Consider the following 72,089-nt stretch of genomic DNA (forward strand, 5'->3'; position numbering starts at 1 on the left):
TTTTTGGTAAAAAAAATCGCAATAAGCGTTTATCGATTGGTTTGCGCAAAATTTATAGCGTTTACAAAATAGGGGATAGTTTTATTGCATTTTTAGAATTTTTTTTTTTTTTTACTACTATTGGCGGCGATCCGCAATTTTTTTTGTGACTGCGACATTATGGCGGACACTTCGGACAATTTTGACACATTTTTGGGACCATTGTCATTTTCACAGCAAAAAATGCATTTAAATTGTGAAAATGACAGTTGCAGTTTGGGAGTTAACCACAGGGGGCGCTGTAGGGGTTAGTGTTCACTTAGTGTGTGTTTACAACTGTAGGGGGGTGTGGCTGTAGGACTGATGTCATCGATCGAGTCTCCCTTATAAAAGGGATCACTCGATCGATACGCCGCCACAGTGAAGCACGGGGAAGCCGTGTTTACATACGGCTCTCCCCGTACTTCAGCCTCGGGGAGCGATCGCGACGGAGCGGCTATAAACCAATGGCCGCGCCGTCGTCCAGGATCGCTCCCGGAGGGAACCCGCCCGCCGCACGCAGCGGGGGGAGGTCCCGATCGGACCCCCCACCCGCTAGAAGGCAAGGACGCATATATACGTCCTTCTGCCTGTCCGTGCCATTCTGCGGACGTAAATAGTCGTGCGGCGGGCGTTAAGGGGTTAATGAACATAGCAGAATTTAGTGCAAGAAATACCCAGGAGAAAATGCATGTTGACAAGGGGAGTATAGAGGTGGGCGGGGAGTCTACTGACATCACGACTCCACCCACAGAGCTCCAGACAACAGACCGACCCACATAATCTGCAGTTGTTCAGTTCTTATACCAGACAGAGGGGAAACATTTGACAGGTATGGATATATTCAGGAGGCATGTATATCCTTATAGATCAGCACTATGGCAGTAGTTTAAAAAGGATGGGAGTGGGTTTACATCCACTTTAAAGTAAACCTGCACCTATACAATGTACATAATCTGAAAAAGTAGTAAACATTTAAAAACAAGCCCTTGTTTACCTCTGTAGCTATAGATTGCTTTCTGGTGATTTCTGAACTCATCAATAAGACCCCTTTCTACACCGAGGCAGTTTTCAGGCATTTTAGCGCTAAAAACTGCACCTGTAAAGCCCCTGAAAAATGCCTCTCAAGCCATCCCAGTGTAAGAGCCGAGTGCTTTTACACTGGGGCGGTGCACTTGCAGGACAAGAAAAAAAGTCCTTCAAGCAGCATCTTTTGGTTGCACCTGCCCATTGGAATGAATGGGCACAACTTCCACAGAGGATGAAAAGCACTTTGAAAGTGCTGCATCACGGGCATTTTAACCCCTTTATAACCCTTCTTGGGGGTTAAAAGGGCCCCACTACCACCTGAAAAGCAGCGCCAAAGTGGCACAGCAAAAATGACCAACGCTTTACTGCTAATGCCGCCAATGCCTCAGTGTGAAAGCAGCCTAAAGGGGAACTTTAGTCAGAAAATTAAGTTCTGATAGATAACTTACAGCTAACCACTTTTGCAGGTATAACTTTGTAAAACATTAAAAATAAGTGCCTATAGTGTTTAAAATCCAGTAATACACCATCTTACCACATTTTGCATATCCTCAGTTGTTCTCCATTTTTAGCCATTGTGACAAATTTGTAGAGACCGATTTGCCAAGAGCCGAAAAAATGTAAGCCTAGTACACACTGCTAGTTTTTTTTTCAACCCAGAGGGCTGAACGAAAAAAAAAACTGACAGCTCAGGTCAGAGCTGCTGTACTAACAATCTGATGTTAGTACTGCTATATCCCCTGCTTTTCTATTGTGGTCTGACTGCCAAAATACTCCAGTCAGCACTTTCAGCTATTGGCTAAGCTGGAGCCAGTTATCAGACCTTTTTTGGTCATGCCCCTTTAAAAGAAGCCGGCCTAATGGCTGGCTTCTGTTGGACCAGCTTGCAACATGACTTTAGATCTACCAACCACCATGTACTAAAATTTAGCTAATTACATCGAACTAGTAAAAAAGTTATGGCAGATCTGAAGGAGACCATATAGAGAATGCACAATCAGACTGTAATGTGTTTGGCCAGTATTAGGCCTCGTACAGACGAATTTTGATCTGATGGCTTGTACACACCATCAGATCAAAATCCGCGCGGAAAACATCCGCGGTCACGTGTCGCGACGTGTCCGCGCCGTCGACGCGGCGACGTGCGCGACGCTGGAAGGTAAATTCTTCCACGCATTCGTCGAATTATTCCGACACATGCGAGGGATGGGGATCGGACGGACTTATCCGGTGAGTCTGTACAGACGACCGGATAAGTCCGAGGGACAGGATTCCAGCGGATAGATTTCTTAGCATGCTAAGAAATTTTTATCCGCTGGGAATCCGTCGGCTGGACAAATGTCCGCCGAAAATTGTCCGCTCGGGCCTACACACGACCGCATCTATCCGCTGGAACTGATCTGTGGATAAATCCCAGCGGATAGATCAGGTCGTGTGTACGGGGCCTTTGTCCTACAGTATTGGAGATTCAAATATTTTAATTTTAGGACAGGTATGTATGCTAGCCGCAAATGAAAAATAAATTTTACGATTTTCCAATGAAAGGATAATTAGATTTAGTAGCCTTTTTTTACATCTAAAATGTGGACAAAAAATGCTGGTTTCTTTGTTTCTGAAGAGTCAAGATGTACTTGTATCTACTGGTAATGAAGTTATTTTCTTGTTTGTTTTTTTGTTTTTACGCTTTACATCCCTGGTTCTAAAAAATTATATATTGTTTAATTTGCTACCATTAAGGTGTGACTTTAATGGATATATGTTGCGATCAAGTTTTATTTATACATAATTAACATGTTCTGTTATTTACATCATAAAATGTTCCACAATAACTCACAGAAGCATCCTAAATTAAAATATAAAGCCATGAATATTATTACAGGGCGTTATTCATCAACCAACTACAAAATTATTCTAGAACTAAAATCTACATTAAAATCTGATCATATATGTAACTAAAAAAGTATAGATCATGCACAATTTTCTCCCCTCATTGTCAAATTAATGTTACCTCACTACAGTAGTTACTGCCTGCATGCTGGAAATGTATAATGTTGGTATAACACCAAAGCCAACGTTCACTGCTTTGTTAATTGTCTTCTTTGCCCAGTATTGGACACCTGAAATGTCTATTGTGCCAAAGGGATTTGTCTGTTTTGCTTTAGAACATATAGAAATGTTTCCACAAAAAGCTGCTTGGGGTTCTTAAGAAATAAAAATTTCCATCTCTCAATAACTCTCTATGGTTTTTAATCTATGGGAAGAGGAAAGGTGGAATGTCTTCCAGTCAGTCAACAATGATGTAAAGAGTCCTTCTCCCACTGACCACGAATTAAAGGGTACCATCAATGTAAGTGTTCTGTTTCAAATGCTGATTATATGAGCCATAATGTGAGGACAGTATGGTTACATGTTGACTTTGCAGAATGCACAACTCGTTATTAAAGCGGGGGTTCACCCAAAAAACAAATCTTTAACATTAGATTGAGGCTAATTGTGGGAAGCACAATCGGGTGTTTTTTTTTTAAATCAATGCAGTACATACCGTTTTAGAGATAGATGTTCTCCCGCCGCTTCCAGGTATGGTCTGTGGGACTGGGCGTTCCTATTTGATTGACAGCCTTCCGACCATCGCATACAGCGCGTCACGAGTTGCCGAAAGTAGCCGAACGTTTGTGCGCAGGCGCAGTATAGAGCCGCACCGACGTTCGGCTTCTTTCGGCAACTCGTGACGCGCTGTATGCGACTTGACCCGATTGTGCTTCCCACAATTAGCCTCAATCTAATGTTAATTTTTTTTTTTTGGGTGAACCCCCGCTTTAAGGCACAGATGGTGATTTCAATGCATTATACTTAATGCAGGACAGAGGTTGTTCTTCCAGTCTTTTGAAGTTTAGGAAGATATGGACTTTGCTGTCTTTGTAATGTATCAGAGAGAGGCAGGAAGTGTAAGAGAACACTGCAATAAAAATCAACAACATAAAGCCGCCTCCCTCCTGATTGGTTGAGACACAGCAGCGGCACCATTGGCTCCCGCTGCTGTCAATCAAACTCAGTTAGCCAATCAAGAGAGAGAGGGGGCAGGGCCAGAACCACAGCTTTGTATCTAAATGGATAGATGGAGCTGCAGCTTGGCTCGGGTGCCCCCATAACAAGCTGCTTGCTGTGGGGGCACTCAACAAAAGGGAGGGACCAGACACTCCAGCCAAGAACTCGAAAAGAGGAGTAGCTGGGCTGCTCTGTGAAAAACCATTTCACAAAGCAGGTGTTTATAACATATTTGTTATTTTAATAGAAAAAAAACCTTTACAATCACTTTAAAATAAAAGTTCAGTTTGACTTTAACAAAGGTGATGTCACAGGTCTCTACATTAGGTAAGGTCATTACACACACAGTATAATCACAACACTTTACAGTTATGGTTCTTGCTGAGTAGCCTGTGAAAACATATATGATTCTGCTCCTGAATTCTACAACAGTCGTAGTATTTGTGACCAAATGCTGATAGCTGCCATGAAAACCAATGATGGAAGATGAGAGAAGGGGTTGAATAATAAAACCATATCCTTTTTGCCATGCCTAACAATTGATGAGACTTCAAGGTACACTTTGTGGGGGCAGTTTCTTTAGCTCAATAAAATCTGTCCTAATATGAAGGGCAACTTGGCTGCAGAGGCGGCACTAGGCTTTGTGAGACCTTAGGCAAAACTTGACATGGGGCCCCACTCACACCCATGTTGGGAAAATAATTCAAGGACAAGGACGGTGGCCCTCAGATCCTGCTCTTTAATAACCAAGGGGCGGGGGCCACTTAGTGATGTCGACTGGTGAACCCACCCCCTTGTGACGTCATTGACTGAGGGCATGCTGGGTCATTGACGTCACAAGGGGTGGTGTCACCGATGTTTACTGGTTGTTAGGGACCCTGGTGGCCCCCCTCCTGAGTCAGGGCTCTTAACGCTGCCTGAGCACATCAGCGTTAAGGTCCCCTGTTCCTCAAAACAGGGGTAATGCATTGGTAAAGTTAGACGGCCACAAGGCCCCTGTGAGTGTGAGGCCTTAGGCGAAAGCCTAATTTGCCTAATTAAAGAGCCGCCTCTGCTTGGCTGCTTACTAAGAGGTACTTGCAGTAAGCACAGCTTCAATGGTTGGCAAAAATGTTCTAGCACTGCTAGCCTTGAACAAAGTTTTGATGGCATGTAAATGGCAACATCCAGTTAAACAGTTTTCATTTTAAAAATGTTATTTAAAAATGCATTTCGTGATCAGTTACTAGCTTAAACTTGTGCGCGCATTTGAAACTAAAAAATGTGTGTCTCTGTAAAAAATGTGCAGACGTACATTAAGTACATCATAGAGCTAAAACAGTTAATAGAAAATCTGCTGTGCTAAGCTCAAGTCCTGGAAAGCAATTGGAATGGTCTGTGATTGTGCGAGTAGATAAAAAAAACTGTATGAGAAATTAGTCACACGGGCTTCACTTTGATTTAGTGTCCTCTGCAGGCTCTGAAGAGTTCAAAATAAAATAGCCACTGTTTCTAGATCTAGTCAACAGGAAATTACTTTTCAAAGGCAATAATTCCCCTGCCCTGGGTGATTTTGTGAAATGGGATATTATTTTGTATAATGAATACAGCAATTGTTATTGTGTCTCTCATTTATTGTTCTCTCTTGGGAGTTAGTTTTAGTCTAATCACTCTACTGTTTGCAAACAGTGTTTATTTTTCTATATAAGTTAAAGTGATTCTGTACTAATAAGAATTCTTTATCAACTAACTCAATCACTCAATGTTTCCCTAAGTGCAGTTTGTTTGTCAATGGTGGGACACATCCATAAGCTATGAGGACAGTGTGAGCATAATCTGACATTTGATGTAATGCTAAACCAGACACTGAAGACAATGGCCTCTTGAAGGATTGGGTGCTACAGGAACTTCTATGGGTCACAAACCAGTGGATAAATGATAAAGGCAACTAGCTGAACAATTCTGGGTCAAAATAGATTTACTGATTCAATTTGGACCAGTGGTGAATCTTCACCTGTAGAAGGTCGAACCAACATGGGCACAGTGTGACCTCCCTGGGCACCACAGTCCATATTCCCAGTGCACGCATTCTTGGAATGAGCTCTAAAAGTACTGGGTGCTGTAGCGACTGCCAGCTGGATACTGGAACGTGCATGATAATGTAGATATTCACAAGCACACCAAGGATGTTCAATTTCATCCAAATGTTTTTTACTGTATTTACCGGTGTATAACACGGACAGGCGTATAACACGCACCCTAACTTTTAGAGGGAAGTTTCAGGAAAAAAACTTTCCACAGCCCCCTGCGTCTAACACGCAGGCACAGATTACCCTCTATTTTCAGGGTAAAAAAGTGAGTGTTATACGCCAATAAATACAGTGAATAAAGAAAGATCACATCACAAAACAGTGTGGTGCAAGGTTTCAGAGTCATGCAGGACCCCTTTGTGAGGCATATGATGGGCAACACAGACCTGGCAAGTTCATTGTCCCCTTGTGTGTGTGAATCCTACCTCCCATTGGAAGTATATTTACTTCCAGTTCATGCATCACATAATTAGCTTGCACACTGTCTTAGAAAAAGAAAATGCCAGTCCATGATTTTCCTAAAAATGTACTTGAATAAACTTTATTGAAGTATACAGAGAACACATTTCAGAGGCACTACTTCACTCCACTGGTGGTTTAGCAGTTTCCCTCCTGTGGAGGCTACATGGCGAATAGGTAGGCCCTGACCAGTCCCATGGGTCAATGAACACAGCCAGAAGCTGCTACTTCTCCACCCCTGTGCCAACTTTCACTGACTCTTAGGCTAGGTTCACATATGAGCACATAGCGTCTCACAGCAGAAGTCAGGTTGGGTGTTCTCGTTCATGCTTCAGGTCCGATTTCAGCTCAAATTTTTGGCTGAATTTGGTCCTGAAATGGGCCAAATGATGCACAGGGCTCCTGTTCAAATTGCCCCAGAGCTGCTGTAGAGATATGTGAACCGGCCCCATAGAGAGCCGATCACAATCTCCTGCTGTGCGAATTGGATGTGGAGAAACCGTCATCCAATTCGCATTAGTGGGAACCCAGCCTTAAACTTCTACAGGGAAGCCACCTAGTGACCAAATAAAAAAAAGCTCTACCACCCTCTGTCAGGAAGGTCTTGCCAGAAACAGAAGTTCTGTGCATGCTGGTGTGCGATTTTGGATGCCTATGCACATTCGTGAGCGCGCACGTGTGCATTTGCCTTATCCTCTGGTTCCTCCGTTGCCAGCCTGTTACCGACAGTGACTTCGCTCCTGCCTCTGCATCTGTTCCAGTAGTACCTGTCTGTGTATGACCCTCCTTACCTGACCCTCCTGTGTTCTAGTCCCTTGGAACCTTCTCTCTGCCTGCCTCCTCATCCCAGTGTGTGGCACCCTGACACGAGCCTGCTCCAGTCTCAAGCCAAGTCTGCTGTTTCCAGCCTGCTGATTCTCTTCCACAGTGCCATTCAGACCTCCGGATCTACTTCCCAGCTGTTGATCCTGCCAGGCACTCGTGCTACTCTGCACTCCTGTGCCTCCTGTCTGCTCTATTAGGGGCCTTGAGTCAGAGGCTTAAGAGAGGCCTTCCTCTGTATATTGGGCTAATCTACTAGGTATGTGACACCCTCCTTCATGTATAGTATGTGCCCGTTTAGAAATTTTTATTGAGAAAGGCTTTTATTTAATGCTGTATTTAAAAAAAAAAAAATTCAGGAGACAAACAAGATTCGAACAGACATTGTTTGTATCCAGGGCTGATCATCTGCAGGTTATTGTTGCATGTTCAATTACATGCGGGTGTAGTCAGCCTCTCATTGCTTTCATAGGGCTTCCAGCCCACAGATAATTGCATACCCCTCACCATTCTCCTCAGGAATTCATTGTCTGCTCCTGTATGAGGCCGAGAGTTGGCAGAATTACTATTAGTGAGTATTGGTTATACTTTCACCTACCAGGCCACTTTTTGCGATTCGGCACTGACAATATTTAACTGACAATTGCGTGGCCGTGCGACGTGGCTCCCAAACAAATTTGAGGTCCTTTTTTTTCCCCACAAATAGAGCTTTCTTTTGGTGGTATTTGATCACCTCTGCTATTTTTATTTTTTTGCATTATAAACAAGAAAAAGCGAAAATATTGAAAAAAAAAACAATATTTGTTTAATTTTTGCTATAATAAATATCCCCAAAAAATATATAAAAAAACATTTTTATTAATAATTTTTGTTTATTAGTTATGGCGGCAATCAGCAATTTTTATCGGGACTGCGACATTATGGCGGACACATCGGACACTTTTGACACCATTTTGGGACCATTGTAATTTTTACAGCGATCAGTGCTATAAAAATGCACTGATTACTGTAAAAATTACACTGGCAGTGAAGGAGTTACCCACTAGTTGGCGCTGCAGGGGTTAAGTGTTCCCTAGGAAGTGATTCTTACTGTTAGGGGGCTTGGTCACACGTGACATGTCACTGATGATCGTTCCCGATCACAGGGAACGTGTCACTAGGCAGAATAGGGGAATGCCTTGTTTACAAAGGCATCCCCTTGTTCTGCTCTTGCCGACCACAATGGCGGGACTCCCGGGAACCAGGCCCGGATTTCCCACAAGGCCACTGAGGCCAAGCCTTGGGGCGGCAGGGCGCCAAGGGGCGGCAGTGGCATGGAGTCCCCCGACGCCAAGTTAAGGGCGGTAAGTTATGGGGGAATCCGCTCGCTCGTTAACAAGTGATTGCGGCGATGTCGCCAAAATCACTTGTAAAATGTGTGCTCCCATCCGTCCTCCCCTCTACCCCACCCCACATACCTCTCTTTGCTGGCTCTGTCTTCGGGACTCCGTCCTCCCCCCGGCCACCGAGTCTGTCTCCTGTCCCTGCTGCCGATGTACACAGTGAGAGGGGAGAGCTGTGCTCTTCCCATCTCAGCTGTGACAGGAGTTCTAGCACAGTGCTAGGACTCCTGTTTTTGAGGTGACAGGGTCAATAAAGAGAACATGTCACCTCCAATTGCCATCACACAGGGAATTGTTTTCTCCTGTGTGATAGCAAAAAAGTTAAGTGAAAAAAATTGATAAAAAATAAATAAATAAATAATAAGAAATACTAATTAAATTGATAAAATTGTAAAGAATAAGAAAAATAATAAGGAAATAATAAAAAAATTATACAGAAATTTAAAAAAAGTAAGCGACAAGCTACAAAAAAAAGTGATAAAAAAGTAAAACAAAAATTAAAAAAAATGAACTAACCGTGCTGCCTATTCTCCGTTGATTTGGGGGGGGGGGCGTTCGGTTGGCGGGGAGGGGGTGCATTGCGCAACCTGGCCTTGGAGCGGCAGGGAGAGCAACATTGAGTTCCTGGGACTCGCTGCTGCACTCGCGAGGCATACGGCGGGCGCGCGCTCGCTGGGCGGCAGATTCAAAGGGACATACCTGTACGCCAATCTGCCTGCCTGTGCTGTTCTGTCAACGTAAATAGTCGTGCGGCGGTCGGCAAGCGGTTAACATGGCCCCCAGATGAGGGTGCATACAGGGGGGCATTCTTTGAAAAAAAAAGAAAAGTGAGGTCACCCACTGGTCTATGGAATAAAGCAGGTCATGCAAACATCTCAGAGCTGGCTTCCATTGCTGATTTCCTACTAAAAATGTTAGTTACCTACAATATTTGTCATGGTCTTTCCCTCACGTCACTGACAAAAAATATATATATAAATGAAGACAATAGATTATAAATCTTCATCTGCATACTACTGTGGCTCAGTGACATTTAAAACCAATAAATCGGCATGACATCCAGTCAACAATCCTTTTCAAAAGGAGAGATCAGAAACAGCAGCTATATCGCTTAACTCAGCACAGGTTTCCTTTAAGAAGAGAATACTATTCTTCTATTATCTACAGTACATCCCTTTTTTTTCTTGCTAGAAGTTCTGGACCTGATCTTAATGTGTGTATGTAAATATCATCTTTTCCGAATGTTGTTTGCCAAAGCCGCCACGATCATTAAAATCACAGTTCTCTCTGCTACCAGGCTTAATTTATTCAATTTTTTTTGACTAATACATTGCACTTCAATGTGAAAACTGATTTGAACCCTCCTGTAATTCTCCTGGGGTGCACCAAGCCACACTTCTGATTACATTTATAAATGCAGCACAGATGAAAATTTTGAATGTGAGAAATAGACTATTGTATATTCGGTAACCTGATAAACAGCCTAATATTCAGCTCTGTTCAAACCTAGATGGAGTCCTTCAAGACCACTCATTCGAAACACCCATGATGTGAATCCACTGATCCTATTACATGCTGGCAGCATTTTAACAACAGAATCTGTATTGATTCCTTTCATGAAAGTTGTAGCACTGTACAGAGTCTGAAAGTAATTAGAAAATAATCAGCAAAGACAGAGGAAAGTGGGACACTTCAGCCCAGAATGCAATTGATTTTCAAACCAAATTTCTGAACTAGTGGAAGGTAATACAGACTGATGGATCTGATTACCACAAAAGCGCCATTTAGATAAGTGGATTGGCTTAGTTAACATACAGCATTACTGCTGAGATATTGAAGATCAAAATAATAACAGGGTAGAAGATGGTAAAAGCAATCAAATGTAGACCTAAAACATTACAACTCTGCTGTGCAACAATGCATTTATTTTCTACAGAAATGTGAATGAACTTTGTTTCTGCAAGTAACACCGTCTATGTATAAAGGAGCATACTGAAAGCACATGAACATATTTTCATGGGGAATACAAGGAAACATGATTATTAAATCATTATACCCCATAATTTGGGATATCATATTGGTTCCTTGACTTTGACCTGTTCTTTCACCAAGCAGGAAAAAACAGATTCAATAAAAGCATATCTCTGGAAGAATTGGGTTGCTGCAGGAAATTACTCACATTATAATAATAACTAAATAATAATAATCTACCCACTCTACTACACTACTACATCACTACACTGCGCATGCTCGGAAGCAGTGAACTTCATGTTTCTCGGCTTGTCGTAGTGTTTTACGTCACCGTGTTTTGGACGGTCTGAATTTATTTAAGACAGCTTGAACGGAATTCCGATTAAAAAAATTTGTCGGATTTTTGACCATCGGATACTCTGATCGCGTGTACGCGGCATTAAAGTGTTAACATAAGACTAAACAATATCCTTATTCCCCCAAAATAAGCCATGCACATCCACTACTTAATGGCCGTGTAATCTTTTTTCCATAATCGTGTGAGCTTCTAAACATCTCCTATACTTGCACAATACAATTCCATTAGTCCATAGTCCATCTTTTGGAGAACAACAATGGGTAACTACGGGCCAGATTCACCAAAGAGATACGACGGCGTTTCTCCTGATACGCCGTCGTATCTCTGTTTCTATCTATGCGACTGATTCATAGAATCAGTTACGCATAGATATCCCTAAGATCCGACAGGTGTAATTGTTTTACACAGTCGGATCTTAGGATGCAGTACCGCGGCCGCCGCTGGGGGGAGTTTGCGTCGTAAACCAGCGTCGGGTATGCAAATTAGGAGTTACAGCGATCCACGAAGATTTTTCCCGTCGTTACGGCGTCGCAAGTGTTAGATTTCCGTCGCAAAGATAGTGCACCTTTAACATGGTGTAAAAGTACTCCACCATGTTAAAGTATGCCTGTCTTTCCCGCGTCGCTTTTGAATTTTTTTTAAATCTTTTATTTTTCCCGGCGTAAATCTTTTTTCACGTTGCGATTCACAAAACGTTGGCGCGTCGTAATTTCACGCAAAGTACGTCGGGAAATTTGCGACGGGAGCATGCGCAGTACGTCCGACGCGGGAGCGCGCCTAATTTAAATGGTACCCGCCCCATTTGAATTGGACCGCCTTGCACCGGACCTGTTTACTATACACCGCTGCAAATTTCCAGGTAAGTGCTTTGTGGATCGGGCACTAAATCGGAAAAATTGCGGCGGTGTAACGTAAACCGGTTACGTTCCGCTGCGCCCGCTGTACGTGAATCTGGCCCTACATTCCTATATATAGGGTGAGCATGGAGAACGGACGTAGCCATCCTGGATGAGCCTGAGAGCAATGGAAGGTACTTTTTTGAGTTAAAGCGGGGGTTCACCCTATCGACAGGAAAAAAAAAAAAATTTTTTCTTTTACCTTTAAATCAGGCACTGTAGCGCGAGCTACAGTATGCCTGTCCCGAATTTTTTTCCCCCATACTCACCTTGTAGTCGTCCATCGAAGATACAGGGGAATGGGCGTGCCTCTGGAGACGGAGGATGATTGACGGCCGGCTCTGGCGCGTCACGCTTCTCCGGAAATAGCCGAAATAGGCTTGGTCTTCACGACGCGTGCGCATAGCCTGTGCGCACGCGCCGTGAAGAGCCGAGACCTACTCCGGCTGTCTTCGGGGAGAGTGACGTGCCAGGGCCGGCCGTCAATCATCCTCCCTCTCCATAGGCACGCCCATTCCCCGCGGGAGCCGAAATCTACGATGGACGACTACGAGGTGAGTACGGGGTTAAAAAAATCGGGACAGGCATACTGTAGCTCGCGCTACAATGCCTGTCTCGATGGTAACATCATGTGGGTCAGGGTGAACTACCGCTTTAAGAATACATACTAGAATATATGCTTCTTTTAAAACAAAAGTTTAGTGTTACTTTATGGTGTGTTTTATAATTAGAATAGTTTAGGACAGAAACACTAATGTAAAAGTTAATTTCACTTTGTTTTTAGTGCTGAAAGCCCAGCGTTAAGAACTACTGGCAGGAAAAGGTAAGGTACCAATATAATTATATCACAGACTAATGGGAACAACTTTATGTGTACTGTTTTGCCATACATCACATGTGCAGCAAGAACCAGCCATCCATTTCTGAAGGCATAAACTGATTTATAGCCAGGTACCTCTCTGCTGTTTTATATCTACTTTATATCCCCTAATAAACAAAGTGGCTGTTTTCTCACTATGTTCCATTTGTTTTGCACACTTGCTTTCACTCAGGATCAGACAATGCAGCTCTTCTGGGAAATAAATCCCTGAATATGACCAATAAATCACAGATGCACTGCAAACCCGCCAATAAAGTTCAGTGATTGAAAAAGATTGCACACCTCTTTCCAGAATGCAACACTTTTTAGCCAATAAAGCCAGGTTAGAGGAAGATGTTCTTTTGGCTTGCATGATTAGTTCTAATTAGGGATGAAGAGACATCAGGGGGTGTTTTGTGGTGTAACACTTCACAGGCTTTGCAGAGACATAAGGTTGAAGACAGAATGCCCTTAACTACCAAAGAGGTGTTTTAATGACCTAATAAAAATATGCCCTGGTGTGTCATGATGAAGGTTAAAGTAATTAGAGAATTAAGTGACTGTATCCTTACCGTATGTTCAGGTTATAACACAGAGTGGATCTTGAAAAATCAACTTTATTGCTCAAAAGATATTGTTTTAGGTGGGGAATGTTTATATAGGATTTAAATAATTTACTTAATTTCAATAAAAACATTTGCTGCACATTGTATAGAATTGTACAAATTATTTCTCAGGATTTACATACATGAGAAAATAAAGGTGTCCCACGGAGGGGCGACAATATTTAATAAATACAATGTAAAGGGTGTACAATTTGAGATAGCTATGCCATTTAATTATTGTGCAACTCCTAGTTATATTAATTGCAACTGAAATCAATACTGCTGGGCAAAGTCTTATGCTGGCCATACATACTGAACGAAAAATCGTCCGAACGAACTTTCGAAAAACGATAGTTCGGTCGTGAGCGCAAACGATAGTGCCATCATGTAATGACCGATAAATCATTCAGTGAACATAAATAAAAAAAAAATTGGTTCTTTTTTTTTAATATACCTAGTGCAGAAAGTTCGGACGGGAAACACATTAACCTTCCGATTTATCGTTCGTTCGGCAGAAAATTTTCAAACTTGTCCTTCGTTTTTTCGGCTCAAAAACGTCCCAACGATTTTCGATTTTGTGCCCATTAAAAACTAAAGATCTTTCTGAACGACTGAATTTTGGCCAAATGTTCGTATAGTGTATGGCCAGCATTAGTTAAACTTTTAGTCTTCTACATCTTATGAAGTTTTAAAAAATGATTTACCTTTAGCCCTAAAGAACTTAAAGTGGAGGTTCACCCAAAAAATAAATTTTTAACATGACATTCAGCCGAGTTGTCCTAATGACAATCGGCTGTTTTTTTTTTTTTTTTCGTACATACCGTATTTCACCGCCGCTTCCGGGTATGTCTTCTGCGGGACTGGGCGTTCCTATCTGATTGACAGGCTTCCGACCGTCGCATACTACGCGTCACGAGTTGTCGAAAGAAGCCGAACGTCGGGTATTGTAACGCCACTGGCGTTATTCCATGCACAGCAAGCGCGGAGTCACTCACCCATCACAGCCGCACTCCCCTCGTTGTGCCGTACGCGTCACTTCCGCTGCGCCGCTGTTTGCGTTCCATGCTGGAACGCGGAAGCGCTTCCTCGCGGCCGCCACCATCTCCCGCGCTTCCCCCTATTTAAACTCCCAGGGATGACGGTACGACGTTCTGCTATTTCTGTTGAACGCCTGCCGTCACCTCGGGACCCCGCTCCAGGTACCCCAGATACCGCCAGCTGAGACCCCTACTCTGACCTCATAACAAACAGCTGTGATAGCTACTCTTGGACCCAGCCACATGCTACAGGGACTTCACCACCTACTCCTGACAAGGCACCTTCCCTGCTTAAAGCCTCCGCAGCTGAGATCCAACTGTAATAATTGATTCATAGCAGGCAGGGTCTTAACATAATAGCAGAACCCTTCTCAGGTGATAGAAAACTTTTCCGTCAATTTATCAGTTCCTGCCGTCTTATGTTTGAATTACTTCCCCGTACTTACTACTCCGATAGGGTCAGAATTCTCACGCTGATTTCTTATCTCAAGGGAGAACCCCGAGTATGGGCCGATGCCTACGTAGAGGAACATGGTGATCTCTTAGGCGCATTTAATACCTTCCTCGACGAAATGTCTCTCCTTTATGAGGATCCCAACAAACAACTTACGGCAGAGAACACCATTAGAAACCTCAAGCAAGGGAATAGACCTGTAGAGGACTATATCTCTGAATTTAAGTGTTGGAGCAGAGAGACCTTATGGACTGATATTGCTCTCCGCAATCAATTTCGCCTAGGGTTTTCAGATTCTATGAAGGATGAAATAGCTTGTGTTGAACTTCCTGCTACACTAGAGGATCTGATGCACCTCTCCCTCTCCATTGACCGACGTCTTAGAGAGAGGAAGGCTGAACGTGTCAACTCTTACCAGCCTATACCCTTCAGGAGATCCAGATCACCCCCAAAGGAGCTTCCCATGGAACTTGGAGCAATCAAAGGGCCTTTATCCCCAGCTGAGAAACAGAGACGCAGAGCCCAAAACCTCTGTCTTTACTGTTCCGCCCCAGACCACATTGTCTCCACTTGTCCACTACTCAAGAGGAACTCTGAAGGTAATATTTCTAATATTTGTAAGATCAATTCACCTGGATCTACCACTAATCCCTATGTTTTTCTCACCCTTACCTTACAGTGGGACCAAATCAGGACCACCATTGATGCAATGGTAGACACCGGTGTCTGTGGCAACTTTATAGATTTAAGATTAATTAAGTCTAATAAAATCCCATCTGTGGTCAAGCAAACCCCTATGTCTGTCACTTTTATTGATGGTTCTAGTTCCTCTTTTGGCCCAATCACCTCCCAAACCTCTCCTTTGTTGGTCACTTGTGGCAACGGTCATACTGAGACACTTGTCTTTGATATCATTTAGTCACCCCTATTTCCAATTGTACTAGGTTTACCTTGGTCACTTCTTCATCAACCAACTTTCCAATGGTCCAACAATTCACTTAACTTAGATTCCTCATATTGCAAGGAGACCTGCTATCCGATATACACCATTCTCTTAACAAGTGACTGCCATGAATGTCTCCCAACTTATCTACATGACTTCTCTGATGTCTTCAGTAAAACCAATGCAGAAATGCTCCCTCCGCACCGTATCTATGATTGTCCGATTGACCGCATACCAGGAAATCCCATTCCTACTGCGCGGATTTATCCATTATCACAACCCGAGCTCATCCATCTCAAGGAATACCTTGATGAAAACTTGAGAAAAGGATTCATTAGGCCATCCACCTCCCCAGCAAGTGCTGCCATGTTTTTTGTAAAAAATAAGGACGGTTCACTGCGGCCAATAATTGACTACAGATCCCTTAACAACATCACAGTGAAAAACCACTATCCTCTACCTCTCATTCCAGAACTTATTGAACGACTCCAGACCTCTAAGATCTTTACTAAACTAGACCTCAGGGGTGCCTACAATTTAATAAGGATCCGTCCAGGAGACGAATGGAAGACTGCTTTCAAGACTCGATATGGCTTATTCGAATATACAGTAATGCCATTTGGATTATGTAACGCACCTGCCACGTTCCAGTGGTTTATCAACGACATCTTCCGTGACTTGCTTGACATTTGTGTTGTAATTTACTTGGATGACATTTTAATTTTTTCTGACACCCTTGAGGAACACACCAAACATGTACACTGGGTTCTGGCCAGACTCAGAACACATTCCTTATACGCTAAGCTTGAGAAGTGTGTTTTCAGTCAGTCAAGTATATCCTTCTTAGGATACCAAATTACCCCTGAGGGTATTCAGATGGATCGCTCCAAGGTGGAATGTATTCTTTCCTGGCCAATCCCACATTCAAGAAAGGCTTTGCAGCGCTTCCTTGGATTTTCAAACTATTATCGCAAGTTCATCAAGAACTTCTCGGCAATAGTGAAACCACTGACTACTTTAACTAGTAAGAAGACACCCTTCTCCTGGTCAAATGAAGCACAGAAGTCTTTTGATTCACTCAAAATCTCTTACACCTCTGCTCCTATTCTCCAACTTCCTAATCCGCTATTTCATTTTACCCTGGAAGTTGATGCTTTTCGCCTTGGGAGCCATACTCTCCCAACGTGCAACTTTATCTGAGCCTTTGCACCCAGTTGCCTTCTACTCCAGGACTCTAACATCTGCTGAAAAGAACTACCCCATTGGGGAGAAGGAACTCCTTGCAATAAAGGACGCTCTAGCGAACTGGAGACATTTATTGGAGGGTAGCACACACCCTATAACCATACTTACAGACCACCATAATCTACAACATTTGAAGGCCTGTAAAACACTGTCCGCCCGCCAGGTGAGGTGGAGTTTATTTTTTGACTGATTTGATTTCTACATCTCATACAGGCCAGGTACTCAAAACGTACCTTCCCAGGTCAAATGGTGCAAACACAATCATGGTCACAGTAGATCTATTAACAAAGATGGCGCACTTCACTCCTTTAAAAGATCTGCCATCCTCTTCTGAAACAGCAAAAGCTTTCATTAACAACATTCTCAGACTCCATGGATTACCCTCTCAAATTATTTCGGACCGTGGATCCCAATTCATTTCTAAGTTCTGGAAAGCTTTATGTGTTGCCTTACAGATTGATCACCGCATGTCCACTGCCTACCACCCTCAGACAAATGGACAAACAGAACGTGTCAACCAGACTCTAGAACAATACTTACGCTGTTATTGTACCCATCTCCAGGATGACTGGTTTCATTTGCTTCCTCACGCTGAATTTGCGTATAACAATGCCACCAGTTCTTCATCCCGATTTTCACCATTCTACGCGAATTATGGTTTCCACCCTAATAGTTTACCATCTCACTTCCATTCAAATAATGTTCCCGCAGTAGAACACTATCTTTCTGATTTAAAAAAGACGCTGGGCATACTTCGTTCCAACCTCGAAGCTGCCCAGTTACGACAAAAACGTTATTATGACGCTCACAGAACAGCACCTCCTGCCTACAAAGTGGCCGACTTAGTGTGGCTTTCCACCCGAAACTTACGCCTTAAAATACCCTCGAAGAAACTTGGGCGTCAATTCACTGGCCCTTTCCCGATTTCACATGTCATCAATCCTAACGCTGTTAAACTACAATTACCTCCTGATTGGAAAATACATCCCTCCTTCCATGTTTCACTCATCAAACCATTCATACCCAACCCATTTCCTAACAGAATTCCACGTCCCCCTCCACCGGTGGACATCTTGGGTGAGACTGAATATGAGATTGAGAAGATTCTGGACTCCAGAAAGAGGGGCTCAACCTTGCAGTATTTGATACAATGGAAAGGATACAGTCAACTTGATGATTCATGGGAAAACTCTTCACATCTTCATGCTCCCCGCCTGATTAGACAATTTCACCGTAGGTATCCTAATCGCCCGACTCCTATGGGGAACACTGTTGGTGCCCCCTTGAGGAGGGGAGTATGTAACGCCACTGGCGTTATTCCGTGCACAGCAAGCACGGAAACACTCACCCATCACAGCCGCACTCCCCTCGTTGTGCCGTACGCATCACTTCCGCTGCGCCGCTGTTTGCGTTCCATGCTGGAACGCGGAAGCGCGTCCTCGCGGCCGCCACCATCTCCCGCGCTTCCCCCTATTTAAACTCCCAGGGATGACGGTATGGCGTTCTGCTATTTCTGTTGAACGCCTGCCGTCACCTCGGGACCCCGCTCCAGGTACCCCAGATACCGCCAGCTGAGACCCCTACTCTGACCTCATAACAAACAGCTGTGATAGCTACTCTTGGACCCAGCCACACGCTACAGGGACTTCACTACCTACTCCTGACAAGGCACCTTCCCTGCTTAAAGCCTCCGCAGCTGAGATCCAACTGTAATAATTGATTCATAGCAGGCAGGGTCTTAACAGGTATGTCTTCTGCGGGACTGGGCGTTCCTATCTGATTGACAGGCTTCCGACCGTCGCATACTACGCGTCACAAGTTGCCGAAAGAAGCCGAACGTCGGTGCGCAGGCGCCGTATAGAGCCGCACCGACGTTCGGCTTCTTTCGGCAACTCGTGATGCGCAGGATCCATTTTTTATTTTTGCAAGCACTTTAAATACTGTCTAGCATAGAGGTTGGGTCTGGCTGCATCTGCTTTGCCTCAGCCTACCACTGCACTGAATCCCAACTCCTAGCTACTATATTAAAATGTCCTGCATTTCAGAGATAACCAAGGTTATTGATGTGATAAAGCCCAAAATATGATAACCGTGTCTAGTTTAAAAAAATGCTTTGGAGAATAAATAACAATAATATGCTTTACTCAGAAGATTTTGCTATATTCAATATCTTATTGTATAGAAAAATCTTCAACCAGGAACCAGGGGCGGACTGACAACTCATGGGGCCCCCGGGCAATAGGAGATCCTGGGGCCCCCTGTCCCCGCCCATGTGTTCCCACCCGTACTCAAGCCACACCCACACAAATCATATTGTACTGCCCACACTACATGCGTTCGTCACAGAATTTCTCTACATTATGTTCAAAATAAAATGGTAATTATAGAATATAAAGAAAAATAAACTTATATTAAAGAAAGTGCAACAACGATACATTTCCAAAATGAAAGTGATTGTAAAGGCTCTCTTCTTTTTTTTTTTTTTAAATAACAAACATGTCATACTTACCTCCACTGTGCAGTTCGTTTTGCACAGAGTGGCCCCGATCCATGTCTTCTGGAGTCCCCGCGTGGTTCTCGCGGCTCCTCCCCGCATCAGATAACCCCCTAGGAGAAGCGCTCTCCCGGGGGTTACCTTGAGGGACATTCTTCCCACTGACCCCCAATGCAAGGAACATTCTTTTGGTGACCACCAATGCAAGGAACATTCTTCTGGTGACCCCCAATGTAAGGAACATTCTTCTGGTGACCCCCAATGTAAGGAACATTCTTCTGGTGACCCCCAATGTAAGGAACATTCTTCTGGTGACCCCCAATGCAAGGAACATTCTTCTGGTGACCCCCAATGTAAGGAACATTCTTCTGGTGACCCCCAATGCAAGGAACATTCTTCTGGTGACCCCCAATGCAAGGAACATTCTTCTGGTGACCCCCAATGTAAGGAACATTCTTTCTGGTGACCCCCAATGTAAGGAACATTCTTCTGGTGACCACCAATGCAAGGAACATTCTTTTGGTGACCACCAATGCAAAGAACATTCTTCTGGTGACCCCCAATGTAAGGAACATTCTTCTGGTGACCCCCAATGCAAGGAACATTCTTCTGGTGACCCCCAATGCAAGGAACATTCTTCTGGTGACCCCCAATGCAAGGAACATTCTTTCTGGTGACCACCAATGCAAGGAACATTATTCGCACAGACCACCAATGTAAGGAGCATTCTTTCTGCTGACCACCTATGTAAGGAACATTATTCGCACAGATCACCAATGCAAGGAACAATTCTTTCTGCTGACTACCAATGTAAGGAACATTATTCGCACAGACCACCAATGCAAGGAACATTCTTTCTGCTGACTACCAATGCAAGGAACATTCTTTCTGCTGACTACCAATGCAAGGAACATTCTTTCTGCTGACCACTAATGTAAGGGACATTCTTCTCACTGATGGTTCTTTTTGTCCAAGTGTACAGATATATCAGTGTTGTATACAGGGAATAGCTCTCAATATACAGATATCAGTGTCAGGGAAAACTCAGTGTATAGATGTCAGTTATACATAGGGAATAGCACTTAGTGCTATTCCTTATGTGTTACACTGACATCCAGGGATGGACTGGCCATTGGGACTACAGGGAGTTTCCCGGTGGGCCGATGGCTCAGTGGGCCGGCTTCAGTGACAGCGGACCGTCGCTTCCCTTCGCTCCTCTGTCTCTCCCTTCCCGCAGCGCTCACCTCTCCCTCCCCGCAGCGCTCACCTGGGGGGGACAGAGAAGCAGGGGAGGACCAGAGGAGCAGGGGGGACGACAGAGGAGCATGGGGGAGGGGACAGACAGCTGACTCAACAGCTATGGCCTGGGAGTTTCTCACTTCTGCCTAATCTTGTCCCATAAGGGGGGGGGGGGGGCACTGAACTGATTCTTTGCCCCGGGTGAAATAATGTTTAGCTTCCCCACTGGTACTGCCTATAAGAGTACCAGTACCAGCCATTCTACTCTAATAAAGTAGAACGGCTTGTGGCTAGTGAAGGGGGAGAGGGGGCTTGGGTGGCCGGGGGTGTGTGGGAGTTGTCCGGCCGCCATGGGAGAGACCTGTCAAAGTGGGCCAGTCTGGATGAAGTCCAGGGCCAAATTTTTGTCCCAGTCCAGCCCTGCTGACATCTATACACTGAGTGTTTTCCCTGACACTGATATCTGTATATTGAGAGCTATTCCCTGTATACAACACTGATATATCTGTACACTTGGACACTCAGTGTACAGATATCCGTGTGTCAGGGAATAGCTCCTGGTAGATGGGCACTGGGGAAGAAGGAACACTTAGCCTGGCTGATGATCACAGACATGCTGTGCTTACACACTGACCTGCTGCCGCACACAAGGCAGGTCAGGTGACTGTCTCTGACATGATGACTCCACTGTGTCTTCCCTCTCCAGCCTCCAGCTCTCTCACTGGCTTTCCCCCGCGGCATGGATGTATACTGTGGCCCCGCCCCTCTGCTGAATTCCCTAGGAGGATAGGTGGCCAGAGCGCCTGTCATTGCAATAATCCTCATGGCTCCATGATCGCTCAGTAATCCTGGCCAGCACCTAGTCCTCTCATACAGCCTCATCATCTGCAGGCAGGGTTGACATCACTCACTACCTCTGCGGTGCACAAACTTTCCTAATCTTGCAAAATAAACTGTGGGCACATCCAGGGGCAGACTGAGCAGCTCATGGGGTCCCCCTGACTCTGGGGCCCTCGGTTTCTGCCCGACTAGTCCGCCCCTGGATAGCATACAGAGGAGTATATAGAGTCCTGTATACAGAGGTGAGATGTGTGTGGTGCGGTGGGTAGCAGTGCGCATGCTCAGTGTTGGTACCTCAGAGGGGGGTGACGAAGTATTTCCGGAGGTTATCAGTGAGTCTCTTGTAGTCCACACGTTCCCAGGAGGTGAAGGGGGTGGAGATGGGCGGGAACTGTACAGCACAGGGCAAGAAGGTAAAGAAACATCAGCATGGCTCTTTTAACATTACCCAAGATTAGACTGTCACAGTAACTGCAGCCACAATGATTTTATCATTTATGACACTGTCTGACTCTGACTGACCTGCTTCTTCACACAAGGCAGGAGGTCAGTGTAGATGCCGTTCATTCCGAATTTTGTGTCTGACTGTGCTGCAATTATGTCTGCTCTGCCTGCCTCCGAGTCCAGCAACTCCTTCAGACAGCCCTCAGGCTCCGCGGCAGTGACTTATGGCCCCGCCCCCTCATCTATTCTATTCCACAGAGGGAGAGGTGGCCGGAGCGCCTGTCATAATCACTGCAGTGACTGCACTGTACATCCCCGCACGGCTCTAAGCCATCCACCATCCGGGCCAGCTCATAACGGCTCCCGAGCGAGCCTCTTAGTCAATAGCCACATCAACCAGCTACAGAGTACGGTCGGACTCCGTTTTTTTACTGGCTAGATACTGACGCTGCTGCGGGCACCTCCAGGGGCGGACTGAGCCAGCCCGGGCCCTCCCACCACCGGGGCCCTCGGGCACTGCCCGAATGACCGAATGGTCAGTCCGCCCCTGCCAGGAACACCTCATTGCAAATCTATTTTAGGACCAAATCCAACATGCATAAAATTGGGGCGCTCTTTCTGTTTAATAATGCCCTCCGATATCACTTCCACTCCTTGTTACAGCCTGTGACATCTAGACAAGAAATGAGGCGATCAGTTGTCGCTGCAGCAGAGAGACACAGACAGTAATAATAACCTGATATAGATTTTAACCCTTTCCTATTCTACTGAAAAGAAAATGCTTTGTTGCAATCAGTGGCCACAATGGAGATATTTTCTATCACATCCTATTCAGGAATTGAAGGATTTCTCAACAATGGGGTAAAAGAATGCAAACAAATTATAAAGGTTCCATCCCTTCTCCAATCTGTCCAAAACAATAAAAAGCAGTTTGGGCTGACATTGAGCATTAAAAAGAAGAGGGACTGTATTGTCTAGATCATCTATTCTCAACCAGAGGTTTTTGGAACCCTAGGGTTCCTCAAGGAGTATCTGGGGGTTCCTTGTGCTTTAACTAACTGACATCCCATCTGATGGTGCCTGCATACCAGGGACATGTAGTCAGGGGAGGCAAGTGAGGCAGAACATAAAAATAAATAAAAATCAAGCTTCGAGGGTCAAAATGAGGTCACAGAAACCCCAAATTTGGGGGGTAGATAGCCTAGGTCCTACCCCACCACTGGGGCTCCTATGACCTATGGTTCCCGAGATATGGGGCTCCTTGCACAGCCTGTAAACATGCAAAGCGGCCAGTTTAAATACAAGCTGGCACACTCCTTTTGCAGCAGACTGAGAGATTGAGCTCACAGTGCCCTCACTTCTTGTCAGAAGCACTGAGCTGAATGGACAGTTGGAGTCTTGGACCAATGGTAACGTACCATTAGCCCCAGCTGTTCAATAAAAATGCTGCAGTGGAGGCACGCCTCTCACTGCAGTGTCATAGAAGGGGCATATATATATATATATATATATATATATATATATATATACACACACACATGTGCTCTAGATGTTATAACATAATAATGTATTATTTATCTATTTACTGTGAAATTAATGGTTTGAGTTATAACTTTAAACTTCAGTAATTTCTACGTTAAGCCACCTGCTTGAGTTTTTGAAAATAAAGTAAATTACCTTAAAAACAATATATAATAAATATTTGTATATTACTCATGGTAATTAACCCCTTGCCACCCAGGCCAATTCTGACACTTCTCTCCTACATGTAATAATCATAATTTTTTTGCTAGAAAATTACTCAGAACCCTCAAACATTGTATATTTTGTTTTAGCAGACACCCTAGGGAACAAAAAAAATGGTGGTCGTTGGAACTTTTTATGTTGCACGGTATTTGTGCAGCAATTTTTCAAACGCGTTAAAAAAAAAAATGTCATGAATATAAAAAAAAAAACACTAAAGATAACCCGATTTTTTTGTAAAATGTGAAAGATGATGTTACGCCATGTAAATAGATACCTAACATGTCACACATTAAAATTGCGCACACTTGTGGAATGGCGCCAAACTTCACTACTTAAAAATCTCCATAGGCGACCCTTTAAAAGTTTTATTTACAGATTACGGCCCAGATTCTCGTAGAATGGAGTAAACTTGGGCAGGCGTAATGTATCTCATTTACGTTACGCCGCTGCAAGTTTTTCATGCAAGTGCTTTATTCACAAAGCACTTGTGTGTAAAGTTGCGGCAGCGTAGCGTAAATCACCCGGCGTAAGCCCGCCTAATTCAAATTAGGTGGGTAGGGGGCGTGTTTCATTTAAATGAAGCGCGTCCCCGCGCCGAACGAACTGCACATGCGCCGTCCCTAAAATATCCCGGCGTGCATTGCTCTAAATGACGTCGCAAGGACGTCATTGGTTTCGACGTGAACGTAAATGGCGTCCAGCCCCAATTACGGACGACTTATGCAAACAACGTAAATTTATAAATTTCGAGGCGGGAACGACGGCCATACTTAACATTGGTTGCGCCTCATAGACCCAGGGGCAACTTTACACCGGGAAAAGCCTAACGTAAACGTCGTAACTTTACTGCGTCGGCCGCGTGTACGTTCGGGAATTTGCGTATCTAGCTAATTTGCATACTCGACGGGGAAAACGACGGATGCGCCATCTAGCGGGCAAAAAAAAAATTGCAGTTAAGATCCGACGGCGTAAGAGCCTTACGCCTGTCGGATCTAATGGATATCTATGCGTAACTGATTCTAAGACTCAGTCGCATTGATACGACGGCCCAGATTAGGACTTACGACGGCGTACATGGCGCTGCGCCGTCGTAAGCCCTTTGAGAATCTGGGCTTACATGTTTACATTTACAGAAGAGAATTGCTAGAATTATTGCTCTCTCTCTAATGATTGCGGCATATGTAACCTGTGTGTAACCTATGTGTATCTGGCTCTGATACTAGCCAGTGCCTCACCAGCCACTGACCTATTTGCTTGTCCCTGCTGCATACATAGCTCCAGGTCCAATGCCACTTGACAGAGCCAGAAGCATGCCCGCAAGGGTGGCATTCTAGCCACACTTGTAGGGTGTATACTCTTCCCACTTACAACTATGCTTTCCCAATGATCAACCTTATCAGGGGTTCCCTAAAACCTGAAAATTTTTTAAGAGTTCCTCAGGGGTCAAAGGTTGAGAAAATCGAATCTAGATACCTTTGACACAAACCCAATGCAACCAATCAAACATCCAATCTTCTGATTTGCTACACTTTGTTGATCATCATTGTGCTTTACAGTACACGTCCATAGCAAGGCATGAATATGTCTTATGCAGAGCTTTTTTTCTCAGAAAATAGGTGCAGGAACTCAACCATGACCCCGTTCAGATTTCACAAACAGTAGAAGGGTCTTAAAGGGACATTAAATACCAGGATTTCAATACATACAGAGTACAGAGTTCAGGGGGGTTACACACAGAGTGCAGAGATGTCACTTGTAAACACAGAAACCAGACTTCTGTGTTTACAATTGATTGTGGTGAGAGGGAACCAAAGGATCTGAGCCAGAGGTGGTGGAACTGAGTTCCCCCAAGTTCCCCCTGAAAAAAAAGCCCTGGTCTTATGTATACTTTGTACACACTCTTAAAATAGGTGTTTCTTTGTAGTGCTTAAAGGGGTTGTAAAGGTAAATGTTTTTTCACTTTAATGCATCCTATGCATTAAGGTAAAAAAACATCCGATGGTACCGCCCCCCCCCCCGAGCCCCCGTTTTACTTACCTGACCGTTCGAAATTCCCGGGCGCGTCCATGTGATGTTCTCGGGTTCCCAGCCTGGCCGTTGATTGGCTAGGCTGGGCGGATTGATAGCAGCGCAGCCATCGGCTGGCGCTGCTGTCAATCACAGCGGATGACGCGGCACGCTGGGGGGCGGGGCCGAGTGATACAGTTGGCGGCTATGGCCGCTGCTGTATCACTGGAACGCGCACGCAAAAGCTTTCCACCATGCGAGCTCGCTCGCATGAAGGTAGAAAGCTTTTGCGAGGAGGAGCCGAGACAGCCGCCGAGGGACCCCAGAAGACAGGGTTAGGGGACACTCTGTGCAAAATGAGCTGCACAGTGGAGGTAAGTATAACATGTTTATTTTAAAAACTAAAAATTTTGACTTTAGTGTTCCTTTAAAGTGTCTTTTAACCAGAAAAGAAGAAACGTGGATATTGTCTCTGGATAAGACTGGAGCAGTAGATTACAAAAAAGACCAGTTTTTAATATAGAACAATCATTTTTATAAAGTAATACAGTTAGCCTTATTACCAAACTCAGAAAGCTGCAGAACATGTTCTATGATGACTGTTAAACTTAACCAAGCTTAAAGTACCCATAAAAATATTATTCCAGTATAAAAAAAATGTGTAGCACTTTCCTTTCCATCGTATTCCACTTGAGTAATACCAGCATACAAAAAGAGCAAACATAAGCTTGTAATAATTTCATACAAACTTATAAAAAGCATATCAACAAAAATGTTTTTTTTTTTTTATCACAAGGCTTAACATTTTAGTTTTGCTGTTTATTTGGGTTCTTTTGAACACAATGATAGCAGTGGGAATAGCGGGCAGATATATATTATACCCACTAAACAGATCGATCAGCTCACAGTATGAATCATACAGAGATATTGCCTTTGAAAAGTGCCTTGTAGATCGTTTGAGAGTATTGATTCAAATGTCTACATTGAGAACTATTAATTATATCCACTAACGGTCTCCTAAAATGATTTCTAAATGTGAACACTTACTGGATAGAAGCAATTTTTTTGGTAAGTCCATTAGAAAAACATAATTCTGAAAGCAGACTGATGTTAGTGGTCCTGTAGGTTGCCATGCTTTGTCAAATATATTAAAATTGGGACATTAATATATTTTTCTCCTTTCAGGCAATTCGAAATATGATTTTCACTTTAGATGCACAAGGGTACTTTGGTAATGGACTAAATTAAGGTGATGTTTTTAAAATTGGAAAGGTTTTTTTTTTAATACTTTGTACTCTAAAAACTTACCATGTGTTTTAAATAAACCCAAAAAAATGTAAATAAATTTCTATACAAGGGGGCAGATTCACAGAGCAAGTACGCCGGCGTATCTACTGATACGCCGGCGTACTTTCAAATTTTTCCGCGTCGTATCTTTAGTTTGAATCCTCAAACCAAGATACGACGGCATCTGGGTAAGATCCGACAGGCCTACGGCCTCGTACGCCTTCGGATCTTAGATGCAATACTTCGGCGTCCGCTGGGTGGAGTTTGCGTCGTTTTCCGCGTCGGGTATGCAAATGAGTTTTTTTCGACGATCCACGAACGTACGAGCAGTCGTCGCATTCTCTTACATCATCTGTAGTCGGCTTTCTCCGGCGTATAGTTAAAGCTACTATTTTGTGGCGTATAGATAGACTTGCCATGTTAAAGTATGGCCGTCGTTCCCGCGTCGAAATTTGATTTTTTTTTTTTTTGCGTAAGTCGTCCGTGAATAGGGATGGACGTAAGTCACGTCTAAGTCGTTGTTGCGACGTCATTTAGCGCAATTCACGGCGGGAAATTTAGGAACGGCGCATGCGCATTTCATTCGGCGCGGGGACGCGCTTCATTTAAATGAAACCCGCCCCCAACCCGCCCAATTTCAAATACGCCGCCAGAAATACACTACGCCGCCGTAACTTACGGCTCGAATTCTTCCTGGATTCAAATTTAAGCCAGGTAAGATACGGCGGCGTAGCGTATCTCTGATACGCTGCGCCTGTCCAATTGTATGTGAATCTGCCCCAAGGTATTGTACAGTATATTCAGGTGTAGAATAGCCAGGGCTCCTTTAAAGTGGAGTTTCCATCCCAAAATTTTTTTTTTCATTATTGTGCTCATTAGACCTACAAAAGTAAGAATTTTTTTTTTTTATTCATCTGGAAATGCCTGTTGCTATGCGGTCCCACGAAATCTGCCTTTAAATTCACCTAGGATTCTGACATCATCTCCCTCTAATGCTCCTGGGAAATGTGTGTCATCATTTCCCAGGATGCAGTGAGCTGTCCAATTATCACTCCCCATCCAAGACCTCCAGGAAGTAAGTGCTTGTAGGCTTCACAATGCCCACAAGAAAAATGACAACGGTGTAGACATAGTTTTATAAACTATCTTTTTTGAATATCTATGCGGATCGGCGCAGATTGTAAAATAGTACGTGACCGGATATATATTATAAAAACGCGGGATGAAAGGACATACATTTAAAAAATGCTAATTGTGGTTGGAACTCCGCTTTAAAGCTGTTAAGGGGAAAGTGATACTGACCTCCAATGTTAGGCAAAAGCACAATTTTTACTGTCTCTGCTTCTTTTCTCTTATTATTATTCATTTATTTTCAAGATTATTGCTTCGAAAGTTGGAGCTCAAGTGACACCCTTGATTAGCATAATAAAATGTTAAAGATGCAAACTTTTGGGATACCTTAGATCCTTTATTTCAGGTTCATACAATTCGATTAAGATTATTACTTAAAATAATATTGTTGTATAAAGCAGGGGGTGTAAATAACTGTTTTTGCCTGGGTGTCAAATACTTTCCTTGGGTGTCTATTCGTTATTTAAAGCAAAACTCCAGCCCAAATTTTTTTTTGCTGTTTTTTGCTTTTAAATCTAGAGCTGTCCCCTAGAGTGTTTCTCATCTTCATGTCCCTAGTTTCTGCTTTTGAAAGACTGCCAGCATCATTCCACCCAACTCCTCTAAGCTGAGCCAGTCATAGGCTCACCCTCAGCCCGTGACTGGACAATAAAGTAGAAGCAGCACATTGAGGAGCTGCAGACATGGTGGGACTGTATTTTTACACAGTCCTACTCATACCTTCAATTTTGTAAATGTTTCTGTAGCTCTCCCTGACCTTACCATCTCAGCCACATCTAATCCTATCGATATACAAAACACTCCTTGAGGATGCTTCTTTAACCACTAGCCGACCAGCCGCCGCAGTTATACGGCGGCAGGTCGGCTCGGCTGCACGAAATCACGTAGCTATACGTAATTTCGCATTCCAGCCATTAGGGGCGCGCGCGCCCCCTGCTCACCCCTGGTGCCGACGCGCGTGCCCGGCGGGCGCGATTACCGCCGGGCACCCGCGAAACACCCAACCCCCGGTCCTGTCAGGGGGAAAAACTACTGTTTGTCTGTTCATACAATGTATGAACAGCGATCTGTCATTTCTCCTAGTCAGTCCCACCCCCCCTCAGTTATAACACACCTAGGGAACATAATTAACCCCTTCCTCGCCCCCTAGTGTTAACCCCTTCCCTGCCAGTGGCATTTTTACAGTAATCAATGAATTTTTATAGCACCGATCGCTATAAAAATGCCAATGGTCCCAAAAATTTGTCAAAAGTCACCGAAGTGTCCGCCATAAGGTCGCAGTAAAAATCGATGATCGCCAACATTACTAGTAAAAAAAAAATAATATTAATAAAAATGCCATAAAACTATCCCCTATTTTGTAGACGCTATAATTTTTGCACAAACCAATCAATAAACGCTTTTTGCGATTTTTTTTATGAAAAATATGTAGAAAGAATACGTATCAGCCTAAACTGAGGAAAAAAAAATGTTTTTTTATATATTTTTGGGGGATATTTATTACATCAAAAAGTTAAAAATATTCAAGTTTTTGTTTATAGCACAAAAAAAAAAAACGCAGAGGTGATCAAATACCACCAAAAGAAAGCTCTATTTGTGGGAAAAAAAGGACGCCAATTTTGTTTGGGAGCCACGTCGCACGACCGCGCAATTGTCAGTTAAAGCAACGCAGTGCCGAATCGCAAAAGGTGGCCTGGTCGTTGACCAGCAAAATGGTCCGGGGCTGAAGTGGTTAACAAGTTCATGCATGAAAAAATAGGAACTTGTTATTTGATAGATATATGGCCTTATCCTTGATTTTTCAATAGATGGGCCCTTTGTTGCCACCTCATTCCCCTTTTGGTCCTATGTTCCTTTGGGGTATTTCTTGGGTCGTCTCAACCTCCCCCTGATCTCAAAAATGTACGCAATACTCTTCTCTATCAGCCTACGACTAGAAACGCATGTCAAAAATGGGAATTTGACATAGCTGAGGAAGAAAGGGAGCGCATTTTTACATACTTTCACAGGGGCAAAGCAAAATGCTGTCGATGTCATGATGAAACGGGTACCCTTTTACACATATGGTGGTCATGCCCGGTAATCAGAACCTTTTGGTCTGAAGTCCATCATCTTATCACCTTTATCAAGCATGAGAGTAACCTTCAAAATATATGACCCCTTGGGCCTGCTGGGACAGATTTGTGGGGTCTTCAGAATACACCCATCTTGATCGTGCAGCCCGAAGAAGGTGGAGGAATGGTTTTCATTCCTGTCATTCCTGTCTTTCTCTCACCCCCTACCCCTCTCCCTCCTTTCACCTTACCCCAATATACCCTCTTCTTCTTCTTTACCCCCTTCCCCTTACTCCCTGTATTCTAGCCTCCCTACTATCTTAATTATCTGGCCATATACCCTCCTAGATGAGCCACCTAGGGTCACTCAATAGGTAATAGAGATTAGAAAAATGGAACACATTACAGCAACAGTGAGGCCCCGTACACACGAGAGGATCTATCCGCTGGAATTGATCTGCGGATCAGTTCCAGCGGATAGATCCCCTGGTGTGTATAACCCAGCGGATCTGTTTCCACTGATTTTTATCCCCTGGGATGGATTTCAAGCGGATAAAAATTTGAAGACATGCTTTCAAATCTATCCGCTTGAATCCATCCCAACGGATTGATCCGCTGGTCTGTACAGACTCACCGGATCAATCCGTCCGAATGGATCCCCCGCATGCGTCGTAATGATTCGACGCATGCGTGGAATTCCTTATATGACCACGTCGCGCACGTCGCCGCGTCATCATCGCGGCGACGGCGCGACACGTCATCGCGATGGGATTTCGGCGCGGATTTCAATCCTATGGTGAGTACACTCCACCGGATCCAAATCCGCGGAAATCCTCGAGAGGATTTATCCGTTGGACCGTATCCGCGGATAAATCCTCTCGTGTGTACTAGGCCTGAGAAGTGTTATGGATCAGTATAATTAATAATGGGCTCCCTGGTACTTATCCTCTTTTGGTATGTTACCATCACTCTCTACCTTTATCTGATCTACCCTCATTCTGCATTATTAACACAGGCTGAAGAATAATAGGTTACTATGGTGTTTATTCTTAATACGAATATATCTTCTCTCTTGATTACATTTGTTTTCTCTTTACTTGTTAGGTTACAGCTTTAAATTGTTCATTGTATAAATCTTCACACTTTTCATTAGGTGAATTCACTTGACTATTTGTATACAGTATATGATTCACTGGACTTAATATGACATATGTACTTGTTACTAATTTGTACTGTGTAGTTTGATATAAAACCTTAATAGAAATTGCAATTATAAAAAACAGGTAGAAGCAGCACAATGATAAGCTAACCACTTTGTCACTCTGCTTCCTCCTCCAGACAATATATTTCTTGTCAGCTTCTCCATCTCCCACTAAATCACATTCAGGTACTTACACTGATTGCATTTAAAAACACATTTATTTATGTATCAATGAAGGAAGAACTGGGGTAATTGGTGTTTATTATATCTGCATAGAGTTTGTCTCTAAAACTACAAATTGGTCATACTTCCTTGACATTTCCTAATAATTGTTATGTAGCGGCCTGCTACTTTTTATCCGGCGTTGCTTTAAATTTAGAGCATTGGTTCTCAACCTGGGGTCCGGACCCCCTTGGGGGTCAAATGACAGTTTGCCAGGGGTCACCAAATCCTGGGCTGTTCCTGAAGCCTGCAGCACTCTCAGCCTTTTCACAGCCATCCAGCAGGGCTGTCCCTGGAGCCTGTGGCCGCACAGCTGGGCTTAAATTAAAAAAAATATATAGCTGGGTGTCTATAGTATGCCTGTGATAACGTCTTTAAATAGCACAATCACCTGCCTGCCAGTAAATTAGGAAGAACTGATCTAGCTAAACTATGGAGTGTATAAATATATGTACAACACCTGGGATGTATATATATACACTACACACTGTAACATTAACTGACTAGCCTGCCTGCCTGCCTGCTCTATCTACCTGCAAAAAATGTCACTCTCTCTGTCTCTCTCTGTTCTCTGTTAACTGCCGCAACACACTGCACAAGGCCGCCCTGCAGGCGGCCTTTTATAGTGTGGGGCGTGCACTAAACCCCCTGAGCCATAATTGGCCAAAGCCACCCTGGCTTTGGCCAATTATGGCTCTTTTTGCACGCTGTAATTGGCCAAGCATGCGGGTCATAGTGCATGCTTGGCCAATCATCAGCCAGCGATGCCGCAGTGAATTATGGCCTGTGAAACGTAACTCGAATTTGGCGCGAACGACCTGTTTTGTTCGTATTTCAGCGAACGATCGAACATACGATGTTCGAGTCGAACGTGAGTTCGACTCGAATACGAAGCTCATCCCTAGTAATGGGAACAAACAGGATCAATCTTCCAATATATCAGTAATCTTGATGAGGATGTTTCCTTATTTGTAGTATTAAACCATAATCTGTGTCCTCCACCAGTCTCCCAGAACTCTCACCTCACTGACATACAGTATGGTCATAGGCACAACAACTCATCACCAGTCTTCTCTGTTGCCAATATTGAGATTGCTGTGATGTGGTCACTATGGTACTCCTCTATCCCTTATGATGGCACTATAACAGCAAGAGGGGGGGGGGGACTCCAGCCCATGCCCAGGATTTAAGCAAGGAGGAGAGGAGGCTCCAATAGTGTAGTATTTAAAATGAACCTTTTATTGTTATACACATAAAACATTGGACTCTTACAATGTATAAAGAAAGATAAGCTTGTAAGGGTTAAAATGCAGCGGGGTGCGCTGTCTTACGCTTCCCTTCGCTCCTTCCGATCTGCGGTAGCCTCTTGATGGGCACAGTAAGGCTGCAATTGATGTTTTTTTTTCTTTTTTCGTTTGTTTGCGCCCCCCCAAAAGAATTTGAGCACCAGCCGCCACTGTTGAGTTTACATATACTTTAGGCATCAAAAGACTAATGCACAAAGTAGTACAAAGAGCAGTGATGGTGTATAAATTATAGAAAACATGCTAACATAAGCTTAAAGCCTGATTGGTTGCTATGAGTTTCTAAACTTTTTCCATAACCACTGCTTTTTGCACTGCCTTGTTAAATAATTATATCTGAATAATGCAAACTTTGTTACGAACATTGATTAAATGTTGTACTATGAATATTAATTTGTTTTCGTAATCACAGAAGTAAGGAATGGAAAGCAGTATTTGGAAAGAAGCTCTGAAGGTATTTAGCCATTGAAGAGAAGAAGCTACTGCAATCTGATTTTCCATGAGCCACAGATAAAAGACCTCTCTAATTTCCCTTTAAATGAGCAAAGCCTTGGGTATTCTGTTTGCATTAATGGATTTCCATTACTTTAATGTTTGTAAAATATAATTTAAAAATAAATACGTTTAGTTATGCAGCAAGTGAGAAGGTAAGATATGAGATAGACGCTTTTCTTAAATTCATTATTTTATCTTGATTTTAGGGGGAACGAAATGTTTTCCATTCTCTTTGCAATTATTGTCATAAAACAAATAAAGTAATATTTTATTGGCAGCTCAGGAAAACAGGAGATATCTGTTTTTGCAGTTTGTCTTATAAAGCTTCTCTAGGCAGCTTCTCCATATATTTTAGAACATTTTTAATGTTAATGTACAATATCTTTATATAGCTTTCTTTTATGGTCAGGTCTAAAACAACAACTTTTTTATTTTTGTCTCTTTGGTCTATTCAAAATAAATAATATTGCATATGTATATTTCCTGTTTACCACTTAATAGCCAGTACGTGATTCAGTACTGCAACTGCAGCTCTTCACCAAGCTGGTTTTACTGCTATGCTGTGAATGACTTCATGATCTTGTGTCAATTAATTTTCTATTATTCAGATCTATTCATAAGAAACAAACTAACAACTCACAACAAGTAGTCTACCCTTTGCTGGCTCACATGGACCCATATGGATTTACAATTAGACAAAAGACTTCAACAAGTTGGTTGTAAGCCCCGTCTATTATTGTTTTTAAAGCGGGGGTTCGGCGGGACATCGTTTTTTTTTTGTGTAGTAATCCTTAGGGCTTACCTGTACTCCCGCACTACCAGGGTGTCCCACTCCTAGAGCCTGCGTAACTGCTGTAATTCTAAAAAGAAGATTTTATATTCTCAGGCGATGGACGTTTCCATCTTACCTGTGGGCACTTTGAAGCCGACAGGGTCTTCTTCCGGGATACGGTGAATGCTGGCCTCCCAGCATTCACCACTCTATCCCGCACATGTGCAGTGTTGACGGCGAGCGTCGCCGTCAACACTACACTGTTGCCATAACAACGGCCGGCATCACAAGCTCACGCCCTGTTGTCCAGCGCGTCTCCGGAGGAGTGTAAGAAATAGATTGACAGGACGGGGGAGGATGGACTTACACGCCCATTCCCCGCGGGGGATTTTGAGTGACAGGACACAAACAGCTGCTGAAAAGAGGTAAGGAGGACTTAAAAAAAAATGGTGTGGTTACTGTCTATGCCTAGCAATTGCATAGACCTAATGTGTAAAATCAGGGTGAACCACCACTTTAACATCCGCCCATTGAGTTTTTACGGCCACAAGGTGGCTCTAAAATGCCGGGTGGCCTTCAATATACGGTCTCCCGCCGCTGGGGGGTGCACGCGCGCCGCTGCGTCATTAAGGTGCCGATGCGTGTGCCTGGCGGCCGCGATGTCCTCCTCGCACCAGCGATCGGCAGTCACAGAGACAGGGACGTGGCTCTCTGTGTGTAAACACAGAGAGCCACGTCCTGTCAGGGAGAGGAGACCGATGGTGTGTCCCTTGTATATAGGGACAACCATCGGTCACTTCCCCCAGTCAGTCCCCTCCCCCCACAGTAAGAATCACCTAGCAGGGCACACATCAACCCCTTGATGCCCCCAGGTTTTAACCCCTTCCCTGACAGTCACATTTATACGGTTATAAGTGCATATTTAAAGCACTGTTCGCTGTATAAATGTGAATGGTCCCAAAAATGTGTAAAAATTGTCCGATGTGTCCGCCGTAATATCGCAGTACTGACAAAAATCGCAGATCGCCGCCATTACTAGTAAAAAAAAAATAATAAAAAAAATTTCATAATTCAATCCCCTATGTTGTAGGTGCTATAACGTTTGCGCAAACCAATCACTATACGGTTATTTTTTTTTTTACCAAAAATATGTAGAAGAATACGTATCGGCCTAAAAAAAAATGGATATTTATTATAGCAAAAAGTACAAAATAGTGTTTTTTTCAAAATTGACACTCTATTTTTGTTTATAGCACAAAAAATAAAAACCGCAGAGGTGATCAAATACCACCAAAAGAAAGCTCTATTTGTGAGGAAAAAAGGACATCAATTTTGTTTGGGAGCCACGTCGCACGACCGCGCAATGGTCATTCAAAGCTTGACAGTGCTGAAAGCTGAAATTTGGCCTGGGCAGGAAGGGGTATATGTGCCCAGTAAGCAAGTGGTTAAATAAAGATTTTAGATGTGTAATGAACAAATAATTTGCAATTCCATAAATTTTTATATGGGGATCGTTTTTTGATATTATGTATATAACTTTGTGGCTTAGGAAGGGCTAATTCAGGACTGACACACGTACCTAGGACCAGCTATTTGTCATCTGATAATCTTTCATGGATACTGCAAGCTTTGTTTAAAACATTTTTATACAGTCTAAATATCTGTACAAGTGTATGACTATTTTTGATGTGTATTGCTAGAGAGAGTGCATGTGGTCAGCACAGGGCCAATCAGCACTGTCCAGACAGAGGGTCAGGGGTCTTGCCGTCTCATAGGACAGTAGAAAACTCCTCCTACAAGCTTTAACCAGTACTTGGCTGGACACTGATAGAAGTCACAAGACTGCTCTAACTGCTGATGAGAAGAGGTATTTAGAAGTTTATATTTCCTAAAATAATTGCATTTCCATGTTCTGTGTATTGTGGGTGACCAGATATAGTGAATGCAGGGTCCTGGGTTTAGTAACACTTTAAGTGTGATCCATTGCATGACCACATGCTTCAGAACCTTGCAGAGTGGCAGGGGGCAAGCCAACCTCATAGAGATGCTAAACTACTTAACTGCCAAAAGGTAAAATGTTTTACTTTTTTCTTACATATTTAAACAGGCAAACGTTAGATCTTTTTCCATACAGTGCCTACAGATAAGGGGGTGCCATCTTCTCTTGCTGAGGGCCAAGGTCACCCTCCTATCATGTTTGTTTTCACTGCTGCCCAAATGGGAGAGAGCTGGTGTGCACTTTGTGAGGGGGAAAAAAACTGTGATCTTGAGCGGAACTAGGTCCAGACTGGGTTGTATCTTACACCCTCTCATGATCACTGCACACTGTACCCTGAGTTACATAACCCTGATCAACCTGTATGGTGGGATTACATCAGTCACCACACCACACCACACCGGCACACCCTAATCACCCCCATGCAGTGCAGATTCCCCCTGCTGTTCAGCCCCCCCCCCCCGTGTCCTACAGCACTGCTGGCTTCCCTCCTTTCTCCTCCCTCTGGCTCCTTTTGTGGGCACACAGGGGGATGTTTTAGGATGGTGAGTGGGGGTAGGGGTCAGTAAATGTAATTTACTAGCCCCTTCTTTTTCTGAATTAAAACAGTAAGTGATCAGTACCAATCACTTATTGTGTTCATGCCTAACTGGAGCATGGTAAACTGTGTTTACTATGCTTCAGTTTGTGAATGATCAGGGATCCTCTCAGCACTTCTCATTATCTGTCCTCTTTCTCTTTCTCAGAACTGAGACATCAAGAGTGGGTTTAGACCCCAGTTACTGTATTTCACCAATGGCCCCAAATGTTTTTTTTTTTTTTTAAATAGCAATGTAAATAAAAAATAATAAATAAAAAAATATTTAAACAAAAATAACTGACACCACCTTCTGCTTTACTGACACATCCATGTTTCAACATGTTTTATTTGTTTTACTTTTTAAAGCAGCGTCCAGCCTTTTGCTGTTTATTAAAAGTCAGCAGCTACAAAAAGTATAGCTGCTGACTTTTAATAAACAGACACTTACCTCTTCCATGGTTCATCGACGCGCCCGCCCCCACGCTCCGCTCCTCTCCCCCCTCTCCGCTGGAACCTCCATTCATAGTGTGGGCACCCGGCCATGACAGCTTTTGGCTTCACGGCTGGGCACCCACTGTGCATGCGCGAGTCGCGCTGCGCTCTATGAGTGGACAGGTGATTTCCTGGGACCTGTCACGTGTCCCAGGAGATCGCCTAGAGGGAGAGGAGGAGTCACCAAGGCGGTCCCTGGGAGGAAGTAGGAAGTAGGACAGGAAGTCCCACTCCTACCGGAACACCCACATTCCCCCCTAAAAAATGACATGCCAAATGTGGCGTGTAAGGGGGCGAGGAGGGCTTAAAGCAGAAGCTCCACTTTTGGGTGGAACTCCGCTTTAAATGTTAATGCAATAGGCTGCTCACACCTATGGGAACAATATCAGAGTGCAGTGGTCAGCAGTATGCAACATAAAGAGAGCAGGGTTGAGGATTATATAATATATAGCTCACTAATCAGGGAGATCAGAAAAAAAGATCAGCAAATTATTTGAAATCAATAATTACGCTTTAAATAAAATTACCTACTAGTGGCATACATTTCAATTGACAACTAGATTGACCATTACTGGCAAACTCATAAAAATGTTAAAAGCGTAACTAAACTGCATCTGAGCACCAGAAACAAAAACTATTTAACTCATTTTTAATATTCAAAGCAAACGCACCATTCCAAATATTTTCAAATTTATATAAAAAAAAAAAAAAAATCCCATGTACATAAGTATTCACAGCCTTTGCCATGACACACACCATTTTGCTCAGGTGCATCCTGTTTCCACTGATCATCCTTGAGATGTTTCTACAACTTGATTGGAGTCCACCTGTGGTTAATTCAGTTAATTGGACATGATTTGGAAAGGCACATACTTGTCTATATAAGGTCCCACAGTTATCAGTGTGTGTCAGAGCACAAACCAAGCCATGAAGTCCAAGGAATTGACTGTAGACCTCCAACACAGGAATGTGTTGAGGCACAGATCTGGGAAAGGGTACAGAAAAATGTGTGCAGCTTTGAAGGCCCCAATGAACACAGTGGATGGAGGAAGTTTTGAGCAGAAGTTGCCCAAAGGGTGGCGCTAAAGAGCAGAAAAACCACAATGCTTTGTGTATGTTGGCTAAAAAAGTTCTGTATGCAAAACAAGTTCACGGCCAATGCCCTTTGCACAAAATTCCACATATTTGTCCAATGGAAATACGATCGTGTGTACGAGGCTTTAGACTCCATAGAAGTGTCAGAGAAGGAGTTTTTCAAGGCAAAATGTTCCTGCTGGCCTTTTAAAACCCAGTGTTATGGGTGCATTCTGTATTTAGTTGTTTGAAAAATAAATATTTTTTAGTAGAAACATAAAAAAAAAGTTTAAAAATGTAAAAACTTAAAAAATGAAAAGAAAAATTGACCTAAAATCATTAAAGTTTCCCTTTAATGTTTCCCCCAGTCTTGTCTTTTCATCCTTCTTACAGCAATGAAAAATGATTATCCTTTTTATATGAAACAAGAAAAAACTTTCATCTCACACTTAATATTTGAAATTACATTATAATTTTGCCTATTCCTTGATACTTTCTAATTTGAATGATTAACTGAAGAACAGTTACATTTTACTTTTGAACATTACTGTCATAGCGGAATTAATATGTGTGAGGCTCCTAATGACAAGTGCAAAGAACTTGTAAAAGACTGTAAAAAAAAAAAAAAAAAAAAACTCTCTTCAGCCAGATAAGTTAGAAAAGAGCTCCACATAGAAGGTAGACATCTTCATATTGCAATGGCTCAGGCCTCGTACACACGACCAGTTTCCTCGTCAGAATCCATCAAGAAACTTGGTGGTAGATTTTTTATGCCGAGGAAACCGGTCGTGTGTACATTTTTCAGCGAGGAAACTGTCGAGGAGCTCGACGAGCCAAAAATAGAGCATGTTCTCTTTTTCCTCGACGGGAATGGAGAAAATTGGCTTGTCGAGTTCCTCGACAAGCCTAACAAGAACTCGACGAGGAAAACGATGTGTTTTGCCCGCCGAGTTCCTGGGTCGTGTGTACGAGGCCTCAGTGGTTTTCATTTACAATCAGCTGCCATTGCTGTAACATGTGATTATGGTACACATGACATATTAAATTAAATAATTTGTGGCAACAATATACTATCCATGAATGTAATGTGAATGTTCTTTTGTGTTACTAAACTAACAGGGCTAGACATGTGCGTTCCCATTCGTAACGAATAGATTTTCGTACGAATTTGTTAGTATTCGTACATTTGTATCAATTCGAACATCCGAAAAGCTGAAAGAACCAAAATACAAAAATTACGGAATTACGAATAAGCAAAATAACGAACAAGCGTTCTAAGGTATCTTACGCCGGATAAATTATATACATTTTCAGGTTCCGCATTACAACGATGCTGGAGGGGTTGCGGCGAAGTCGGTTCTATGGCTCATGTCTGGTGGACATGTCCTAAAATAAGAAGTTATTGGAGGGAAATCAGACAAAAAATCCAAGAAATTACAAATAACGAACTTCCGGACGACCCTTGGGCATGTGTATTGCACGGATCCCGAATTCCAACAAAACAATATTTGAAGACTTTGGTCCCACAACTTTTGAACGCGGCAAAATATTTGATAGCACGTAACTGGAAGGAAAAAAAGAGCCCCTCATTGAGAGCATGGTGTAATAGAGTAGAGGAAATCTATAACCTAGAACATTTAAGATTTAGAGATGAAGAGAAATGGGAAGAATTTGAAGAGAAGTGGGAGAAATGGATAAGATTCAAATATACAATGGGTTATGCTGATGCTATGGGTATATAAAGTATTGACTGGAGGCCTGGGCTCTCGCTAGATAAGATTGGGATGCTCTCGCATGCGGGACTATCAGCGGGGGAGAGATCGTGCGGGTATAGTTGAGCCCGTGCGGTCCCTCTCATGCAGCCTGGTGAGAGCCAGGGCACAAGGGCACAAGGAGATAGAGATATACTCAGTAGAAGGGAGCTATAATAGATTAATGGCACCGAAACTATGAAAAGGATGCTGGCAGGGGGGGATTGGGGAGGGAGGAAGGGGAGGAGAAGAGAGGGTATTCTTTTTCTACTTAGATTCAGATTACTGTGTTTTTTTTTTTGTAAACTAAAAAGTATGATGAAAAGGACGGAAGGAGAAAGAAAAAAAAAAGTTATTTACATGTATATATGTGTGTATATATATATGTGTGTATATATATATATGTGTGTGTATATATATATATATATATATATATATATATATGTGGGAAAAAAAAAAAAAGGAAAAAGAAATCATACATTTAACTAAAATGAATAGAAACCACTTTTGATGCGATACCATAGAGGAGATGATATCGGCAAGTGAAACGGGGGCCAGGAGGATGGTCCTCTCCTTGTCTAATAGATCCTTTTTATCCATGGTTGAGTCTGAAGTGGAAAAAAATAAATACAAATTACGAACAAGCAAAAATACGAACGTATGATTGGACAATCTTACTAAAATACGAAACACCGAAAAAGCAAAAGAACGAAAATGACATCTATAACGAACGATTTGCATTCCGTATTTTAAATCCTTTGTCTGTTCGTATTTTTATTCGTATGTTCGTATTTTCTTTTGTGTGTTTTGTAAATCCGTTTCTTTGTCTGTTTATAAATTTGTGTACTTGTATCGTTCTTTCGAATGGGCACTGGGCAGTGTAGTTAGTGAGTGATGTATCTTACTTAATATCTTAGCCAATCAGCTTATCTCTTTTGTGCTGAGTCACATTGTACAGTGTAAAGCCTCGTACACACGATCGGACTTCAAACAAACTTTTCCGTGGATTTTTGTCCGAAGGGAGTTGGCCGGACTTTTGAAACCGAAAAAGTTTGTCCGATAGAGCGTACACACGGTCAGATTTTTGGGAAGACGCTCAGTTTGTTCGCAAAAAGTCAGACCGTGTGTACGCGGCTTAAGAGAAAGTATATCTTAAGATGGATTAGCCGCGTGTTGCTATGTATTTACGAAAGTACAAAATTACGAATCCATTAAACGAAAATTATTATCTAACAAAATTACGAATTTCGAATCAACAGAAATAAATTTCAGTATAATCATTCAGTATAAACGAAAATAAAACTGTTACGAAAATACGAACGGGTTCGAATAGGAAAAATTGCATCTTACGAAATACGAACGGGTCCGAATAGGAAAACTTGAGTCTTACGAAATTACGAATCTTTACGAACCTACGGAACGAGACGAAACGGATTCGGGTAATTCTGTCTAATTTATTTCTGTTGATTCGAAATTTGTAATTTTGTTAGATAATAATTTTCGTTTAATTCGTAATTTTGTTAGATAATAATTTTCGACCAATGTGCCTGCCATACCCACTAGGTTCTATTTGACAGGGGAATTTCAATTCCAGGTTTCATCTGGAGCCCCACCTGCTGGCTTAGACTGTTATGACATTTCCTTATCTATAGCAAAGATTTAGAAACTTGTATTAAACAAAACCAGGCTGCTTATGAAATGGGAGAGCCACAAACTTCGGTGAGTGGACACAGGGAGCACAGGCAGCATATGGACATATGCCCAACTGGAGAGCAAGCTTTAACCACTTAACCCCCGGACCATATTGCTGGTCAAAGACCAGAGCACTTTTTGCGATTCGGCACTGCGTCGCTTTAACTGACAATTGCGCAGTCGTGCGATGTGGCTCCCAAACAAAATTAGCGTCCTTTTTTCCCCACAAATAGAGCTTTCTTTTGGTGGTATTTGATCACCTCTGCGGTTTTTAGTTTTTGCGCTAAAAACAAAAGAAAAGAGACAATTTTGAAAAAAATGAATATTTTTTACTTTTTGCTGTAATAAATATCCCCCAAAAATATATAAAAAAAAAACGTTTTTTTTTTCCTCAGTTTAGGCCGTATTCTTCTACCTATTTTTCGTAAAAAATATATCGCAATAAGCGTTTATTGATTGGTTTGCGCAAAAGTTATAGCGTTTACAAAATAGGGGGTATTTTTATGGCATTTTTATTAATATATTTTTTTACTAGTAATGGTGGCGATCATCGATTTTTTTTCGGTACTGCGACATTATGGCGGACACTTCGGACACTTTTGACACACTTTTGGGACCATTGGCATTTTTATAGCGATCGATTGGATTACTATAAAAATGCCACTGGAAGTGAAGGGGTTAATACTAGGGGGCGGGCAAGGGGTTAAGTATGTTCCCTAGGTGTGTTCTAACTGTAGGGGGGTGGCCTCACAAGTGGAAATCACTGATCTTTTGATCATACATTGTATGAACAGAGGATCAGCATTTCCCCCTCTGACAGGACCGGAGCTGTGTGTTTACACACACAGCTCCCGGTCCCCGCTCTGTAACGAGCAATCGCGTGTGCCCGGCGGCGATCCCGCCACCGGGCACGCGCACGGGAGTCAGGGGCGACTGCGAGTGGCCTGCGAGAGAACCGACGTAGAGCAATGGGCTCTCGCGCAAGGGAGCCGACCTGCCGCCGTAAAATGACGGCGGCAGGTCGGCAAGTAGTTAAAGAGTAACTTTTGTTGAGAAAAAAACATTCTCCTCTGGGTGATCAATGTACATTGCATGGATTTTTACAAACTTTGTTGCAGATTCCTACCTTCTGTTATTCTGAAGAAATCCCTGTGTGTTTCCTTGTGCCCTTGTGGGAAAGTGAGTCTAATGGGAGTGGTTTCATAATTATCAATCAGCTGTGCACCTGCAGGGCACTAATGAGGAAAGCTGCTGGGCCTGCATCCCTTCAGACATTTTCCTCTTCGGAGTACATCCCCCAAACTGACATTTTTGTTCCAGGGGATACCTGAAATCTGACTTGTATCTTAGTGTAGACTTCTGGGAAAATCGGTGAGCCAATCACACAAGCAGGAAATTTCATATCTGAAGGAAACCTCCAGGTAGCCATATTGCATTGCATTTTCAGAAACTAGTGGCTGCAGATTGAAAAGGAAAGGTCATTTTTAATAACATTCAATTACAATATGACTTGTGTCGCAATCATATATGCTATATTATTTTTTCTTTATTTGCAATTTTTTCTCCCCCAAAAGTGGAATTACCCTTTAACCACTTAAGGACCGCCTCCTGCACATATACGTCGGCAGAATGGCACGGCTGGGCACAAGCACGTACCTGTACGTCCTCTTTAAGTGCCCAGCCATGGTTCGCAGCTCCGTGACCGCGGCCGCGGCACCCACGGACCCGATCGCCGCCGGAGTCCCGCGATCGGTCCCCGGAGCTGAAGAACGGGGAGAGGAAGAATCGTACAATTTTCGGATTGTGTGTACTCTACTTTCGAGAGCCGATCACGACAGTCCGTCCAATTTTATTCGATCGGACAAGCACGAAAATTTTCCTCGTACGATCTGATATTTTCGTTTAGTCAGTATAGTTGTCATCCGAAAATACAATACAAACACATTACAACACATGACATCACTTCGGATTATTTTTTTCTGTCGTACGATAATTTTCATGACTTTAATAGCCTATTTCATTTTACTTGCGACTATTAAGCGAAAAAAGTCGTACGATATTCGGATCGTGTGTATGGGCCATTAAGCTTTGACAATAAAACCTGGAAGCTGATTGGTTACTACGCACAGCTGCACTGGATTCTGTGTGTACCAGTTTTAGTAAATCTCCCCTATAGTCTTTCAATGGCACTTCAGCTGGAGCCATCTAAAAAATTAAATAAATTAAAAATTCTCCTTGATTTACTAAAGAAGGCTAATAGACTGTGCACTTTTGCAGTGTAGTTACACTCTGCAAATGCAGTTGCTCCAGAGCTTAGTAAATGAGTTAAAGCTTCACATTACAAAAAACACCCAATCAAATGCAGTGGCGGCTGGTGCTCAACATTTTTGGGGGGTCGCAAACAGAAAAAAAAAATGCAGCCTCACTGTGCCCATCAAATGCAGCCACTGTGCCATCAATTGTCACCACTCTGCCATGCCATCAAACGCAGCCACTGTGCCATCAATTGTCACCACTGTTCCATGCCATCAAACGCAGCCACTATGCCATGAATTGTCACCACTGTTCCATGCCATCAAATGCAGTCACTATGCCATGCCATCAAACGCAGCCACTGTGCCATCAATTGTCACCACTGTTCCATGCCATCAAACGCAGCCACTGTGCCATGAATTGTCTCCACTGTTCCATGCCATCAAATGCAGTCACTATGCCATGCCATCAAACGCAGCCACTGTGCCATGAATTGTCACCACTGTTCCATGCCATCAAATGCAGTCACTATGCCATGCCATCAAACGCAGCCACTGTGCCATGAATTGTCACCACTGTTCCATGCCATCAAATTCAGTCACTATGCCATGCCATCAAACGCAGCCACTGTGCCATGAATTGTCACCACTGTTCCATGCCATCAAATGCAGTCACTATGCCATGCCATCAAACGCAGCCACTGTGCCATGAATTGTCACCACTGTTCCATGCCATCAAATGCAGTCACTATGCCATGCCATCAAACGCAGCCACTGTGCCATCAATTGTCACCACTGTGCCATGCCATTAAACACAGCCACTGTGCAATGCCATCAAACACAGCCACTGTGCCATCAATTGTCACCACTGTGCCAATTGTCACCACTGTGCCCTTTAATTGTCGCCACTGTGCCCATTGATGTCACTGTGCCCTTTAATTGTCGCCACTGTGCCCATTCATGCCGCTGTGCCAATTGTCCCCACTCTGCCTATTGTCGTCAGACTCGTCACTGTGCCCTTTAATTAACGCCGCTGTGCCAATTGTCCTCATTGATGTCACTGTGCCCTTCGTCGCCGCTGTGCCCCTTCCCCCCCCCCCCCCCGCCCGGCACTTACCTTTACTGGAGTCAGCCATCCACGTCCTCGACCCTCGCCTCGATGTCTTCTCCCGCCCTCGATGACGCTTCAGCCAATCAGGTTACCGGTAGCCAGAACCGGCCAACCTGATTGGCTAAGACGCCTGTCAGTCTTATCCAAGGAGGGCACATACCGTGCGTTCCGAGGATAAGCTGCTGGCTCTGATAGGCACTTCCGTACAGCCAACCAGCTGTCGTTATTCAGCTGGCTGGCGCTCAACATCCCGCCAGCTGAATAGTGGGCGGCAGCGGGACAATAACATAGATTCGTGCAATGCATGAATCTATTTTATTAGACTCAGTGGCGGTGAGAGCCAGAGGGGGCGGGGCTCCAGCGCCCTCTATGGACGAACCGCCACTGATCAAATGCAAAGAAAATAGAAAACAGCATTTTTTTCTTGCACACGATTGGATGATAGAAGTCAGTAGAACTCTCCCTCATTTACTAAGCTTTGGAGCCACAGTTTGGAGCCAAGTGCACAGTCTATTTGCCCTTAGTTTATCAGCCCCGTTGTCTCTCAGCAACACCTCAAATGAAGCCATCCAATAAATCACTCTTCCCACTTATTTGTGTAAGTCTACGTTTAAGTTACTGATCTCCGTAAACAGTCTTTATATAATACACAGAAAAGGGACAATGCAAAACATGAAAAAACTGTACACACGTAATATTTCATATTTTTCTAATTAAAAGTACATTTATATTACAAAGGAACATTTTATAGAAACATAGAAGAGTGACAGCAGAAAAAAGGTCCAAGTTGTCCATGAAGTTTCTTTTTTTATAGCCTTGACCATAATAAATAAAATATGTAGAAAACCACTCTACTGAATTATCCACTTGCAGGTTTGAGATGTCATTATGTAAAGAAAACAGTACCCAAGGCAACTTCAGTAAAATAAAAGTGTGTGGCTAAAGGTTATTTTTCCTTGAACATCATCAACATCATCATCATTGCTTTTTCATTATCTTTTAAGCTGCAGGCATGGTTTTTGTCAATAAACATTACTGCAGATGCAAAGGTACAAAGACAAGGTAGGAGTCAGTTATACACAATATAATTGAATCGTATATGACTATATGCTGTGAGTTACATGACTGGTAAAGCTTTTCAACATTATTGTACTTTATAATAGTCAATGTTTACCAAGTGCTATTGCTGTGGGTCACTGTGATAGACATGTACGTTAATTGTCGCTAATGCCTAATTATTCATAAAAGCTTTAATTCTAACAACTCCTTATATTTTTAAATAATGGCATGTGCTTATCAACATGTGCACCATGTGCACTGCGTCGCTTTAACGGACAATTGCGCGGTCGTGCAACGTTGCACAAAAAAACAAAATTGACGTAATTTTTTTCCCACAAATAGAGCTGACTTTTGGTGGTATTTGATCACCTCTGTGGTTTTTATTTTTGCGCTATAAACAAAAGAAGCAAACATTTTGAAAAAAATTGCAATGTTTTTTTAACTTTTTGATATAATAAATATCCCCCAAAAATCTATAAAAAAAATATTTTTCCTCAGTTTAGGCTGATATGTATTCTTCTTTATATTTTTGGTAAAAAAAAAAATCGCAATAAGTGTTTATTGATTGGTTTGCGCAAATGTTATAGGCCGGGATTCAGAAAGGACTTCAGACGGCATATCTCCAGATACGCCGTCGTAAGTCCAAATGAGCGCCGTCGTATCTATGCGCTTATTTAGAAAGGCAGTTATGCCTGAATTTGGTCAAGATACGACCGACATAAGTCTCTTACGCCGTCGTATCTTGGGTGCATATTTACGCTGGCCGCTAGGGGCGCTTCCGTAGATTTACGGGTCGAATATGCAAATGACCTAGATACGCCGATTCACTTGCGCCCGTCGGATTTAGCTACGCCGTTTCCGTAAGGCGTATGTCTGGCATAAGTTTACCCCTCATAAAGCAGGGGTAAGTCCTGTTAAGGTATGGACATCGGAAACGTCGGAACAGTGTCGTATTTTAAGTCGTTTGCGTAAGTCGTACGTGAATGGGGCTGGGTGTAGGTTACGTTCACATCGACAAAGCATTTAGCCGACGTATCTTAGGGAGTATTTGCAATGTGATTCTGAGCATGCGCTCGCATGCGCCGTTTGATCGGACATGCATTTACATAGGGTCACGCTTCATTACAATACAACACGCCCACTGCCTTGCTACTTTGAATTACGCTGGCTTACGCCGGCCCATTTACGATACGCCAACGTAACATTGGGAGCAAGTGCTTTCTGAATACAGTACTTGCCTCTCAAAGTTACGTTGGCGTAACGCATAGGAGATGCATTACGCCCGCTCAAAGATACGACAATGTATCTGAATCGCGGCTCCAGTGTCTGCAAAATAGGGGATACATTTATGGCATTTGTTTATAATTTTCTTTTATTAGTAATGGCGGCGATCTGCGCATTTTTATTGTGACTGCGACATTATGGCAGACACATCAGGCACTTTTGATGCTATTTTGGGACCATTGTCATTTATGCAGCGATCAGTGCGATAAAAATGCATCGATTACTGTGTAAATGACACTGGCAGGGAAGGGGTTAAACACTAGGGGGCGATGAAGGAGTTAAGTGTGTCCTAGGGAGTGATTCTTAATGTGTGGGGTGGGCTGGGCTAAAAGTGACATGACAGAGATCACTGCTCCCGATGACAGGGAGCAATAGATCTAGGCAGAAGAGGGAAATGCCTTGTTTACATAGGCATCTCCCGGTTCTGCCGCTCTGTGACACAATCGCAGGCACCCGGCGGACATCGAGTCCACGGGACCCGCGAGCACGCTCACGGAGCACAAGGCGTACATGCCTACTATGCCGCGATTTAAAGGGGACGTACAGGTACGTCTCTTTGCACAGCCATGCCATTCTGCCGTACATAGTCATGCGGCGGTCGGCAAGCAGTTAACAAATTTATTTTAAAAGGAAGATGTCCCACCTGTACCTGCTAGAGAAAGAAGGTGTCACCGCTCCAGGTGGGTATGCTGAACAATCAGTGGCTTCTCAGGAAATCAAGGGTGCCGGCAATGCACAAGGCAAATAATAGAGGCTAAGAAAATGGACAGCCACACTCCAATGGACCTTTCAGTTGTCTTTTATTGTAAAAACAGAACAAAAAATGTACAAAAAATGCACTACAAAATTGCAGCAATGGCCATGACTAAGCACTGATCCAGAGTGTGAAACGCGTTGGCTGCTATCCCCATTTTTTGCTGCAATTTTGTAGTGCATTTTTTGTTCTGTTTTTACAATAAAAGACAACCGAAAGGTCCATTGGAGTGCGGCTGTCCATTTTCTTAGCCTCTATTATTCACCTGTACCTGCTAGCTGGCAACCCTGTGCTTTGCAGCATCACGTTTTTGCTTTACCTTTGTCCAGGTTTGTATGAAATCAGGTACAGAAGAGTCAGGCAGGAGTACACAGTAATAGGAAGTAAGACAGGTCAGAAACAGTGACCATAACAGATAGTAGGTACTATCTGTAAAGGCTATACCACCTATAACAGGTACTTGCTATCAACAGGCTGCTTGATAAACTTCCGTTACCCTAGGTAACCACATGTCTTCACACTACTCCACTCCACCCTGATGTCATCATACCCCAATGTGTATAAGACCCACTCAGTGAACTATGTGTGCGTCGGTTACTTGCATCACACCTTTTTAGTGCCTTCAGACTAAACACGGACGTTTCAATACTTTCAATAGTGCAAAAATGAACATTCCACAGTCCAATGCTAATTTATTTTACATTCCTACTCCTAACTAAAGGCTTGTACACTTCCGTTTTCTGCATGTTAGCATGAAATGCTCTGTTGATTTTATACAAATGTGAGTACCCCTTTGTTTGTCTAATAAAAGCTTATTATTTAAACGATATCACACTATCTGGGACCCTTCTCACCTCCATATGAGATAACTACTGGGAGCACCACCAGGATCACAGCAGGACGCATTATTGCCAGAGTGCAGCACAGTGGCATAAACTGTGAACGCTGTAGACCCCAAGAGGGGGTAGAATATCTGGTGAGTGCAGGCCACATAAGAGCACAGTTTGAGGCGGTCAATGTGTAAAATACAGAAATAGATGTTCACAAGGCACAAAGCACTTTTTGATTTTTGGATTACATTACCCATACACAGCATATGGACGTTAATTATTAACAGTGTGCACCAGGGGCGTTGATAGGTGGCAAAAAGACCAGGGGCTTCAGGGTTGTTTTTGACACATGACCAACATACACCACTGACCTGACCTACATACACTGACATGACCTATCCTACATAGAGTTGAGCGGACACCTGGATGTTCGGGTTCGGACCCGAACCCGAACTTTAAAAAAAAGTTTGGGTTCGGGAACCCGAACTCCGAACCCCATTGAAGTCAATGGGACACGGACTTTTAGTAAAAAAAAAAAAAAAAAATGCGCGGAGGTCCCCCCAAATTCAATAACCAGACCCTTTAGGTCTGGTATGGATATTAAGGGGAACCCTGCCGTCAATTAAAAAAAAAAATGATGTGGGGTTCCCCCTAAATATCCATAACCAGACCCGTTATCCGAGCACGTTGACCTGGCCGGCCGCAGAAAAGAGGGGGGACAGAGTGCGGCCCCCCCTCTCCTGAACCGCACCAGGCCACATGCCCGCAACATTGGGAGGGTGCTTTGGGGTGCCCCCCAAAGCACCTTGTCCCCATGTTGATGGGGACAAGGGTCTCATCCCCACAACCCTTGCCCGGTGGTTGTGGGGGTATGCGGGCAGGGGGCTTATCAGAATCTGGAAGACCCCTTTAACAAAGGGGACCCCCAGATCCGCAGAATCGCCGACCTCCAAACCCGGACCCGAACTTTCAGCAATTATTCAGGTTCGGGTCCGGGTTTGGGAAAAACCCAAAGTCCGTACCGAACCCGAACTTTACAGTTCGGGTTCGCTCAACTCTAGTCCTACATACACTGACATGACCTGACCTACATACACTGACATGACCTGACCTACATACACTGACCTGACTACACTGACCTGACCTGCATACACTGACCTGACATGCATACACTGACCTGACCTACATACACTGACCTGTCCTGTCCTACATACACTGACCTGACCTATATACACTGACCTGACCTACATACACTGACCTGGCCTGCATACACTGACTTGACCTGCATACACTGACCTGACCTGTATACACTGACCTGCCCTACATACACTGACCTGTCCTGTCCTACATACGCGGACCTGACCTATATACACTGACCTGCCCTACATACACTGACCTGGCCTGCATACACTGACCTGACCTGCATACACTGACCTGACCTGTATATACTGACCTGCCCTACATACATTGACCTGCCCTACATACACTGACCTGCCCTACATACACTGACATGTCCTACATACACTGACCTGTCTTATCCTACATACACTGACCTGCCCTACATACACTAACCTGTTCTACATACACTGGCCTGTCCTGCATACACTGACCTGCCCTACATACACTGACCTGACCTGCATACACTGACCTGACCTGCATACACTGACCTGCCCTACATACACTGTCCTACATACACTGACCTGTCCTACATACACTGACCTGACCTGCATACACTGTCCTACATACACTGACCTGACCTGCCCTACATACACTGTCCTACATACACTGACCTGTCCTACATACACTGACCTGACCTGCATACACTGACCTGCCCTACATACACTGACCTGCCCTACATACACTGACCTGTCCTACATACACTGACCTGACCTTCATACACTGACCTGACCTACATACACTGACCTGACCTACATACACTGACCTGACCTGCATACACTGACCTGATCTACATACACTGACCTGCCCTACATACACTGACCTGACCAACATACACTGACCTGACCTGCATACACTGACCTGATCTACATACACTGACCTGCCCTACATACACTGACCTGCCCTACATACACTGACCTGACCTGCATACACTGACCTGACCTGCATACACTGACCTGCCCTACATACACTGACCTGCCCTGTCCTACATAGATACATACACAATCACTGACCTACCTCAGCCGTGGTGTGCGGTGCCGGCACGCCCAATTTGCCCGTCATAGTGATGCAGCCAGGGAGGCTTAGGAGCCAAGGAGGAGAGGAGAGCCACCGAGTAGCGAGCGGGGATGTGGCGTGGCGCGGCGGGCAGCCGTGTAGTGCCTGTCATACATATGCAGCCACTGCAGCCAGTCAGCCAGAGGAGAGGAGGCTCAGGAGCCGTGGAGAGCCGCCGAACCGAGCAGGGATGTCGCATGGCGCGCCGGGCGGCATTGTAATTCCCGCCTTCTAAGTTTGCAGCGCCTATGATGGACGTCACACGTCCCGCGGTCCCGGATTGGACCAGTGGGACGTCCATCATAGGCGCTGCAGGCTCCAGAAGGCGGGACCTGCTGTGTCACTCGGCGGCGCTCGTCAACAAAATGGTCCCTTATCGGCGGCACTCGGGGCTAGTTATTAAATGCTTCATGGCCGAGACTCTGGACTTTTCAGCGACCCATTCAGGGCTCCAGCCTCCCCAGCCCACCCCTAATGATGCCCCTGGTGTGCACCATTGTATATGAAACTCATTATTTATTCTATCATATAATATTGTATTTATTTATTTATTTGTTTTTGCACATATCAAGCACAGGTGCACTTTACACCATTAGGGTAAATACATTTACATTATCCACATTATCAGTTATCAGTAGCACTTTATATTTATATATTAATTAAGGTAGCGCCACCCCTACTTCCATTTCTTATTTAATCTATTATCTCACTTAGGTGAAATAAAATACGTAGAGGCAGCAGCTTTAATTAATTTTAAGGGTGTCAAAACCCTATTTACACCATCACTTACTGGCAATATTTGTTTCCATTGCGCGGATTCACCCACACCATTTCAAAGGCTTGTACTGCCCTAGTATACCTGCAAGAGTGAAGTCCAAGCAATTACAGTCTTTCAGAGGCCCTCTCTTGCAGATGTAAGTCCTTCAGAGGGATGCTTTAGTGTTGGTGTCTTCAGACCGAACCCCAGGTTCCGAGGACTCTACATCTCAATGCTGAAAGATGACCTTCTTCTATTCCTTGTGGGTTTCGTATTCTATGTATAAAGGATTGTGATCCCCGCGCTATAACCTTATTGTGCTTTTCTGTGAGTTGTAGGTGCCTTTAAAGCGGAGGTCCGCCCAATAAAAATAAAATAATGAAAAGTCAGCAGCTACACATACTGGCTTTTAATAATAGGACACTTACCTGTCCTGGAGTCCAGCGATGGCCAGGCAATATTTCCATCAGCTGTCGGCTGCTGCCGCACTCCATTATTGGTAAGGGAAGTGTAGCCTTACGGATTCACACCGGGAACCTTATTGTGCATGCGCGAGGCCCTGCTCCTCTCTCCTACTGGCACGGCAACAGAGGGAGGTGGAGGGAGCCCCACGATGATGTCATGGGCCACGGAGTAGATTCCTGGAAGTGGGAACAGGATACATGTCAAAGACTCCCCCCCAAAAGATGCAATTGTGGCACCAGAGGGAGTGAGGAGACAATTGAGTGGAAGTTCCACTTTTGGGTGGAACTCAGCTCTAAATAAATTTATAACATATGTACCCAGTGCTGTCTTCACATCAACAATATTAAAAAAAAATCATAATACATCATAAATACAAGTGCAAAATAATATTAAGTGCCAAGCCAAGGACTCTACATCTCAATGCTGAAATATGACCTTCTTCTACCCCTTGCGGGTTTCATATTGTGTCTCTCTCCCTTTTGGGCTCTCCGCAGAGAAAACCCCAACCTTCCCAAGTGCTCTCTACTTGTGAACAACCTTGCAGGGTCCCCCTTTACTGGACCACTTTCCCTCTTATATATCGCAGCACCAGTGGTTTGGACCCAGAGTGGAACCTGCCAAAAAAACGGGAAAGGCATTAACTCCTACCCTTCCGGCCAGGACAGCACATACTGGTAACTCCAGTACAAAGTACAAACACGCATGCTCAGAAGCAATGCTCACCATAACACGACATTAGCAGAAGTTGCCCATAGGGTGGCGCTAAAAAGCTGAAAAAACACGTTCGTGTTTGTTGGCCCACAAATCTTTGCTGTTTGTATGCAAGACAAGTTCCTGGCCAACGCCCTTCGGACAAAAATCCTACGCTTTCTCAGCAGAAAATCCAATCGTGTGTATGAGGCTTTAGGGATACAGACACTGCAGCTTTTCCCATTACAATGCTGAGATTGTATACATGTTAGAAATTAAGGCTGACTCTCCTATTCAACAAATAAATAGTGAAAAAAAGCAGCAATTTCTTTGGAAGAGAAGACAATATAAATCTGTGAAAAAAAATTCTAAAATTCTTTCCATGTACAAAGCTTATATCATGTTTTTTTAATTTCTTTTTTAACGTCACTATAGTTATACTTTAACTAACAAAGGTCTTTTACTGTGTCTATTTGTACTTTGCAACATGGGAAAGCAAATGTAATGACATTTTCTTGCGCTTTATGAGAATTGTCGGCAAGAAATGACCTTGTCCGTTGATCCCTTATGACATTTGCTGTTTTGCATATGACTACTATCCTTGCTCTGGAGTAATAAAGTGCCATGTAAGTAAATTATGCTGTGTAAGTAGTGTCTTGTGTGCAACCATTTCCAGAAATAATGAGAACGGATATAAATGGATCTTACCCATAATGTCATTTTCTTTCCTTAATGACACATAGGCAGAATTGATATTCTTGTCATGTATTTTTATAGCACATTAAATATATCTGTCATATGAGAAACTTTGGTACTTTCTTCGTACCAATGGCTTATTTCTAATTATGACTTTTATCTCTTTTCTGTCTGGACAAGAACCGGGATAGTTGTCTAGACAATTAGAATGGTAAAATCAACCTTTAGCTCCACAGTTCGTGTTGAAATAGACATCACACATTGTACAGTTGGTAGATACAGGAAAAAGATAGTCACTGCGATGGTCAAAAAGTATTTAGAGGAGTTGTCACTACTTTGTTCAAAACTTATACCATGGCTGAATAGGAGTTTGATAGAGTACACTACAAGCTCTTCTACATGTATGATCATCTGTGTTGGGGTGTCCCTAGCAGGGCAGCTATCATAAATGTTGGGGCCCCTTACAATGCTTTAGGCCTGGGCCCCCCCGGGGCCGGACCACCAACATTCCTCAGGGCCCGTCCACTGGCTGTCCTACCGAATCTGCCCACTGGCCATCCCACTGAGTCATCATCCGCAACCCTCTCCACAATGTAACTCTCATCCTCATCCCCACACAGAATCATTTGCCTCCCTCTCCAAGAGAGAGATGGGTGATTATGTGTGGGGATGAGGATGATAGAGAGGGATGGATGACCTGGGGTGGGGATGAGGATAATGGAGAGGGATGGATGATCCGAAATGGGGATGAGGATGATGGAGAGGGATGAGGATGATGGAGAGGGATGGATGATCTGCGGTGGTGATGAGGATGATGGAGAGGGATGAATGATCCGGGTGGGGATGAGGATGATGTAGAGGTATGGATGATCCTGGGTGGAGATGAGGATAATTGAGAGGGATGGATGATCCGGGGTGGGGATGAGGATGATGAAGAGGGATGGATGATCCAGGGGGGGTGAGGATGATGGAGAGGGATGGATAATCCGGGGTGGGGATGAGGATTAGGGAGAGGGATGGATGATCCGGGGTGGGGATGAGGATAATAAGGAGGGATGGATGATCCGGGGTGGGGCTGAGGATGATGGAGAGGGATGGATGATCCCAGGTGGGGATGAGGATAATAAGGAGGGATGGATGATCCGGTGTGGGGATGAGGATAATGGAGAGGGATGGATGATCCAGGGTGGGGATGAGGATGATGGGGAGGGATGAGGATGATGGAAAGAGATGGATGATCTGGGGTGGGGGATGAAGATGATGGAGAGGGATGGATGATCCTGGGTGGGGATGAGGGTGATGGAGAGGGATGGATGATCCGGGGTGGGGATGAGGATGATGGAGAGAGATGGATGATCCTGGGTGGAGATGAGGATGATGGAGAGGGATGGATGATCCGTGGTGGGCCTGAGGATGATGTAGAGATATGGATGATCCTGGGTGGGGATGAGGGTGATGGAGAGGGATGGATGATCCTGGGTGGGGATGAGGATGATGGAGAGGGATGGATGATCCGGGGTGGGGATGAGGATGATGGAGAGAGATGGATGATCCGGGGTGGGAATGAGGATGATGGAGAAAGATGGATGATCCGGGGGGATGAGGACGATGGAGAGGAATGGATGATCCTTGGTGGGGATGAGGATGATGGAGAGGGATGGATGATCTGGGGTGGGGATGAGGATGATGGAGAGGAATGGATGATCCGGGGTGGGGATGAGGATGATGGAGAGGGATGGATGATCCGGGGGTGGGGATGAGGATGATGGAGAGGGATGGATGATTCGGGTGGGGATGAGGCTGATGGAGAGGAATGGATGATCCGGGGTGGGGATGAGGATGATAAAGAGGGATGGATGATCTGGGGTGGGGATGAGGATGATAAAGAGGGATGGATGATCCAGGGGGGGGTGAGGATGATGGAGAGGGATGGATAATACGGGGTGGGGATGAGGATGATGGAGAGGGATGGATGATCCGGGGTGGGGATGAGGCAGATGGAGAAGGATGGATGATCCGGGGTGGGGATGAGGATTATGGAGAGGGATGGATGATCCGGGGTGGGGAATGGGGATGAGGCTGATGGAGAAGGATGGATGATCCGGGGTGGGGATGAGGATTATGGAGAGGGATGGATGATCCGGGGTGGGGATGAGGCTGATGGAGAAGGATGGATAATCCGGGGTGGGGATGAGGCTGATGAAGAGGAATGGATGATCCGGGGTGGGGATGAGGATGATGAAGAGGGATGGATGATCCGGGGTGGGGGATGAGGATGATGAAGAGGGATGGATGATCCGGGGTGGGGGATGAGGATTATGGAGAGGGATGGATGATCCGGGGTGGGGATGAGGCTGATGGAGAAGGATGGATGATTCGGGCGGGGCCCCTTGGGTTTCACTGTACCCCCCTGATGGCGGCCCTGGTCCTCCGGTTTGGACTGCTACAGCCAGGGTTTGCATTATAGGTTAAGCTGGACATAAACATTGCAATCTGATTATTTGCTTGATAATTAGAAATAATTGTGCTGTGATTGTTCATAGCTAATTTGGTATAAATAAAATAAATTGATTCAGTTTGTTCTCATATTACATAATTGTTAGTAAATCCAAAACAGATTGTGCCATCAGATTGGAACATATGAGGATATACACACGATCAGAAAATCCAACAAGACACATTTGTTGTCAAAAAATTTTAATAAAAAAATCTGACAACAACTGTCCGATGGGCATACAAACGGTCAGATTTTCCGACAACATCCTGCCATCACACAATTCCCGTCAGAAAATCTGATCGTGTGTACGAGGCTTTAGGCTGGCCATACACTATACAATTTTCTTGTTCAACTTTCCTTTAGATTTACCAAAACCATATAATATGAGTTCAAACCTAAACCCTTTCAATTTGTATGTAATCAGGCAGACCCTTGCACTACATAGTTGAAGGTAAATCTAAAGGAAATTGAAGAGAAAATTGTATAGTGTATAGCCAGCCTAAAGGGGAGCCAAAGCATCTGCATCAAGAAGATACACCGGTAGTGAATGTTTAGTGAATGTTACATTCACTACTTTATACTGTAAGTACACCCTGAATAGACGCACATAACATGAAAAAATATATCTGATACCAGGTCCGCTTTAGACTTCAGGTACTTTCTAGCTGAAATGTCACACCAATTATGCTGATGGCCGATTCCCTGTATTCTGAAACCTACATTTAGTTATATATAAAGAAAAAGAAAATAACAACAAACATTCATTTTAATAGTAAATACCAACTCCCCCATAGTACAAAGAGTAAATTAAATTTTGTTACATATACATAAATCACAAAAATTGAAAAAACAATAGTAAAGACCAAACTAAAATGAGCTTGCAAACTAAAAGGAAAGTTGATAAATTAGATAATTAAGAACATTCAGAGTGCCAGAACGTTATAAATCATACTGTGAGGGCAGAAGTTTGGGCAGATAATGTGACTGTAGAAAGATGTTATACATCTAGGTGATATTCATTTCTAGAAACATATTTTAATCAGACTTGGTAACTTGTGTATTGTGTAATCAAACTGCAAAGGCAAGAAACACCACCAGAAAAAAAGCCGGAGGCTTTAGAGATACGTGAATATCAGTGACTGGTAATACATTATACAATTTTTGTACAAAGTTTTCCTTTAGATTTACCAAAATCATATATTATGAGGTCAAACCTAAACACTTTCAATTTGTATGCAATCAGGCAGGCCCTTGCACTACACAGTTGAAGGTAAATTGAAAGGACTTTTTTTTGGGGGGAGGTGAGTGGGGGCTTCAGGAGGAGTGGGACTTCCTGTCCCACTTCCTCCTTCCGCTGAGGGGCTGCTAAGGCAAATAGACATATCGCCTTTTGGCAGCCCCTCCCTGTAGGCGATCGCCTGGGACACGTGAAAGGTCCCAGGCGATCACCTGTCCAATCGGATGGCGCAGCGCTGCTCGCGCATGCGCAGAGGGTGCCCGGCCGTGAAGCAGAAAGCTGTGACGGCCGGGTGCCCACACTTAGAATAAAGACGCCGGCCGGAGAGGGGGGTAGAGGAGCGGAGCCCTGGCCGGCACGTCACTGGAACGTGGAGCAGGTGAGTATGTTTATTAAAAGCCAGCAGCTACACTTTTTGTAGCTGCTGATTTTTAATAAACATTAAAAATTACTGGAACACCCCTTTAATGTGAGCCTGTGCTCAGATCATGCACACTAAAGTATTTTCATATTCTGAATAGGGATGAGCAGAGTGTTCGGTCTGAGGTCTCTCTGAAAGCAACATTTTTATGGCCCTCTGTGTAGACAACTTCCTGCTGTCAATGGTTTCCAGTGGCAGCTAGTGTTAATGGTTTGCCTCCCGAGAACACCTAACATGGCGGGTGGCAGGCAGCGTTTTGCAGTGGCTCCGCTCCGAGTCCTCTCCTCCATGGCGGCTTCCAGCTCCTCCCCTCCTCCTACTAGGCGCCCAATAGGATCGCCTGTCCTTTCAACCAATCGGGTGACCAGTGTCAAAACCTGCTTTCGTGAATATTGGGTGGACTTGGAACCCACTCTCTGCGACCCGAGCCCACCCTATTTTGAAGCCTATTGGAGCCTCTGGCTCTAATAGGTGCTTAAAAAAACAGCCATTCCTCCTTGTGTTTTGAGAGGATTCCTTCTGCACCCAAACCCCCAGACTAGGAGGCTACCCTCAAGGGCCTCTGAGAGCCTCCTCAGCACTCCATCTCCCACCCAAACTCCACTGCCCCTGCTGGCCTGACCCTGAGTATTTAGGTCCCTCCCCCTGCCATCCCATTTGTCTGGGGATTGGTTGGGGCACTCATCAATACTCCAGGCAGAGCCTCCTGACCTCCCTCCCTCCCTCCCTCCTATTCTTCTGAAAGTTTCGGCAAAGTTCCAGCAAGTAGAGGAAGGTAACATAGATGCTGCCTGATGAGTCATTCCAGCCTCCCTGGATCACTCACCCTGACCCTGATTCAAACACACAGGCGTGGCTGCCAGCCAAACCAAACAATTTACCAACACTGCAGAAAAAAATCTATCACACTAAGCTAGAGGGTGCTACACAAACAAAACGCCATTGACACAGGTTCCAAATCTTCCAATGTGGACACCTGTTTTAGTGACATCTGACTTAAAAGTGAATTCCTAAATCTTTGTAGATATTTTTTCTCTCTTGGCCATGGAATGTAACTTTTCCGTCGGGAAGTGGTAAATATACACAGCTAATTCCATTATAACAAAATATAGTGAATATGCAAAACAATGGTACATTGATAGATAATATAACCTATTAACATTTTCCTTCTCTTTTCGCTCATAATAAGTTTCCCTGAAGAAGACCTTTACCCTAATAGGTCGAAACGCATAGATACATTTTGCGAAATTCTACAGAAACACCCATGGTCTCATATTCAACCTAAGTATATGTGTAGTTTTCCTGTTGTTGACGAGAAATATTTTATGATAAGACCAGAAATACTTTTTATGACTCCTATGTATCCATGTCCAATCTTTTGATACTATGATATAAATAAAGTAAAACAAATTTTTAAGAAAATCATTGTCACCCTTCTTCCAACCCCTTTTGCTGCTAAAAAACCCCACAAGGGATCTTCTATTCAAGTTAACGCATCTGGGTGTGCAACACCAACAACTCGTATATACAGTTGCAAGAAAAAGTATGTGAACCCTTTTGGAATGATATGGATTTCTGCACAAATTGGTCATACAATGTGATCTGATCTTCATCTAAGTCACAACAATAGACAATCACAGTCTGCTTAAACTAATAACACACAAAGAATTAAATATTACCATGTTTTTATTGAACACACCATGTAAACATTCACAGTGCAGGTGGAAAAGTATGTGAACCCCTAGACTAATGACATCTCCAAGAGGTAATTGGAGTGAGGTGTCAGCCAACTGGAGTTCAATCAATGAGATGAGATTGGAGGTGTTGATTACAGCTGCCCTGCCCTATAAAACACACAAACACACACCAGTTCTGGGTTTGCTTTTCATAAGAAGCATTGCCTGATGTGAATGATGCCTCGCACGAAAGAGCTCTCAGAAGACCTACGATTAAGAATTGTTGATTGCATAAAGCTGGAAAGGGTTATAAAAGTATCTCAAAAAGCCTTGCTGTTCATCAGTCCATGGTAAGACAAATTGTCTTTAAATGGAGAGAGTTCAGTACTGCTGCTACTCTCCCTAGGAGTGGCTGTCCTGTAAAGATGATTGCAAGAGCACAGCGCAGACTGCTCAATGAGGTGAAGAAGAATCCTAGAGTGTCAGCTAAAGACTTACAAAAGCCTCTGATATATGCTAACATTCCTGTTAGCGAATCTATGATACGTAAAACACTAAACAAGAATGGATTTCATGGGAGGATACCACAGAGGAAGCCACTGCTATCCCAAAAAAAACATTGCTGCACATTTACAGTTTGCACAAGAGCACCTGGATGTTCCACAGCAGTACTGGCAAAATATTCTGTGGACAGATGAAACCAAAGTTGAGTTGTTTGGAAGAAACACACAACACTATGTGTGGAGAAAAAGAGGCACAGCACACCAACATCAAAACCTCATCTCAACTGTGAATTATGTTGGTGGGGGCATCATGGTTTGGGGCTGCTTTGCTGCGTCAGGACCTGGACAGATTGCTATCATCAAAGGAAAAATTTATTCCCAAGTTTATCAAGACATTTTGCAGGAGAACTTAAGGCCATCTGTCCACCAGCTGAAGCTCTACAGAAGATGGGTGTTGCAACAGGACAACGACCCAAAGCATAGAAGTAAATCAACAACAGAATGGCTTAAACAGAAAAAAATACGCCTTCTGGAGTGGCCCAGTCAGAGTCCTGACCTCAACCCGATTGAGATGCTGTGGCATGACCTCAAGAAAGATATTCACACCAGACATCCCAAGAATATTGCTGAACTGAAACAGTTCTGTAAAGAGGAATGGTGAAGAATTACTCCTGACCATTGTGCACATCTGATCTGCAACTACAGGAAACGTTTGGTTAAAGTTATTGCTGCCAAAGGAGGTTCAACCAGTTATTAAATCCAGGGGTTCACATACTTTTTCCACCTGCACTGTGAATGTTTACATGGTGTGTTCTATAAAAACATGGTAACATTTAATTCTTTGTACACACGAATAATTAAATGTTACCATGTTTTTATTCGTTGAAGCAGACTGTGATTGTCTATTGTTGTGACTTAGATGAAGATCAGATCACATTTTATGACCAATTTGTGCAGAAATCCATATCATTCCAAAAGGGTTCACATACTTTTTCTTGCAACTGTATGTGTTATACATTCTAAAGGAGAATTTTAAATCTTTGTAGTTATTTATTCTCTCCTTCTGCTGTGTTTCTGGGACAGCAAGTGAAGGAAAAGCTCCCCAACATACAGATGGCAAAAAAAAAAAACTGACAGGGCTTTTAGTCATTCTCTACCCTATCCAGTACTAAAAAACAAAACTTTTGTATATGCTAGCTTGTTAGGTGTGTGTAGTTGTGGGGGTGTTTTAAAGGTTGAGGATTTAAGGAACCAAAAATAATTTGGTGGTCATGCCAGCTGTAAGGCCCTGTACACACGTCCGAGGAACTCGACGGGCAAAACACATCGTTTTGCTCGTCGAGTTCATTGTGAAACCGCCGAGGATCTTGGCGAGCCAAGTTTCCCCGTTGACTAACGAGGAAGTAGAGAACATGTTCTCTATTTGGCCCGACGAGATCCTCGTCGGTTTCCTCGGCCGAAAGTGTACACAAGGCCGGGTTTCTCGGCAGAATACGGCTCTGATCGAGTTTCTGGCTGAATTCTGCCGAGAAACTCAGTCGTGTGTACGGGGCCTCAGGGTAGTCATGAGGACTGATGAAAATATGACTGTCGCAGAGGGTACAGGATTGAAGCTCAGGTCCTAGGCTTATCTCTATAACTGGGGCCCAGGTGTGTCAAACTGTTTTACAGGTCAAAGATTGTTTTTGAAAAAAGCAGAGGCCATAAGATTGTTGTTTGTATTCCGAACTGTGGTACTGAAGTCTGAGTTTAACATTTGGTTACTGCTTTGGTAATCTGCTTAACAGTTAAGGTGTATAGTTGAGATCTCTACATTATCTGAACTGGCGTTGTTGTCACATCAGTGGTCAGACTCATTGGCATGGCCGGTATGTACAATTAATTGTAACATAACCAATTCGCCAAGCTGTCAGATACCCTCTGTTCAAATGAAAAAAAGATCTATTCCTGACAATCTGTTGCAGTGATTAAATAGAAAACGCTATAGGATTTTCAGATATATGGAAGTAATGGATAGACATGCTAAGGTTAAACATTAACATGACCAAAACGTACATTAACTATAATCCTTTGATTGAATGGCATATTATACATGAAAAAAAAAACAAGATGTCTCAATAATTTTTGAGCATTTCGATTTTCTTCCCTCCCGTTTCATGCATTGCACAGATGAGTGCTTCCTGGCTTCTGGATCTTTTGGAACTGCACTATACAACAGATGGAGCGTTGAATCAAAGCTGCATATGTTCATATGGAAGAAGGATCTTGTTCAATAGGACCATTCTGAAGAAACAGATTATTATTGTTATTTTTCATTAATAAAAAAGAAAGCACCACATGTTCCAAATTGATTCCCACTCAAAAATGTCTCCTTAAGGCAAAATCTTTATTTAAAGGTCGCTATTTTTTATTGACCATTTACTTTCTTTCCTATAAGACCAAAATTAATTAGGACGCAGTGTTCTGATTCAGTGGTTGAGTTTGAATTGATAGTTAACAAAAAAGAAAAAAATCACTGTGTGCATACAAAGTAAATAAATTATATTTTGCTTGTACTAAATGTTTTTTTTTTTTTTTAATCTCTTATTGAACATGAACTGTAGATTGTAAGTTTTTATTTTTTTAACACTGTGAAATACAGTCTTTTAATAATAAAAACTCAGTGCAAGAGGTTAATCCAAATTATGAACTGCTTGTGCAATCCAGCGTGTAAACAGGTGCAGTTAGCTAGTCTGCCACTAAGTGGCTCTGTCTGAGAAGAGAGTGTGGTTACAGAGAATGGTGTAATCAGGTGCTAGGTCCCTTTTAGCTAGAGCCCTCTTGTAGTCAGTGCCCATATTTAAGTTAGCTTGGGAGAAACCATAGTGCAGTTGGGTCATGAGAGCCAGAGATCCTGAAATGCAGCAGATGTAGTCAGCAAGTGGAGGCCCTGGCAAAATGCCTTTAAGACCAGGCCAAACGTTCCCTGGAGTGAGGTTATCATCCTGGAGAAACGGGGGGGGGGGAGAGGTGTACTGATGGGCACAGATTGTCATCACTGCTGGGCACTGTTGGGGCTGCACTGATAATCAAGGCACTAACGATCAGGCCCTGATTATATGTATATGTCTCCCCTTTGAGAAGATTCCACTGATCGGCTCTCCTCTCCTTACACTCAGTGGGCCAGATTCAGAACGGAGATACGACGGCGTGGTCGTAACTATGCGACTGATTCAGAGAATCAGTTACGCATAGATTTCCCTAAGATCCGACCGGCGTAAGTGTCTTAGGCTGCATATTTACGCTGGACACTAGGTGGCGCTTCCGTATAGTTACACAATGAATATGCTAATTAGGTAGATCCGCCGATTCAGAAACGTACGTCCCGCCGGCGCATTTTTTATGTCGTTTACGTTAGGCTTTTTTCGGCGTAAAGTTACCCCTGCTATATGAGGCGTAGCTAATGTTAGGTTTTGGACGTCGTTCCCGCGTCGAGTTTTGAAAATTTTACGTTGTTTGCGTAAGTCGTTCGCGAATAGGGCTGTACATAAGTTACGTTCACGTCTAAAGCAATGACGACTTTCGGCGTAATTTCGAGCATGCGCACTGGGATTTTTTCACGGACGGCGCATGCGTCGTTCGGAAAATACGTCAAATACGTGGGGTCACAGTGAATTTACATAAAACACGCCCACATCATCCCTATTTGAATTAGGCGGGCTTACGCCGACACACATACGTTACGCCGCCATAACTAAGGGCGCAAGTTCTTTCTGCATATGGAACTTGCGCCCTAAGTAACGACAGCGTACCGTATCTGCAATACGTTACGCCGCGCCGACAGATACTGCAATGTATCTGAATCTGGCCCAGTGTCAGTAAAAAAGAAATACAAAAAAAAAAACATGTTTTTGTTGCAGATACACCAACCTCAAGTGTTTTTTCATATGTGTATACAAACACACACATACAGTCATAGGTGTGCGCAGCCTATTGCATTAGGGTGTGCACCCCAAAGCCCAAACACACACTACTGATGACTCACTATGTTCATTCAGAAAGGGAAAGGGGCTGGTAAATTACATATTTAATGGCCCCTTCCCCACTCCTAAAACATACCAGGAGCAACAGCCGATAGGAGAGGAGGGAGGCTGCTGGGGGAAAGATGGAAGCGAGGGCAGTAGGGGGAATCTGTGCTGCTCAGTGTGATTAGGGTGTGCCTGGGCACACCTGGCACACCCCGTGCGCACGCCTATGCATGCAGTACACATAGAAAATAATCACCCCCTTTAAAATAATCAAATTGTGTTGCTTTGCAGTCTGAAATGAAGACAGACAGAGTTTTTGTATTTATATAATTTATAACATCCAAGTGAAAGATATAACACCAACATTTCAGAAACAAAATCAAAAACAGAATCACTGAGTTGGAAAAAGGATCACCCCCTTATGTCAGTATTTAGATGAACCACATTTTGCTCTAATTACAGCCTTTAGTCTGTTGGGATATGTCTCCACTGTCTCATTTTATTATAACTTTTTCTCAATCTCATAAATCCGGGAACTGAACAAGCAACATTTAACCCTTCCCCCAGTCTGGGCCGACTGCCGAATAGCTAACTGTTCACGTTTTCCAACCTGCCTACATACAATTCTCTAAACTGAACACAATTATATTTCAGAGCATCTAAAAATAAAATCCAGCAGGCAACTCGCAATCATCCAGAGCAAGCTTATATAGTACCGTAATTGTAAACGTCACATAATGAACGACTTTAAGGTATCCTCTGCAAAAAATAGTTCTGAATACACTATTTTCTTTTCTTCTTTAAAGTTCTTACATAGAAATGCGACTGCTCTAATTGTATAATGCTATAGCAAACATTATACGTTTTATAATGTAATGTAAAGTGACAATGAGCACCTGATAAACCCTAAAAATTAGCAGACTTAATTGACTGTGGACGAAACCTAATTATTTGCTTACAACTACTGCCTCTTAGACCATTAAAAAGGCGTTTATATTCCTAATCAAACAGTACAGACATATAGGCAAACTGTTATGACAACAGTCATAAAAGTCTGCCTTGCATTAATGAAGACAAGTGATTTATATTAATTATCCAGTGCAGAATCATTTATCTTTTTGCCCAGCGCGGCTATCCCCATGATGGTGATAATGGTGGTTGCACAGGAGGTAAGAGGCTTCTAGGTAGACAATGAAATAATTAGCTAAATGTTTCCTGGTGCTATGTGATGGGAGCAATAATTCACACATGAAAGTGATGAAGTAGTGAACAGTTAACAAATGAAGGCACTATAGCATATACAGATGAGTGACCGAGCCTGGTGGTAGGTAATCCAGATCGATGTCAGATATCAACAGGCCTTCCACGGTATGAAGAATTCAGTGTTTGCAATAATATGACATATAAAATACATACCCAGAGCCACAAACCTTTTACATGAAATATCAACCAAGCCTTTTCTTATAGGTGAAGCTGCCATGCAATTTTGAAAAATTATTATTAAAGCGGTAGTAAACCGCACCCACCTGTTTTTTTTTTTTTTTAATACTGCAAGGTAAAGGCATAATGAGCTAGTAAACATCGCATACTAGCACATTATAAAATACTTACCTTAGAACGAAGACCTCCAGCGGCGCACTGTCACTAGGGTTGCCACCTCATTCCTTTAAGCCCAAAAACATTGGGGCAGATCCACAGAGCAAGTACGGCGGCGTATCTACTGATACGCCAGCGTACTTTCAAATTTCCTGCGTCGTATCTTTAGTTTGAATCCTCAAACCAAGATACAACGGCATCTGGGTAAGATACGACAGGCGTACGGCTTCGTACGCCTTCGGATCTTAGATGCAATACTTTGGCGCCCGCTGGGTGGAGTTCGTGTCGTTTTCCGCGTCGGGTATGCAAATTAGCGATTTACGAAGATCCACGAACGTACGCGCAGCCGTCTCATTTTCTAATGTCGTCTGTAGTCGGCTTTTTCCGGCGTATAGTTAAAGCTGGTATTTTGCGGCGTATAGATAGACTTGCCATGTTAAGTACAGTATGGCCGTCGTTCCCACGTCGAAATTTGAAATTTTTATTTTTTTTGCGTAAGTCGTCTGTGAATCGGGATGGACGTAACTATCGTCTAGCGATGTCATTTAGCACAATGCATGGCGGGAAATTTCGGGACGACGCATGTGCAGTTCATTCGACGCAGGGACACGCTTCATTTAAATGAATTACGCCCCCTAATCGCCGATTTGAATTACGCCGCCAGAAATACACTACTCATCGTTGATGATTCGAAATTCCGCCAGGTAAGGTACGGCGGCGTAGCGTATCTCTGATAAGCGGCGCAAGTGCAATTGTATGTGGATCTGGCCAATTCGAATTAAAAAAAGGTTCCAAGGCTAATTTAATTCGGATGAGGCTAGGTTCACACCATACTACACAACCTTCATCCTACTTTGCTCTGCGACTAAGGCCAGGTTCACACTGGTCCGACAAACGCTCCAACATGGTGAGCTCATGTCGCATGACATGTGAAAATCAATGTTTCCCTATGGAAGCCGTCTTAACTGGTTCGACACAAGTCGATCCAACTTTGAAAATGCTCCCTGTACTACTTGGGTCCGACTTTGATCCTACTTCAGCCCATTGAATATCATTGAAGTCGGATCAAAGTAGGATCCTTGTCCTAACTATCCAACTTTTGACATCCGACATGTGATTACAGCAGCAGTAAAAGGAATTTATTTCACTCTAGGATTCTTTAGATTGGTCAAAGAACAAGTCAGACTATCTCAAAGTCAGATCAAAGTAGTATCCTGTTCATGAAAGTCGTATGGATGTAGGATCAATGTAGGACCAATGTAGGACCAATGTAGGACCGATGTCACAGAGCAAAGTAGGATGAAAGTCGTACTACTGTCGTGTAGTATCAGTGTGAACCCAGCCTGAGGCACCAAGTGAGTTTAAGTACCTCCTTAACCACTTAAGCCTCGGACCATTTTGTTGCTAAAGGACCAGGCCCCTTTTTTGGGATTCGGCACTGCGTCGCTTTAACTGACAATTGCGCGGTCGCGCTCCGGGACTCCCAAACAAGATTGACGTCCTTTTTTTCCCACAAATAGAGCTTTATTTTGGTGGTTATTGATCACCACAGAAATAGAGCGACAATTTAAAAAAAAAAAAAAACAATATTTTTTACTTTTTGCTATAATAAATATCCCCCAAAAATATATAAATTTTTTTTTTTCCTCAGTTTAGCCTGATACGTATTCTTCTACATATTTGGGGGCGTGGCTTGGTGTGTGACATCACTGTTCGTATGTTCCCTATGACAGGAAACAGACGATCAGTGACAGTCTTACTAGGAAGCACTCTCCCCGTTCTTCAGCTCTGTGACCCGATCGCGGGACACCGGCGGCGATAGGGTCTGCGGGTCCCACGGGCGATGTCACGGAGTACCCGACCGGGTCACAAACGCAATGATGGCGGTGCGCGTGTAACCCACGGCTATGCATATTAAAAGGGACGTACCTGTACGCCAATATGCACAGCCGTGCCATTCTGCCGACGTACATCGGCGTGCGGCAGTCAACAAGCAGTTAATCAGCCACAGAACTTGTGTAATTAATAATGTGTTGAGTTTTAGAGATGAGGTGGCAACCCTAGCTGTCACCAATGAACGCGCTTCTATCTTCACTCAGTTTTACTTCTGGGTTCACGTCCTCTGGCCATCTTATTGGCTGCGCCATGATGGCATCACTCCCATGCAGGAGTCATAGACCGTGGCAGGGAGCTCTGAAGGGACGGCACGGGTATGCCGTCCCTTCAAAGAGCATGCGCCATTGACGTCACCAGCTGCTTGCAGCCTGAATATCCCCTAATCCGTGCAGGTAAGCATTATTATAAACTTACCTGTGGGTACAAGTGCCAAAAAAGGGTTTACTTCCACTTTAAGCCCCCATGTGCACCCAGCTATTTGGAATTGCAGGCAGAATCGGTGTAATTTGATTTCAAATTGTGCTAAAATCTCAGTAAAATGTGCAAAGCGCATTTGGGTGCCATTCTTTCTTATTATAATAAAAGTTTATCTCTAGGAAAAACTTTTTTTTTTGGAGTAGGATAGGGTTAGACCCTCTGACAAGAAGAAGCACCTTGATCCCCCTGACCCTCATCTGGGGGTCCTGTGACATGTTGAAGGATATTTATTGCTGTGGACTTAGGATACATGGGAGGTGGTCCCAAAACGATGGTGCCCCCTAGAAGGAATGGAGGTGTGAAGGGAAGACGGCCTAAAACATGTGCTGGCATCCTGTGCAGAAATGATAGCTACCGAATTTCTTCTCTTGTGTGTAGCGTTGCGCTCCAAATAATTCTGATAGGATTTCAGATGTGATGGTAAATATCACAAAAATCTTTGTGAAATTACAATTAAAGTGGAGTTCCACCCAAAAATGGAACTTCTGCTTTTTGGAATCCTCCCCCCTCCGGTGTCACATTTGGCACCTTTTAGGGGGGAAGGGGGAGCAGATACCTGTGTAAACAGATATTTTGCTCCCACTTCCGGGCATAGATACCCAAGCCACCCACTTCTGGGGCCTTCTCCGTACCCCCGCTGTCTTCTGGGAGACACACAGGTCCCAGAAGACAGCAAGGACCAGAGGGATCACGCCGCGTGAGTCACGCATGCACAGTAAGGTACCAGGAAGTGAAGCTGCAAGGCTTCACTTCCTGATTCCCTTACTGAAGATGGCGGCGGCAGCCCCCAAGAACCGAGGGACAGAACGGCTTCGGGTGCCGACATCGCGGGCACCCTGGACAGGTAAGTGTCCTTATTTTAAAAGTCAGCAGCTGCAGTAAAAAAAAAAAAATTGGCGGAACTCCGCTTTAAGTGCAAAAACTGCATTTTATGTGTGGACATTCCTTTATTCATAAATATTAAGGCCTATGGCTAGGGATGTTGAGAATGGGCCTATGGCCAGGAGTTTGGCACAATATGGCAGAAGGTTCATTTAACTACAGGTGTCCTATCTAAGAAGAAGTGGTGCAGAGATTTGTGCAAATTGGCACCAACATCTAGCCAATCGTAAGCCCCCTTACACAGTATAACTATTGTATTAAAACAGGCAGCAAGATTTCAATTCTATTCATCTCTTAATTGGAAAGCCCCCCCCCCCCATTTCCTGTGACACCAGGACGAGGGATAGCTGGGTTATTAGTGCAGGGAGGCACAGACAGTAATACATTTTTCAGAAGTTCTGTATTTTCCCCCAATCTTAAAACTATTTCCCCCTTCAGAGATTCCCCTCGCTTCCTGTCCCCCTGTCACCAGGACAGGAAGTGATTGGAAATCTCTCTGATGTGGACACATAGATCAATAAAAAACATGGGTCTAATTTTTCCCTACTCCATTGAAATAATATGAGGTGCACAAGCTTTGAGCACCCAGAGGAACTAATGCACTTTGTATTCCGTGCTATGAAAACATTAAACAAGAATTCTGATTGTCCTTATCCTCTTTTCTCCAATCTTTATGAATCAGCTCCTTAGTGTTGTAGTTGTTCTGCTGTGCCGCTGTATATGCGTCATCCCATCCAGTTCTTCAAACAAGTAATCTTTTTCTTGAAATCTATGATTGATGCAAGATATTGCAGATACGATACAGTTTCTTGCTAATTTATCATTGTTATGTTTCTTTCATTCTTATTACATGCAAAACTTAGTCAGACATTTGCCATCAGCTTATTAAAACGGAACATTTATTAAAAAATATTAACTTATGAGGCCTATCAGAATGTGAGTTTTTTATTTCTGCCTGTAAACGTTCCTCTTCAAATACACCTGTCTGTGTGTGCATGGCCATGACATAGAGGTGCTTTTATAGATGTAAAAGAAAACCAAAACGCTAAACGCCTGTGTAAACAGTGCATACATGAGCCCTATAAGAATGTAATAGAGGGGCAGATCCAGAAAGAAATACATTGGCGCAGCGTATCAGAGATACACTACGCCGCCGTACCTTACCTGGCGCATTTTTGAATCCTCAGCGAGTTCGCGCCGTAAGTTACGGCGGCGTAGTGTATTTCTGGCGGCGGATTTCAAATTGGGCGGGTTGGGGGCGGGTTTCATTTAAATGAAGCAAGTCCCCGCGCTGAATGAAATGCGCATGCGTCGTCGTTTTATTTCCCGCCGTGCATTGCACTAAATGAAGTCGCTAGGACGTCATTTTTTTAACTTAGACGTGAGTTACATCCATCCCTATTCACGGACGACTTACGCAAAAAAAAAAATAATCAAATTTCGACGCGGGAACGATGGCCATACTTAACATGGCAAGTCTATGTATACGCCGCAAAATACCAGCTTTAACTATACGCCGAAAAAAGCAGACTACAGACGACGTTAGAAAATGCGACGGCCGCGCGTACGTTCGTGGATCGTCGTAAATCTCTAATTTGCATACCCGACACGGAAAACGCCACCCAGCGTATTGCATCTTAGATCCGAAGGCGTACGAAGACGTACACCTGTCGGATCTAACCCAGAAGCCGTCGTATCTTGTTTTGAGGATTCAAAACAACGATACGACGCAGGAAATTTGAAAGTACGCCGGCGTATCAGTAGATACGCCGGCGTACTTCGTCTGTGGATCTGGCCCATAGTATCTACTGTTAGAGCCAAATCTGGATGAACACAGGCATCATGGACTGCGTAAGTCCATTTAATTCTTATCACTATTTATACTCATATAATACAGCGAGGGAAAAAAGTATTTGATCCCCTGTTGATTTTGTACGTTTGCCCACTGACAAAGAAATGATCGGTCTATAATTTTAATGGTAGGTTTATTTTAACAGTGAGAAAACGCATTTCAAAAAAGTTACAAATTGATTTGCATTTTCTCAAATAACTTTTTTATTGAAAATAGTTGCTCACAGCATACAAAAGCATGGGATATAGCATAAAAGGAAGATGTGCAAAAGGGACAAAAACCAGCATACGTCACAGACCTTCCGGTAATAAAAAGAGTATGGTTTGTCAGTACACTAATAAGCAATAGTAAGCACGTATCCAAAGTCAAGTTTGTTAACTGACTGAAGCTTGTATTAGGACTTTGCAAAACATTAAACCTGGAATGAGCCGCTAGGGTGCTCACAGAGGAAAGGAATAAAGGAAGAAAAAGAAAGGGAAGGGGTGAGGGAAAGAGAAAGAAAAAGGAAAGGGGGGGGGGGGATAGAAGGGAAAAAGGAAAAAGAAAAGAAAAGGGGGGGGAGGGAAAGGTGTCATCTGATCAGCTCGTTCACCTGGTTTATAATGGGTCCTCCCGGAGGCGCCACGGCTCCCAGACAACGTCATGGGCTTCCAGCCTGTCCTGTATCCTGGCGGTCATTCTCTCCATCAGCTCCACGTCTTTAACTCTAGCGTATAAAGCCTCAGGGGTGGGGGGAGAACGATTTTTCCAGTTAAGGGCTATGAGGCAGCGTGCAGCTGTGAGAACATGACGCGCCAGCTTTTTATATGGCTTGGATATCCTCAGGGGTGACAGGCCCAACAAAAAGAATTTGGGGCATAGGGGGACCTGCGTATCTAGGAGGCGGCCCAGAAGTTGTTGGA

The 72,089-nt window shown here is 43.6% G+C and overlaps 1 long non-coding RNA gene across 1 annotated transcript; it reads left to right on the forward strand.

Moving 5' to 3' along the window:
- The first annotated feature begins 12,126 nt into the window (after positions 1 to 12,126).
- Positions 12,127 to 34,071, forward strand: LOC120935446. Its single transcript, XR_005748491.1, has 5 exons — positions 12,127 to 12,183; positions 12,834 to 12,872; positions 27,148 to 27,211; positions 31,773 to 31,821; positions 33,574 to 34,071. It is a non-coding gene; the product is annotated as an uncharacterized LOC120935446 (long non-coding RNA).
- The last annotated feature ends 38,018 nt before the right edge of the window (positions 34,072 to 72,089 follow it).

Source organism: Rana temporaria, chromosome 4 (genome assembly GCF_905171775.1).
Source record: "Rana temporaria chromosome 4, aRanTem1.1, whole genome shotgun sequence".
Taxonomy (NCBI): Eukaryota; Metazoa; Chordata; class Amphibia; order Anura; family Ranidae; genus Rana; species Rana temporaria.